The sequence below is a fragment of the Mytilus californianus genome, unplaced genomic scaffold (genome assembly GCF_021869535.1).
Source record: "Mytilus californianus isolate M0D057914Y unplaced genomic scaffold, xbMytCali1.0.p SCAF_9, whole genome shotgun sequence".
NCBI classification, from domain to species: domain Eukaryota; kingdom Metazoa; phylum Mollusca; class Bivalvia; order Mytilida; family Mytilidae; genus Mytilus; species Mytilus californianus.
In genome coordinates this window covers 3,246,751-3,298,501 of record NW_026262745.1, presented here as the reverse complement: position 1 = coordinate 3,298,501, position 51,751 = coordinate 3,246,751, and the positions used below count along the sequence as shown (strand labels likewise).

The 51,751-nt window shown below is 31.9% G+C and overlaps 1 protein-coding gene and 2 long non-coding RNA genes across 3 annotated transcripts; 1 reads left to right on the top strand and 2 right to left on the bottom strand.

The window, feature by feature from the left end:
• The first annotated feature begins 4,568 nt into the window (after positions 1-4,568).
• On the top strand, positions 4,569-21,889 carry LOC127714877 (acetylcholine receptor subunit beta-like). Its single transcript, XM_052220914.1, has 6 exons — positions 4,569-4,605; positions 10,598-10,749; positions 13,313-13,357; positions 14,115-14,233; positions 19,736-20,271; positions 21,030-21,889. The coding sequence occupies exons 1-6, from the start codon at positions 4,569-4,571 to the stop codon at positions 21,404-21,406; spliced, it is 1,266 nt and encodes a 421-aa protein (XP_052076874.1). The 3' UTR covers positions 21,407-21,889.
• Positions 21,890-26,546: 4,657 nt separating this feature from the next.
• LOC127714884 (uncharacterized) lies at positions 26,547-29,748 on the bottom strand. The gene is made up of 3 exons (XR_007987976.1): positions 29,665-29,748; positions 27,621-27,684; positions 26,547-26,908 (listed from the first exon to the last, which is right to left on the bottom strand). It is a non-coding gene; the product is annotated as an uncharacterized LOC127714884 (long non-coding RNA).
• A 14,380-nt stretch (positions 29,749-44,128) lies between these two features.
• On the bottom strand, positions 44,129-47,069 carry LOC127714885 (uncharacterized). Its single transcript, XR_007987978.1, has 3 exons — positions 46,985-47,069; positions 45,338-45,386; positions 44,129-44,820 (listed from the first exon to the last, which is right to left on the bottom strand). It is a non-coding gene; the product is annotated as an uncharacterized LOC127714885 (long non-coding RNA).
• Between the last annotated feature and the right edge of the window lie 4,682 nt (positions 47,070-51,751).

Sequence of the window (51,751 nt, the reverse complement as noted above, 5' to 3'; positions counted from 1 at the left end):
ATAAAAAAGCCGAAGGCCACCAATGGGTCTTTAACACACAGAAACAATCCCGCACCCGGAGGCAGACTTCAGCTGGTCCCTAAACAAAAATGTGCACTAGTTCAGTCAAAATGGACGTCATTCTAAAAGTCTAAACTTTAGGGAAAGTAAAATTAACAAATATACCGAACTCCGAGGAAAACTTTAAACGGAAAGTCAATAAGCAAAAAGGGTATCTGCTACATGTCGTATAACCAAAAAAGAGATAATATAATTTAAAAGGGAATATAGGAAATATTTTGAATCCAGAATAATTTGTATATATATACCTACTACTGCCATTGAAGTAATTTTAAGTTTACATGCTGAACAATTGAAAACAAATTTAAAGTCTATGATAACAAATATTTAATATTTTTATAAATAGGTATTTAATATAGGTGACATTTCAATTGTCAGATAAGGGCCTTTCAGTTGCAGATTATAACAGGGTATTACAATATGTTAATCCTACGATTTTATCTCATGTCATAACATTGTGTTTGTCGCGAAGTCATTAAACATAATACAAACAGTATCAGTAATAAAATTGTTCATATGTTGGCAATAGACACATTGTCCCTCTGGAACACATAAGATGATGAGTTCACGTCTGTATTTTATTTGTGCGGGATTCCGTCTGCTGAATCGTTAGTTTACTATGTATGGTGATTTTGTCTGTTGTTCGTCTGCTCTTCAGTTGACCTTGTTGTTGTATGTTAATACCAAGGTATCTATGAGTTTTAAATTGGCCTCTATATATTTTCTATTTTATTACATAGTTATTATGCTGTAGAATATTCAATATGACAGAACCTTTCTTATTTGGTTGCCAGTATACGCATGAAACACTTAAGAGAGGGGTAACTAATATATAATTTTATCATTTCCGCAGATCTTAACTTGCCCTCCTCATAATGCTTAAATGAAACGTACGATTACGATTGAAGCCTTGGTAGGATAGTTTTAGAGGTAAGATTATGCTTTTGGTGAGGGATGGACTAGTTATAGTACAGTCCGGTATCTACATGATTTATATACACAAATTGACTGAGTGTTCAATTCCCACATTTATTGCATTGTAAATGTTAAAAACAGGAAATTAAAAGTTAATAAATTAACTTTTTTTTTTGTTAAATTTTCATGTGGATTTATAAAACGTGGTTATAGAGTCAACGCATAACTACAAGACACCACGTGAGTGTTGTCTGTCAATGTGAACAATACAATTCTTGTGAAACATTTTGGCCGACCGTGCAAAATTTTCATGGGCAATCACGGTCGTGGAACAAACCCGAAGTAGGGAAACATGTTGGCCGACCGTGCAAAATCTTAATGGGTAATCAAGGTCAAGGAACAAATCCGTAGTAGGGTCAGATTTTAGCCGATCGTGTAAAATCTTCATTAGTAATCAAGGTCGTGTAACAAATACGTGGAAGGGAATAAAGGCAACAGTAGTATACCCTGTTCGAAATTCATAAATCGATTGAGAAAAAACAAATCCGGGTTACAAACTAAAACTGAGGGAAACACATCAAATATAAGAGGAGAACAAAGACACAACAGAAACACTAAAATGTAACACACACAGAAACGAACTATAAAATAACAATAGCCATTTTCCTGACTTGGTACAGGGCATTTTAAGAATAAATGCTGGGTTGAACCTGGTTTTGAGGCTAGCCAAACCTCCCGCTTTAATGACAATGTTAAATATAACACTATAATGACAACATTACATGACATGACTACATTACAAATAAATGGAAGAACATACAGGACAGAGAAACACACAAATAAACAATACAATAGAACATTACGACAAGCTAATAGTTATCAAAGGTGCCAGGTATAAAGATGAAGAGCATTGATGACCCAAAATTCCAAAAAGTTGTGCCAAATACGGGTAGATTTTCTGCCTGGGATATGAAAATATTAAGTATTTAGAATGATTCATATTTTTGCAAACAGTAAATTTATAAAGTATAAAAATGACCATATAATTGATATACATGTTAACACCGAAGTGGTGACTAACTACAGAATAAAAACGAATACGTAAAACAACCTAGATCAGCACATAAAAACAGCACAGCCGAACAACACATAGTATGTCATCCGAATAGATCGACGCAGAAAAGTGACGTCACAGGTAAATTTCTAAAAATTTCCAAAAAGTAGGATAGAGTTCAAGATTAGGTTGTAATACTGATATTACATGTATTTGATAACTATGAAAATTAAAATACTTATTAATATAAAATTGTGTTAGTAATTAGATAATTAGTTGTATTATCTAGCTATGTCGGTATTTCTTCTAAATCAAACTGAAAACCAAATACATAGTGTAAGTTTAGTTGACCCAAACTAAAATCTTATAAATGAACTGGGTGATAAATTATCTTTACACTCACACACGAATAGAACAGAAAAAAGTAAGAATTACAACTACAAACGTTAAGACATTTGACAATAACAAATATAGCATCAAAACTAAATACAAGAATTTGGGATAGCAAAATACCGCGACACATCTTATAGCAATGCGAATTCACACTCAGCAAAACAGTCACAATCGGGAATAGGTCACGTTCGGTACTCAAAAGATCAGACGACGTAATGGCAAACCACAATCTAAGACGTGGTAAAAACGTCCTTAGCTATAGTTAGTATGGATCAACCAATTCGTGATGATGTCCATAAAACTTACGGAGTCTCATTTTTAATCTTTCCTCCTCATAACTTTGTTGGAGCAGTTTCTGCGTAAGGAGCACAGATACATTTTTGCCGACCGTGCAAAATCATCATGGGTAATCACGGTCGTAGAACAAACCCGTAGTACGGACATTTTTTGGCCGACCGTGCTAAATCTGAATGAGTAATCAAGGTCGTGGAACAACCCCGTCATTGGGAAACACCTTGAACTGTAATATAAACGAATTTGGATCGGATCTTCGTAGTCTGAGTGGTCTAAGTATTGCATCTACTGTATCACTAGCCTGTCAGCACTGATATTGTGAATTCTGTCCCTTACCTGACAGATGCGTTCAATGTCGGTCAATCTTAAGTGATAAGATGGTGTTTATTGCCGAGAACTCGACGGTTTTTTTCTTGCACTCCGGCTTCCCCGACTAATAAACTGGTCGCAAAGACACAGCCAAGAGTACTGAAATAGCGATAAACACCAACAAAAGGAATGTTATGTAATTATTCACTGGTGTAAAGTATTTTCTAGCATTATTTAAAACAAAATTTAAGTCCGTTGACATGTTTCAAATTATATGCTGTACGAATATAAGAAGATGTGACTTGATTGCCAACGAGACTAAATATTAACCAGAACCCAAATGCTGTAATAATTAAAAGTCACCCTACGACCTTCAAGAATAAACAAAAGCCGTATACCAAGCTATAAAGGGCCCCGACATGACAAAATGTAAAATAATCAAAACGAGAAAATCAACGGCTCGATCTACAAAACAATAAACGAAAAGTAAATAGATAGCAGCCAATTCACAATTTACTTAATGCGTTTGTTATATTCTCTTCCTCAGTATTATATATTAAAAAGAAGGTTTGTATGATTGCCAATGAGACAACTCTCCACAAGAGACAAATGACAAAGAAATTGATAGCAGCTATAGGTCACCTTACGGCCTTCAACAATGAGCAAAGCCCATATGTATGCCATGATATGTTATAAACACTACAGCATTTTACTTTGCAAAAAATACAAAGAGTGACACAATTTAAAAGATACAGCCTCAAACATTTATAACAGATGTTTCACTTTAAACTTTAATAAAAAATAAGAGCACGTGAAAGTTTTTGGTAGGGTTCGTGTTGCTCGGTCTTTGGATTTCTACGTTGTGTTCTTTGTTCTGTTGTTTATTTGTTTGTCTTTTTATTTTTTAGCCATGACGTTGCCAGTTGTTTCTCGACTTATTACTTTGAATGTCCTATTGGTATCATTTGCCTCTCTCATAAAACAAATTCTCAAAGATTTTCGTTATTTTTTGAAAGGTTTGCGTTTTTTTCGCAAAGGTTTACGTTATGACGCAAACATCGATCGGAAAGAATATAAAAAAGTACGTCGGCGCTGAAACGCTTTCGTCTATTTCATCTCAATCTACCATGCATTATTTACGGAAAATTAAGTCATTATACTTGTAATTAGTTTCTGGATATATAATTGACTTTTATTGGTCGACCTACACCATTAGAGATCAAATATAAGTTAAGTAAAGAAACGTTGATTTTACAATTTCATAAATACATACAACTTTTTGTCAAATTTCATACTTTTAATCTTTTTGTTTGCATAAATAACAATCATTAATGGACCTTTCAGTTTTGTAATGACAATGTTTTGATTTTTGTTATAAAGCCTTATTTGCTATTTAAATTGCTGGTGGAATAGTAGGTCTAAATATTTGACTGTCTCTAGGGCTATTATTACACAGGAAGTACAATTAAATATAAATAGCTTATTAATGATATGAAGATATTTAAATGCTAAAATTAAGATGAACTGTCTTTGGCTCTTAGATATGGCTGTGCTGTCGACACTTTTTCTTTTATTTATAGGTAAATATAAAATTTATATGCGTGCTCTTGTTTCTTTGATATTTGTGCATTTTTTATATTCTAACGCACTTAAAATCTTTACGTATTTTATTAGTTTCCGTGTCAATTTTAATTTTATTTGTTCGAATTTTATTTGCAGATATTTTCTTCTAATTAACTGAAACATTAATCTCTTATTCATTCAATCAATTATCTTTTGTCTTGCTTAATTTGTATCACCAAATTTGATTCCCTTAATCCATTGTTGAGTCACAATAATGGAAATTAAAATCGGTTTCAGTACATATACGATCACTTGGATTTTTATTATAATCATGGAAGGAAAATATGAATGTCAATATTACACTTTCATATTCTTTTATACAGTTAACGTATAGAATATAATTGTACGTTTGAGATCCTTCGACGGTTGTATGTTATCATCTATGTGTCCTACAACATTTTAAGGATATGGATACGTACAATGAAATATTTGTTTTTACTTAATAATATCAATCATTGAAAATTATTTTGTAAGCATGATTTTACCAAGAGAAATTAATAAAATGTGGTATTTTCTCAACTTTTATCATAATATTATTTTAAAAGCTAAAAAATGTCTATTACACTTAATAATTTCTTTGCGTAATTCAAAAATCAGTAATTGCTTACAATTTGTTCTCTTTACAATAATTATACCGCTTGTTTGTTTGAATTTTAAAAAACAACACCAATTAAATCTTTATAATTTGAAAAAAATTTAATTCTGATTATTTTTTAAATATTTGTTTGGCATTTAATGTATATACAGTTAGTTCTTGTCATTGTGTTCTGTTTCGAAAGTTGTTGAATGCAATGTTCTATAAAGGACACCAACTTCTAGTAAACAAATATCAACGCGGGACGTTTGCGCTTTAATTTTGAATTGGACATTTTGATCTTTTTTAAATGGACATATGCGCTTTAAAACAGGTAATTTTCGCTTTTTCTAAAGGACATTTGCATTTTATTTTACCGAACATTTGTGGTTTATCAATATAACATTTGATATATGTAATTTCGAACTAGTTGACGACTTACTGTTCAGTGATACTCGTCATGAAAGACAAAATTGTAGGATTAGTTGTCAAATTGTTTATTATACCACTATAAAATGATTCTCATTATTTATTGTTTGTTTTCTGTATGATGGCTGCTCAGCCAATAATATATTGGTTGAAATCTTTGTAGTCACTAGAAGGTCCCCACTTATTTAAAACCCTACGTCAAACGATATCCTTACGATAGGGCGGAAGAAAATTAACTCATATGTAACAACCTCGACTATTTTCGTCAATATCAACATGAACAGATGTTGGTTAAAAATCAAGCTTAAGTCTTCACTAGTTCAAAACAATCTTAATGTTTGACCTAGCTCCTAAAGTTTTTGAGCCCAAACTAAAAAAATGGACAGTGAAAATCAACGTTCTAGAGACGATTACTCCAAAAACAGGTTGTCAAATTTTCAAAGTAGATAGATCTTGTCATGCTGATTATTTTTTGTCATTTGAAAAAAGAATTGCAATAGAGGAGATATGTGGCCTTTCCAGTAAATCTCGTTTTGGGATCTTCTCGTTCCCTTTTTGTTTTTCTTTTGTAATATTCTGTGCTTCAATTGCTCTCTTGTTTGTCCCATTTTCCGATTTATAAATTATTTTAAATGCATTTAACACTTTTACCTAGCTCCGACAGGTTTAAAAGTAACAACAAAAATACAAAACTTGGAAAAAAGGTATTACTCAGGGAAAATATCTAAACAAAAATTGTTGAGAAATTGCTATCTAGTTTGTCAGTTTTTCTCTAATCGTTATACTATAATCTTAGGTTTTGAGATAAAAGAAAAAAATAGAATTCTTCTCGAAGCCCGTGTACAGAATTGTTGATATTCAGGAAATGAATACACTATATACATTAATTGTCTTGGCATGACATATTTGATTTGACACCGCCTGAGTTACTATCTTATAAGAACGTATACTATTGAACCAGAATCAGGATAACCCTTTCTTAACACAGTTTAAAATCAATTTGAGGAACTGATTTAAAGAGGATTAGATTTCAATCGCTTTCTGTTATATAATTTGTAAACCTTATAGTTTAAAATTGTTTGAAATATAGGATATGGTTGATACTGGGAAACTATATTTATTAATCGGATAGTGTGACAAAAACAAATCAACTGAAGCTTATTATATAATCACAAAAACGTAACAATAATGGAAAGAGAAGATCACAAGACGGCAATTTACTACCATAAGTCGAGGGGAAAGGCAATGTCTCCTCGATATACATATTTATTAATTTTTTTTGAAATAGTCATATACTGTTAAATTGAATATGATAGACATTAGAAGATGTGGTATGAGTACCAATGAGACAACTCTCCATCCAAGTCACAATTTGTAAAAGAAAAACCATTATAGGTCAAAGTACGGTCTTGAACACGGAGCCTTGGCTCACACCGTACAGGAAGCTATGAAGGGCCTCAAAAATGACTAAGGTAAAACCATTCAAACAGGAAAACCAACGGTCTAATCTATATAAAAAACGAGAAACGAGAAACACTTACGAACTACATCAACAAACGACAACTACTGAACATCAGGTTCCTGACCTGAGGTTGTATTGTTAATCTTGAATAATTTCTATTTTGATCAAACTTTATCGCCTACCATAACACCTGCGAGTTAAGGACGTTTTTTTTTGTAACCTTGGACACGAAATAATTTCGGTTTTTGCACAATCAATACCTAACGTTGCCTTTAGAGGTAAATATATTTTGTGTACATCAATTATGATCATCTTTTTTGGCACACATTTGTATTATCAATCATAATTATCAAGTCTTCTTTCGTTTTTGTTTTGTCCATGCATATTGTGTCTATATAAAAATAAACCGTTTATTCTTGAGTTTAACTTTGTTAGAGATTAAGGCTAACTGATATTATTAAATGTCTGTCCTTTTTGTCGAACCTGCGACTTTTGTCGCAAAAGCGAGACATAGCGATCCTACATTCCGTCGTCGACGTCGTCGTCGTCGTCGTCGGCGTCCACAAATATTCACTCTGTGGTTTAAGTTTTTGAAATTTTAATAACTTTCTTAAACTATCCTGGATTTCTACTAAACTTGGACAGAAGGTTGTTTATGATCATAAGATAGTATCCAGAAGTAAATTTGGTAAAAAAAAATCCTGTTTTTCCGTATTTTACTATTAATGAACTTAGTTTTTCTGCCAGTTAACATTACATTCACTCTGTGGTTAAAGTTTTTAAAATTTTAATAACTTTCTTAAACTATCCTGGATTTGTACCAAACTTGGACAGAAGCTTGTTTATGATCAAAAGTTAGTATCTAGAAGGAAATTTTGTAAAAAAAATATTTCCTGTTTTTCCGTATATTACTTATAAATGGACTTAGTTTTTTCCAGTTAACATTGCATACAGTCTGCAGTTAAAGTTTTTGAAACATTTATTAGATTCATAAACCATCCTGGATTTTTACCAAACTTGGATAGAAGCTTCGGACAATAAAAAGATAGTATCTAGAGGAAAATATTTAATAATGTTTCCCCATTTTTGTTGAGCCTGCGACTAACAGCAAAAGTAGGCGAGACACTGGGTTTCGCGGAACCCGTACGAATTTTTATACTTATCCTACATGCTCCCTCTTCAGTAACACATACATGTGGTTCCACACGTGGAAGGATGAACTTTGTTTTAAATATGTCTAACTTAGATATGTTTGTTTCTTATAAAGGCGCATTTTTATTGTACAAATGTATTGATTTTCCGCTAAAAATATATTGTTTTGAGATTTTTTTTAAATATCAGTATAAAAAGATAATAAAAATAAGATTTCAATAGATATTCTGATAAAAAAAACTAAAGACTCAATGAGTATAACTGAATGGTTTTTTAAAGACCAATCCCAAGGAATTATTCTTCACGGATATATTTATATTGTCATTGCAATAAATCAAAATATTGTTTTTTTAACTTACGGGACAAAATAATTGACCACAGGTGTTTAAAAACCACGGCTACATTGCTTTACATATAAACAATTTTACACACTGTGTTTATTGATCGTTGGGATCGAAATACACGTCTAATATTGTTTTAACATATACTGGTCTTTTATTAAATTTGGTATTGAAATTTACTAAGAGGTCATAACAAATGTTATAATAAAACGCATGTTTAAAAATTGTATCAATATTGAAGGCATGAAATTGTTGTTATTGGGTAGGAAAAGAGGTTGACACATACATAAACTTACTATAACGTTCTTTTGATCTGTGACAGGTGGGTAGACAAGAGTCTCCATATGCTCTTGTTTTCTAGTGTAAAACTAAATTATTTATCTATGTTTTCCATAAATATGCATGCACAAGAGGCAACAGTAGATTACCCATGTTTAAATCTAGAAACTCCATTTGAATATACAAATCAAGAAAAAAAAAATGAAGCATGTTAAATTAGTAGGTTGTGGCTAATTCCTTCTAATTGAATAAAGTAACATCGATTTTAAGTGGAACATTGTTTTAACGTTAATTTAACTTCAATCAAAAATTGTTTGCTAGTCCATTCATTGTGATTAATGAGAGATATCAGTGGTTTCCCAACATTTTATTATTATGGGGAGATAATATAATTCGGGTTTCATAAGTTCAAATGCTTTATGTAGGTTTCAATTATAATTTCTCACTAAAGCGTTTAAAAAAAAATGAAGTTCCTGGAATAAAGAAATCGTGTTTTCTTTGTGTGCATATGGTATGTGTTTGTGTTTTGGAAAAGGGGGTTGTTACGCATTATACATTTATTTGTCTTTAGGGAATAAAGTAATGTAAATAAATCAAGAAAATATGTCTGCTTCATTTGAATTCTGACATAATTATATATGTTACAGGCATTTTCTAAATTAAGGCATTTACACTTTAGGTATTTTCTAAAATTCCTGGACGATTAAGGCATTTTACATAATGACTAATTTTTCTAGGCATTTTACAAAATGCCTAAATTTAGAAAATGTCTGTAACATATACACCATGTACACCATATCAAACCAATAAATGTTTGCTTTAACAAGTAGTAGAATCAATGCTGTTGGAGGTTAGATGATTCGGAAAACATTTTAAAACAGTGTATTCTTGACAGCAGAATGACTACATATGTCAAATTAAACATGTGTTCTTCACCTGAATAATTTACATAAAAATAATATCCAGAGATGAATCATATGATCTTGTTCCAGTAGTGTTCTTAAATTCAAGTTAACTTGTTGATACATCACATGGAAACACGTTGATGAAATCAATTGATTGTCTGTTTGGTTGAATACAAATTAACATATAATGATGATCATAGTCTTTTGTCAGGTTATATACATGAATGAAAGCGAGCATCTTGTAGGAAAGTCTTGTCAAGTTTTCTATGCGATAAACTCTTTATATAAAGTTACGCACATTGTTACTTGCACCAGCGTTTATTCACTCATTGATATACAAATTATAAAATGCATGAAATTATTCCATAAAATGTATTGCTGTATTATATGTGTAAAGATATTTTACTTAATTTTCAGAAGACTCATAATCATATGTAGAGTTGAATAACAGTCACAAGGACATTGTTTCTTCAAACCGTTGGTTATTATATTCATAAGAGATGTTCATCCTATTATTTTTCAAATGGACAAATTACGACACGTGTCGATGAAAACTCATTAGTTAATTACATATAAACGTTTTGAGTGTTCTCAACGTGATTGAATGGCTTGCTCGGTCTTTGCAACGCATGACAGATTTTAATATAATAGCTGCTTCATTGATAATATATATTCTTTGTCCCTTTTGGTAATATACGAAGAATAAAACGAAAACACAAAATTGTCAAAAATGATATTGAATCCTTTCCGATAACAAAATATATCCTCATTTGTCATTGCCTCATAAATATGTTTTTCTAACTTAAGGCCTTCCTGTCGCGATTGGTGCTTATTCCTTTACAAAAGAAGCAGCCTTGCGGAACGAACTGTTTGTAACCAACAGCTATAATAAGTTAGCAAGGCCGGAAACGGGTGTGACAATAACCATGCAACTGAATCTGCTGACTCTAAAGGAACTGGTTAGTATGTTTCACCTTTCCAATATATGATGCTGATTATTTGCTGCTTTATATCGAACGGAAAATATGACACTAGCTGAAACTAAAATTTTATACAAAAACCATCTCAAAATAATCACAAACTAAATGCTTAAATTGTGAAGATTTCAGTAATTTTTACTGAATTAATGATGCTAGTGCAAGATGCATGTGCACTGTTTTGTCAAAAACAGCCCATGTTTATGTAGCAAAAGAATTCTTCTTTCCAATAAATAGCTCAAAGTTTACATTTTTATCAAAATTTTGAAATGCTATATTTTGGGGCTAAAAAGAGGTCTTACCAGACTGCTCCTTTATTTACAACATAAACAGCCCGGGGACAATGTAGATTTAGTGTGAACCATCATTTGTCATACTGCTGATAACGTTGTTTGTGTTGCTAGGAACGATGCTAGGTTGCAATTTTATTGACATTTACTTTTTCATTTATTCATAATTGCCATTCAAACTTCTTTTTGGACAACACCTAGATTTTGAATTATATAATTATTGTCCTAAAATTTATTTGGAAAAAAAATCTCGCTGCCCATTTACAGATGGTTCGGAATCGTTTAAAACGATGAACAACGATCACAATGATGTCTGAGGAAAAAAATAACATTTTAACTTTTGTACAATTAACAAGAATCATAATTTAAGTCTTTTATTTATAATTACACATGAACAAAAGTCATTAAACAAATAAAAGGTGTTCAATAAATAAAAGGAAGGCTGTAGAAACTCATTAGAGATACCAGGCATACAATTTGCTACCCCCAGGCGTTCGTTTCGTCTACATAAGACTCATCAGTGACGATTGAATCAACACAGTTGGAAAACTAAATAAATTGTAGACGGGTTCTACATTATCTATCAATGTCTTCATAAATGATATTGTAAAAAATTTTGAGGGAAATGATTCAAGTCCCCTTAAGCTTATAAATAGTAAGGTGGGATGCCTCCTTTTTGCAGATGATCTTTTGATCCTGTCAGAATCGAAAGAGGGTCTTCAAAACAGTTTAAATAATGTTAAATTATATTGCAACAAATGGCAACTCTCTTTAAATACAAACAAAAAAAAATCCATGATTTTCAGTCAGTCCAAACAAAATGGTGAAACATCACATATTTACTATGAGAATGAAGCCATAGAGAGCGTATCAGAATATTCATTTTTGGGAATGTTGATAAAATGAAATGGAAATTTATCACAAAGTACCTTAGAGCTGACAAAAAAGGCAAAAAAAGTATTTTTTGCAATAAAATCCTATACTAATTCATTGAATAATCTACCTATAAAAGTAGCAAATAACCTTTTTGATTCTTTAGTAAAACCAATTATGACCTATAATTCAGAAGTAACATATTTGGATACATATATTTCTTTTCATAGAGCCAAAAACAGAGCCTTATCTTCAGGAAAACAAATTAATCAACTTGATTTTACAGACAAAACCCCTATTGAAAATATGCATCTAAAATTTTGTAAATCTACTCTAGGAATAAGAAAAAATGCATCCAATTTAGGAGCAAGAGTTGAATTAGGAAGATTGCCTATAGAATGTTTTATTAAAACACAAACCCTTTTATATTTAGCTAGACTATATAATAATAATATTAATCTATTGATAAAGGAAGCTTTTTCTCTAGCACAGTCTCTAGATTTGACTGGAACTTATTCATGGTATACATATGCAAAAAATATTGTTGAAGAGACTAATATTGACCTTAATATTTTTTTCTAATTGTAAGGACATAAAAGATGTAAATAAAATGAAAAACGATATAAAGTTAAAAATGAAAAATAAATATGAAGATTTAATTGAAACTAAATTTGAAAACATTGATGATAAAAGTAAATTTTATCTATATAAAAAACTTAAAAAGGATTGCAAACTAGAATCTTATCTAAATATATCTAATTTTCAGATAAGGAGATTGATCACTAAATTTAGACTAAGTGATCACTCCCTCTTAATTGAAAGGGGAGATATTTTAAAATCCCAAGAGAGGAACGACTTTGTCATAAATGTAAAATACTAGAGGATGAGAAACATTTTTTACTCTATTGTGATTATAATAAAACACTAAGAAATGCCTTTTTTGAACACATATGTACTGAAAATAATAACTTTAATAATTTAAATGAAGAAGAAAAAATTCATTATTTACTAAATCCATCAACGCCTTTACAAACAAATAAGTTAGGATCCTTCTTGAAAAAGTCATTAGAACTGAGGGCAGGGGACTCTTAACAACTTGTTTGTTTTTATAAATTTTGATGCTGTTTTTATTGTGTTTGTTTGATATGTATGTATATATGTTTATTGTGTTAATACATGTTGGTCACAAACTGTAAAGTTTATAAGACAATAAAAATATTTGATTTGATTTGATTTGAAATAAAAATAGATCCAAGATTATTTTCATAAGAACGACCACAACATGAAAGAGGATTTCTGCCAATGGCTTTACCAAAGAAAAGAACATTAATCTGATTGCTGAGGTAGTTCTATCGTTTTTAATTTTTCTTTCTTCTTTGCAGAATATCCGTGACCAATATCTGACTGTGGTAGGATACTTTGTCATGGTAAGTTTCTGTATAAGAATAATTAAGTCTGGCAATTTTGTTGACACTTTAAATTTTGTCAACATTTTCGCTCGGATTCTACCGAATCGGTTATTTTTTTACTAGAAGGGCGATTCTCACATAAGATATTTGTTTTCAATATTTTTTTTAGAGAACTTATCTCTTCCGACATTTTTATCGAGACCATTAGACGACATAGAACTCTGTATTTGTATATTTTTAATTGAAGAACTACATTATAAAAGAATCATAACATTACATTTGTAATTTGTCTTGGTTTCAAATATGTAGAGATATACAAATTATTGACCTTTTACTATGGAATTCAGCGAATTTAGATAATATTCATCATACAATAAGCGATGAAAATAAAAAATACTAACATAAATTGCCAGAGAGCATGATTTGTTGTTATCTGATTCGTGTTGTTTCTTTTTTTTTAACATTTAGTACGGATTGCATGGAAAATGATTCAAAGTTTTGACAGGCAGCTTTTGTATGAAGAGATATTCAAACATCAGAACAAAATCATTACATTATCTACCTTCAATTCACTTACACTGCCTTATAAAATATGACACACGAGGAGCAGGATCTGCGTACCCCTCCGGAGCACCTGAGATCAACTCCATGTTTTGGTGGGGTTCGTATTGCTCAGTGTTTGGTTTTCTATATTGTTTTGTGTCATGTCGTTGTCAGTTTATTTTCGACATACAATTTGAATGTCTCTTTTGTATCCTTCGCCTCTCTTTTACAGAGATGGGATGAGACTAGCAGGTTAAAATGGAGTACTAATCCGACATATAGCAGCGACATCCAAAACATATTTTGTACGGAAAATGAAATATGGGTACCACCTCTGATGATTGAAAACTCGTAAGTTAATTAGGAGATAACTGTGTTGTATATTTGTCTCGGACGCCATCAATTGGTGTTTTGATGATCGCAAATTAAGTTCAATGGTGGCGACACGTGAATTGATGCATTAAAAATTGGTGACGTTTTCCAATCAAAATGAACGTTACAAACGATGTTGCATAAAAATTAAGATTCTAACATTACATATTGCCCCAACATAGCTAGAATATCATATACTGTTGATGATGTGTAAGTTTATCAAATCTACGTTTAAGTCGAAGTGTCTTTTCGCTTCTAACAATGAAGGAATAAATTATTAAAGTTAATCAGTCTTTTGTTTTCTTTGTAATGTTTATTTTTTGGATTTTCGTCATTTTTTATATGTGACCTTGTCTGTTTTTCATGTGTTCGTACTTTGCAACCTTTGTATCTTCTCCCTGGTTTTACATCTATAAAGAAACAAGCGACCAAACCAGCTCTAGAAATGGCTTGATGCTGCTGATAATTTATCAAAACCGTATAAAATTAAGATTCTAACATTACATATTGCCCCAACATAGCTAGAATATCATATACTGTTGATGATGTGTAAGTTTATCAAATCTACGTTTAAGTCGAAGTGTCTTTTCACTTCTAACATTGAAGGAATAAATTATTAAAGTTAATCAGTCTTTTGTTTTCTTTGTAATGTTTATTTTTTGGATTTTCGTCATTTTTTATATGTGACCTTGTCTGTTTTTCATGTGCTCGTACTTTGCAACCTTTGTATCTTCTCCCTGGTTTTACATCTATAAAGAAACAAGCGACCAAACCAGCTCTAGAAATGGCTTGATGCTGCTGATAATTTATCAAAACCGTATACATATAGATTCTTACATTGATACCAGTGGATTATCGGATTTATCTAATCGAGATAGTTAAATTGTCAATTTTAAAGTCTGAGCCTCGGCGAGGACTTTAAAATTTATTATTTAATTATCGAGATTGGATAAATCTGATAATCCACGAGTAACTATGTAAGAATCTGTTTCTCTAATGATTAAAAATAAATTTTATTTTTTTTGTTAAACTAAAATCCCCTTCGAGTGCCTTCCACATTTCACAAAGTTGTCAATTTCATTAACACCTGTTAGCATATGTTGATGCATCCAGTGAGCTGATAAAGGTTGAGAACCTTAAACTCATCCAATCATCTTCTGAGATCACCGGCAATCACACGTTGTTTAAATTGTTTTCTCTAATTCTTCGTTAATTTATCCATTTCTGCACCCATTGTATAAAAAAAATTTATTCAACGTGTGGTTCGTTTGATCTCAGTTTCTTCATTGGTTAAAATCCGATTATGACGTCGAATTTTCTTGCTTTCCTCTGAATTTCCTATTGTGACGGCATAAAAAAAAGGCGACCATGCCTGATGACGTCACATAGAAAGAACACATCTTTTTGCAGATCATTCGAAAAGAAGGAATAAATTTGCCTGCGTATTGTTTGAAAATCATTAGAGAAACATTCCACCACCAAATCTTGTGTAATACGATATTTATCCACTCTTGACAGTTACAATTTAAATATTTAAAACGCTCGGCGAGCCTCGCGTTTTAAATTTGAAAATTTAACTGTCTCGAGTGGATAAATATCATATCACACTCGATGCAGTGGTAGAATCTATATTTATCAACTTTAGTAATTCTATGGAAACATGACTGAATCAATTATATTTTTGATTATTTGTTATTATCTCCTATTAATCAAAATACAACTTCAACATATTATCACTTATTTTAGAATCCACACGTTGGTGTTATGATAAACCTTGAACTATTATTCTTCTTTATGCACTTAAATTAACACTGTTTGCAGTATTTGTAGTTTTCTAGGAAGAATAGAAAGATGCGAATATTATCCTTTAACTTCGAGTTCCGCTATAAATATTTCCTCTCTCTAAATGATTTGGTGAATATGTTGACCGCATCTATTCCATCGAACGTAAAATAAAGGATACAACACATACAGTTAAGGCTGCAACATTACTTGACTAACATCTAGAAATTGACAATGATGGTGGGTTGAGAACACAACTTTACTACAGAAGAGATGAGTTCAGCCTCTCAACTGTAAACTTTCCATTTCAATGTAGTAACAATCAAGCAGGGCCTGCTTACGGAGTATATATCGCCCAGTTGATACGATATTTCAGTGCTTACATTTCTTGTCATGATTTCTATGATAGAGGGTTGCTGTTTACAAGGAAGCCCTTAAACCAAATGTTTCAAGTGGTGACGTCGAACACATCCCTTCAAAATTTTACTGACGCCATCACGTAATGGCTGACCGTTAGTGAATATCTGTTTCACAGATGACAACGAATATGTCCCAAGTTTATATTTACACGAGCATCACGGCGGATGCCACATTTAGACTATGACACTTCTAGAGCACTTCAGACTATTCCAACTGTGTGGCTTGTAATGCTCAGTCTTTACTTTCCTGTTTTGTGTTTTGTATACTGTTGTTTGTCTTTTCGTTGTTGTTTTGTTTTGCCGGTCAGTCTTTTTTCCGAATAATCAGTTGGCATGTCCCTTTGGTATCTTTTGCCTCCTTCGTCTAAACTGTGTGAATATCCTATCATGACAGTTATTTTTTCTGTACAAGAAAAATCGAATAAAACAGGTAATTACTTTCCTGTTAAAGGTTAAATATAATATACATCGTATGATCGCAGATATGAAAATGAAATGATTTGCATTTTGCTTCTCTTTGTTGAAATAGTTGTTTGTTTTATAGTGATTAATATGATTACACAATATTGACTGCTGTACTACAATTTTTGACATGTTTACCTATTATGTCTCTTTGTTTTGAGCCACTGGACGTTAAGCAACCAACAATCAATCAATCTTTGTTTTGATCACACATTGTTGTCAATACAATGAAATTCTATGCGATTGTCATACAAGTGAGAGGTTTAGTTACTTAAAATCCAGGAGTAGTTCACCATTTTCTACATAAAGAAATGGCTGTACCAAGTCAGGAATATGACAGTTGTTATTATTCGTTATATTTGTTTGAGCTTTTGATTTTGCCATTTCAAAACGCACTTTCTGATTTGAATTTCAATTGGAGCTCGTTATATTTGGTATTTTACTTTTTCTATGGTACAACTGTAAGAATAAGTTCTAGGATAGAACTGTGAGAAAAAATTATATCGACAGTTCTAGAGTAGACCTGTAAGAATAAGTTCTAGGGTATAGTATAACATTTAGAATAAGTTCTAAGCCAGAACGGTATTAATCAGTTCTAGGGTATAGTATAACATTTAGAAAAAGTTCTAGGGCAGAATGGTATTAATCAGTTCTAGGGAATAGTATAACATTTAGAATAAGTTCTAGGGCAGAACGGTATTAATCAGGTCTAGGGTATAGTATAACATTTAGAATAAGTTCTAGGGCAGAACGGTATTAATCAGGTCTAGGGTATAGTATAACATTTAGAATAAGTTCTAGGGCAGAACGGTAATAATCAGTTCTAGGGTATAGTATAACATTTAGAATAATGCTAGGGCAGAACGGTATTAATCAGTTCTAGGGTATAGTATAACATTTAGAATAAGTTCAAGGGCAGAACGGTATTAATCGGTTCTAGGGTATAGTATAACATTTAGAATAAGTTCTAGGGCAGAACGGTATTAATCAGTTCTAGGGTATAGTATAACATTTAGAATAAGTTATAGGGCAGAGCGGTATTAATCAGTTCTAGGGTATAGTATAACATTTAGAATAAGTTCTAGGGAAGAACGGTATTAATCAGTTCTAGGGTCAGTTCTAGGGTAGAACTTTAAGAATAAGTTCTAGGATAGAACTGTAAGAATGAGGTTTAGCGTAGAATGGTATCAATGAGTTCTGTGGCAGAACTGTAAGAATACGTTCAAGGTTAGAACTGTTAGAATAAGTTCTAAGGCAGAACGGTATTAATCATGTCTAGTGTCAGTTCTAGGGTAGAACTGTAAGAATAAATCCTAGGGTAGAACTGTTAGAATAAATTTTAGGGTAGAATCGTTAGAATACGTTCTATGGTAGAACTGTAAGATAGAACTGTACAACACTGTTCTAGGTTAGAACCTCAAACAAGAGGATTGTTCTAAAGACAGTTCTTGAAATGTTTTTTTAAATGTCCTAGTAGAGGCTTTAGAACTGATACCAACTATATATATGTCATAGCGAATAATGTTGGGTTATCGTGAAATCAAATTTAGGGAGGTCAGCCAAAATATGAAGTATAGAGAAAGTGCATAAAATTACATTATTATGAAAGAGCACAAAAAAAGAAATTGCAGACAACAGTACAAAATATTAAATTAACTGTACATTCCTAATATAGGCATTTCCTTATGTAGAAAATTGTGGATTAAACCTGGTTCTATAGCTAGCTTAACCTCTTACATGTATGATAGTCGCATTGAATTCCATTATGTTTGACAACAATGTGTTAACAAAACAAGCACACATAATAAGTAATAAATGTCGAAAAATGTGTTGCAGCAGTCAACATAGTTATTTAATCGTAATCACTATAAAAACAGATAACAAAGAAACACAAAATGGCATATAGACAATGTACATAAGCAAACATGAAAGACAAGAATTCAAAAAAAGAAATTATCTAAGATTTGATAATTGAGTGTTGCTTGCTTAACATCTAGTGGCAAATATATATCAAGGAAGAGAAAATTAAAATATTGCTATTATTGCAATTGGAAGGATCTGCATTTAGGCCCAGCGAAATATAAGGCGATAACCTTGAATGTCAACTTGAAAATAAGTGTATGTTGATAAGGGCATAAATATTGCCTTACCACATGGCACTTACGGACCTCTCAGAGAGTTGTTGTAACGATTCGTTATCGTACATATATTTCATGCCGTCATAAGTTTATCTCTTGACTTTGAATTACGTATCATCATTACATAATCATAATTTTTCTGTCATTTTTATTCAATCGAACAGTTATATAAGCTACACTTAGGAAACAGAAACCTTACATCATCCAAAAAAAAAAACACAATGAAGATTGACTAAGAAATCAATTTAGTGTCTTTGACAATACACAAGTGTCTGTATTATTTGTCAAACTGTAAACTATTCCGTATTCATAGGCGGATCTAGGGGGGGCTGGGGGGCCCGCCCCCCCCCCCTTTTGTGGGAAAAATTTGGTTGATTATATAGGGAATCACCGAAGCATGACTGGAGCGAGCGCCCCCCCCCCCCCCCCCCCCCCTTAGGTCAGTCAGCGGGCCCCCCTTATGAAAAGTTCTGGATCCGCCACTGGTATTCCCTAATCTAGAAAACGTATGTAATAAGTCTACCCTATTATTATCGCACTCAGTTCTTTTTGAATTAGCAATAATTTTGTGAGCATTGGCTGTTTTTTACTCATTAGTTTTTATGTGTGTAAAAGTGTGCGAGTGTTAAAGCACAAGACAGAAAGAGAGAAAAAATACAATTTAATTTTTTTGTGTTTAGGGTAGACAACGTCGGTGTTATTAGTGACAACACAGTCCGAATACGTGTGGCTGCCAATGGAAAGGTTACTTGGTCTCCTGCAGATATGTTCACTACTAGTTGTGTTACAGACGTCACTTATTATCCATTTGATACCCAAACATGTGATATCATTGTGACGTCTTGGGGATATACTAAAGCTGAAATGCAATTTCAAGTGGATAGTTATGTTCCTTTAGGAGTGTCAAATTATCAGGAGAATGGCGAATGGAAATATATAGGCTATACTGTTACCAATGGGGTAGAAAATCGCGAGGCTGTAAAGTTTTTCCAAATAATTTACAGCCTTACTTTCAAACGACGATCTGAGTTTCATATATTAAACAGCATTGCGCCAATGGTTTCTATTTCACTGCTTGCTTGTTTTGTTTTCAAACTTTCGGCGGATGCAGGAGAAAAGGTTGGATTTAGCCTGACTATCTTACTGACGTCTGCTGTATATTTGACTCTGGTCTCCGATAGCATACCAACAACTTCATTGACGACTCCATATCTCAGTAAGTATTACACTAAGTCTAAATTACCAGTTGAACAGCTATATACATTCTAATAAAAAGTGTCCAATGATAAAAGATATGGCTACTGCAATCGACATTTGGAAAAGCCTTCAACAAGAACCCTACTCTTAATTTTTATTTAATATTGAGTAAGTATGATACGCAACTCACTTCTTAATGGAGCACAGTTTTTATATTAAAGTAAAGAAATGGTTGTGATTGTAATTGCAACAATTATAAACTACCGAAGACCATTAAAAGTTCATCGTAAGGTTTTCAACAATATGCAGAACCTAAACCGTATAGTAAGCCTCGTCATGGATCTGGACGACAAAATATCTTAAAATAGTTGAAAAAACTTACAGCCTGAATAAAACTTAAAACATCAAACAAAAACAATTAAAGCAGACGTAAATCGGTTTAAGACAGGTACATGATATTGACAATGCAATGGTCGCGTTATTATTAACCGATCAATACGCAAAACTTGAGCGTGGTTTTAAATTTTGGTGTTATCCGTACCTAATGCTTTACTTTCGGGTTTTGGATATCCGACTGTTTTGGCTTAGAGCATCACTAAAAAGATTTAATTGTTTAAATGCGAATATGGTGCAGTCAAATTAGTACCGTTATTGTATACATGTACTTCATGTTTTTTGTTGTACAATTTTATCTGTAATCAACGTCAATTATTATTTGACAACGATGACATTTCACTATAGCCTTTAATTTCTCATTGCGTTGTATTGTTATTTCAGCCACCTATCTTATCTCTCTTCTGGGCATGGAAATAGTTTCAGTCATATTAACTGTTATGATTCTGGATTGTTATCACACAGATGGCAGCACTGAGATACCAAAATATCTCAGATTGTTCATGGAGAAGATAATATCCAGACTGATATGTTGGAAATGTAAATCTGGTTGTAGTTTAAAGCAATCAAAGAACGGGAACAGTGTAATGGATATATCTGAGTTAAAGTGTGATAAAGAAATTGACTGTTATAGCGTTGACAACAATGAGGAATTGTCTTGGCAAAACATTGCAAAAATGCTCGACATTTTTTGTTTCCGACTGTACTTAATTGCTTTCATTGTCATCACAGTACTATTCATACTCAAGATGTTGATTTAAAAGGCTCTGTTTTACACCGGTTTATGAGGATAAAAACACTCCAATAACATGCATTGAAAAAAAATCTTCAAACATATCAGGCCTACTTTTTAAATCAATTAGACGCGTTAAAGTTATTCAAAACTCATCAGAGGCGCTCCAATTAAAACAGGAGGAGGAACAAGTCAATTAAAGATATGAAGAGAATGTCAAACAAGAAACTTCAAAAGGCTGTTATTTTAGTAATAAGATTACTTCAAGTCTTCGTTTTAATTTAAGAAGTTAAAATACTTCTTACAATGAAGTTATTTGAAATAAGACATGTTTATGTTACGCATTTATATTGATTATAAATTTCTTATATGAAATTCTCTCGTGATATCCATAGTGATATATCTATTGCCTTAACCTTAACGACTCCTTAACCACAAAGTCTAGTCAAAATAAGCGAAGCTATCACTGGTCATCCATAAAACGTCAAAATAAAAATACTACTTCAGGAAACGTTAAGGTCTTTATATTGATTGACTCGTAATTATAGATAATCTTGTTTATCTACTCGAACAATGTTAGTCAAATGTTGTGCCGAGAGGCGGATAAAAACTTATGCAAATTATGTGCAAGTTTAAATAAATTGGTATTGAAATTTGTAACAAGAATTAAAATCTTAAATTTAAACACATTGGATCGATATAACCCATCACATAGTACGCCGAATTAGGAAGTCCATGAACCCGAGAGCGATAGTAAAATACTAATTGTATCAGAGACACATAGTAAAGTCTTACTTTTATGATAATAATCATTAAAATAGTTGTAAATAGTAAACAAATGTTTATCTCATTAAGAGAAGAAGTTATTGGTTAAGGTAGACTATGTACTTAGCCCAATGGATCTGGAATATAAATAGATTATAAAAAACACTCGCCTCGTATATTCTTGCTTCACTAGAATGTAAAACCAGAAACCCCGAAGTGAGTGTGTAATATTCAGAGAATACCCGGAAGTGAGTATGTAATATTCAGAGAATACCCGGAAGTGAGTGTGTAATATTCAGAGAATACCCGGAAGTGAGTGTGTAATATTCAGAGAATATAATAACATTTATACTGATTGAAGCCAAAGAGATACATATAGATTCCACCACTGCAACCAGTGTGTTACAATATTTCTCCGCTCGAGACAGTTAAATCTTAATATTCAAAGCGCGAGGCTTGCCGAGCTTTGTAAACTATTGAGAGCGGAGAAATATCGTAATACACGAGTTATCGTGGTGGAATCTGTTCCTCTAATGATTTGTATCCTTCCTTTTCAAAGACTTGCAAAAAGTTGTGTTCTTTAAATGTGACGTCATCAGACATGGTCGCCTTTTTCATGATGTTATAATAGGAACTTCAGAAGAAACCAAAAAATTGACGTCATAATTAAATTTCGACCAATCATTTACCGATAACAGATATTTCACTAGTGATGATAAATATTTTTTCTCATACCGATCAAGAAATGTGAAAATAGCACAAAAATTAAAGAAAGTCAATTCTAAAACTGTGAATTAGCCAGACGAAAAACTACAATGAAATTTCTTAGAAATGAGACAAGTCGTAGTATAATGACACAAACATATGATAATTAAGAATGTGGAAAACTATTATTCCTCGGAGTTTGTTTTTTTGTTTTTGTTTATTTGTTATTTTACTTTTTTCATCATTCAAAAAAAGTTTTGTCAAGATATTATTTGTGAATCTTACGACCGAACGCCCGGACAGCCGGACGTCTTTCGTCGTAATATAAACCGAGTTTAACTTTGTAGCAACGAACCCTGATACATTATTCGTGTGGAGGTCCAAGGTCAGGAGCCTGTGGTGCATGATCAGTGGTCGTTTATTGCTGTTTATCATATATGTGTTTTTCGTTTTATTTGTTTTTTTATTGTTTTGTACAGTTTGTTCTTGTGTTGTGCTATTGCACCGCTGTCCAAACTTCGGAGGAGTTTGGCGCATGATAACGTTGACTTTGTTGTTATAGTCTATGAAAGTCCTGACACAAAGCTTTAAAATGAGCATATCTGGGATATAAGGTCGTCGTGTACGCCAGAGAGTACCAAGAATGACAGACTAGTACAAAATCAAACTCAACATTTGAACCATGGATTAACACCCGTAAATGTTTAAACGATGATCTATCTCGGAAATGAAACCGTGTTTGTTGTAACCACTGATCTTCATACCTCGGGAAATATATTTTGATCTATTGCACTGTTACACATTCTATAACTGTTTTATTACCTAATACATACTGAGTCAGTTCTAACAAATTCTTAGTAATAAAACACATTTATTACCTAATACATATTGAGTCAGTTCTAACAAATTCTTAGAAATAAAACACATTTCTTCCTTGGAGAACCTTCGAAGTCATTGAATAATATGTGCTTTTGGTAACAGTAATCTCTGAGAAATTTCACCGACATTTTGACCACATTTTTTGTATTTTTAGCGTCCCTATTCTCAAGTAAATCATTTAAGTCTCCATCATCAACATTTGCATACCGCTCCATCGCGGAAGTTATTTGCAGACGATCAAAACAATAAACCCAAGAACGTTTAAAAGACCCAATTTGATTGGACAACATGAATACCTTTCAACTAATCAGATTTCAGAATAAGAGGTCATAACAGGTCAGTGCAATAGACTGCACACAGGTGCAATAGAACGATAATTTCCAGTGCAATAGACCATGGAACAAAAAATGGCTGAAAAATAGCAAATAATAAAGAAATATTAATAAAACAGTAAAATACTCTTAATTAGGTAATAATCTCGTTTACCAGATATGAAAAGAATTGTAATATTGCACTTTTCTACTTGTAAGCACCCAAAATTGACCATAGTTTAATTTTATGGCCCTAAGCATCTTTTTCTTATTAACTAAATTCGTTATTTTGTTCAAACTTTTATGGCCTAATTCATATATGTTCGGGGCAATAATAATGTTACATGGTTTAAGATTTTGGTTTGTGAGAAACATCAGGGAAATGCGATACTTTTTTACCAGGTGTAAAGTATCCGTCAATGATATCAAAATAAAATCTGTAATGATTTCTCGTGAGAAAAAAATATATGTTTAATTTTTTATCTGTATAAAGTAAATGTACATATAGTTTTGTTTTTGTCAGATTAGTGCTCTCACGACAGTTAAGGCACGTATTAAAAATATGTATGAACGATTTCCTGATCATTAGGGTTTAAAACTATTTTATAGCCTTGGCTAAAATGTGTTTTTGTGAGACAATTTGTCTTTCGAAAGATCTAAGTGTAACTATACATCAAAAGCTCGTCTATGTACAATTTGTACACAAATCTAACTAAAAACTGGGGGTGATCTCAGGTGCTCCGGAAGGGTAAGCAGATCCTACTCCACATGCGAACCCATCGGTTGCTCATGCTAGTACAGACCCGGTAACAAGCCTAATTCGGTAGGTCATTTTCGTGAACAGGGGACAGCGACTCTTTTCACAAAATATCTTACGATTAAAATTGATCGTAAGTTATACTGAAATGTTTATGACTTACGAGTATTTTTTCTCGTAAGATTTTTTTGTGAAAAGAGCCCCAGGATTGTAGAACTTTACGACATTAGAAACCTATCCGCTATCATCTGTGAAACGGATATTCCATAACGGTCAACCAACTCGTGATGGCGTCCGTAAAATTTACAAAGGGATGATTTCAACTTCACCAATTGGAACTTTTGGTTTAATAGCTTCTTTGTGAGCAGCAACCCTTTATCAAGGAAATCATGATAGGAAATACTAACCCGGGAATATCAATTGGGAGATATATAATCCGTATGCAGGCGCTGCTGGAATGTTGCAATTGGGAAGCTGAAATCATCATTCTCTTTTGTCGTAAAGTTTTGTCTTCAACCGACCCTCATTCTAGATGTAGGTCAAGATATGAGGCAGACCTGACGTATCCGTTGTATCCTTTTTCTCAAGTTTGAATGGGATAGATGCGTTCAACATAGTCCCTAAATTTTGAATTATTTTGTGAGAGAACATCATGTATATAGATATAAAGTTAAAGGATACTGCTAACTTCTTTTTCCATAAAAGTTCCCGTAAGAAGTCAGCCTCAAGAATAAAGGAACAAGTCGGCAAGAAAAGGGGCACAGTTGAATCCCATGGGAATGATGATAGTTTGATAAAAAAAAAACGTCCACCAAGCGGGGCGTTGGTCACGAGATATAAAAAAAATATAATATGATTTTTTTTGTTCAATCATTAATGAAAGCGAAATAGTGAAATAATAATTCGCTTTTAGAAGCCAATAGGGTTCAATTTTGTTAAAATAAGCTAAGAAACATTGGTGATGATGTATTCACTTGCAAGTAAATAATTCGACCTCATTGAATCCGTATTCAATTATACAATTAATTGTATAGAGTGCAGTCAGGCTTTCGCGCAAACCATTCTTGTCAAACTGCGTTAACAGCTTTAATTGATGATGACGATCTTGTTGGGGCAGCAGTGTTTCTATTTATCTAGCAAAAGCCTTTGATCTTCTCAATCATGAACTGCTTATGCAAAAATTAAACAAATACAAATTTGATTATACTTTAGTATGTTATAAATCAAATATGAGAATTTGAGTGATATCTGTGAACATGAATTTGACAGCTAGTGCCCTTTTAACGAAATATGGTATGGTGTTGGTGACAGATTATGGAAGTCATGAGAATATTTCCACAAGTAGTCTAGTCTATAGACGATTCAGGGTGACATATATACGGTATTGACGCATACCTATTGTTGAAGACCATATGGATATATTACCCTCTAGTTTCAGGAATCTTTTGTATCGGAATTGCGTATTTTGTCACTGAAATTACAGTCTAAATAGCAACTGTGTCATTTGTTGGATTTTATAATCATTAAAGATTCTGAATAGACTGTGTTTTATAGCTCGAATAATATATACTTTTTAATGAAATCAACATTACAACTTATTTCGCTTGTAAGACATAGTAATGCCTTTATACAACATGAGAGCTCCTCGTAGCAGTAAATATAAGGAAAATAAGACCACAGCAAAGTTGTGGTAGGTTCGTAGTGTCCCCAGTATAATAAGTGACAACACTTCTTTTGGAAAAACAATAAGTGTTTACAGTGAACAAAAATAAAATACAAAATGTTTATACTATATATATTGTTTTATTAACAACTGAATTGTTACAAAAAATAATCTCATGTCAGTCTATGATGATGACCCAGAATAATATCTTCTACCAAAACTACGTCTGAAGCTGGATCGACGATACCCGCCATTGTTACCAAAGCCTGATCGACGGAACCCACCGTTGTTACCAAAGCTTGATCGACGAAAGCCACCGTTATTACCAAAGTTTCTCCTATTACCAAATCTATTGCCAAAGTTATAGTTTAGAGGTTTATTAGCTTCAACAGATGAACCAGTGAACAATAAAACCGTGAAAATAACTCCTAGCAGCATAAGTAGAGTTTTCTGAAAATAAAATAATGAAACATAATGTCATTCAACGTATTTAATTTGACGTAAGGTGGTAAATAACACTGCAGGGAAATAACTCTTTAAAAATCAGCTAAACGTTTTAATTACGTTCTTTTGTTAAGGAAACATTAAGCTTCTCAATGATCAAAATTAGTGTTTGTCAAACTGCTACACATCCAATGAAATTTTTCTGATAAAGTGTGTGGTCAGTTTTGTGAAATTTTAATATTTTTGTCAATGGGTCAAAGTAAATATTTTGTCAAAATTTAATGAAAATTAAACGAGCAAAATTAATTTTAATCAAGATGTTTGGTACCACCTTAACAATATAATTTTTGTAAGGTATCTTTTCCGGTATTTAATTTGACTTTATAATAATTATAATGTAAGGTATTTTTTTTTAAGAACAGTTATATATGAAAAATTCATTCATTATCTCGACATGAAAAAATAAAATAGTCATTTGTAGCTTAGAAACAGAAGCAATATCGAGTCTCGCTGACAATTCCGACAGTCTATTTCATTTAACAAAATCTGTTACATTTAAAGAATAAAATGTTAACATGTGAGATGGAAATCTGCGTGCGTTTAGAAGTAAAGGCTAATTTTTATTTGTTCAATGGCACAGGTACTTTGATTTTATTTTGTTTGTTGGTACCGACTGTTTAGCAACACAACTGGTAATTTAACATGTGAATATACTTACATCCATTGTGAAAGTGAAAATTAACAGTTGGTCGAAATACTGCACTAATTAGATCAAATATGATCTGAAAAAGAAAATATTGGGCAATTTTACATGTACACAATAACTGCTTACATTGAAATGTAGTTTTACATGTTTGTAAAAAATCAAAGCATACACATACAAATAAAATACTATTTCAATCTCTTTCCTTATTATCTTTTCTTATATTGTATTTATATATGTTATGGTCACAAAAGTATAAGCGTGACCTTTTGCAAAGTAATAAGCCCTACACAAAAAAAGGTTACATACCGCTTGAAAAAGAAATACGCATATTCCTTTTTTTTAATTAGGTTTTGCCAAAATGTTTTTTAAGCATAACGATATATTTAGTGTAGTAAAAATTCAACTTCATAGATTTTTATCAGAAGAATGTAAAACAATGTACCTCGATTACGGATCACTCTGTTTAGATAGTTAAATATACATAACAGATTGGTCATTGTTCATTATCTTTCAAAATAAAGTTAAGTATCGGTAATACTAAACATTGTAGCAATAATGTTCTCCTGAAGATCATTTGGAATTTGCTACTAAATACAAGAAAAAATTGAAAAGAAACATACATATGTTTAAGGAAAATACGCGAAAAATTTTCTTCGCAATTGTTCTGCTTTCAGGTATCATTTTATTTCATCATCATTTTATTATAACCGATATTAGAACTTCTACTTCGTCAAAGTTTTCTCCCCATTACGCCCCCTAAATTTTTCGAAAAGTTGAAAAAAAACAATAAAAACATCAACAAATTCCTATAAAATAATTCATAGAAAGGCAGACAAAAATATTTCAAAGGTTGAAGACTGTCACTAATTACCCTTGACAACACACATGTTTGTTTTCAAAATATGAACAAAACCATCAAAAAGTAAAGTCTGTTATCAAGAACATTAATTTAATAAAAATGTGTTACTCAAATACACCTATTCCGTTGTTATGACTTATTAGAAAGATGTTTAACCTGATCCATATTTTTCATTTCTTGCCATAGTGAACTTTCAATGTTATTATATCAAAATGAATATAGAAAAATAACAGAATCTGAATTGAGATGTTGTATCAAATAGTTTTTGCTTTATACGTTTTCAAGACAAAACAGTAAACTCAAACACGCCTGAACATAAAAAGGTGTACCCTACTTTCTCTTTTCGATGAGAATATTGCACATTTTACGATTTTTTAACGAATAACCGTGTCCGGGAGAATAGATACAAATCAATGCTTTAAAAAGATCAATCTGTTATCTTTCTGTTGATTTAATTATTTCGGCGGAATTTATATTATGTATATACAAAAGATTCACATGTATTTGTGTCCGTGTATATTTTCGTCCATTCGTTTTTCATTTTGAAATATCAAAAACAAAAAACAAAAAACGAGTGTTTTCATTTTTCGTTTTTCATTTTGAAATATCATAAACAAAAAACAAAAAACGAGTGTTTTCCTTTTTCGTTTTTGATTTCTCAAAAACCAAAACGAAAAACAAAAGTGTTTTCCTTTTTCGTTTTTGATTTCTCAAAAACCAAAACGAAAAACAAAAGTGTTTTCATTTTTCGTTTTTGATTTCTCTAAAACCAAAATGAAAATCAAAAGTGTTTCCGTTTTTCGTTTTTGATTTCACTAAACAAGAATTTTGTATTTAATTTTAATTATTTCTCGTTTTATAATACCTACCTCAATCGCCGGTTTTTTTTTTGAAAATTAGTTTTTAATTAAATGGTTTACAAATATCTCGAAGTTCCAAACTGCAATTTAAGTATAAACATTTATACATGATGCATACATTTTAGAGTATGCACCTACATTGAAATTTTAAAGCCCATAGAAACAGATGTAAACATTTCAAGTATACCAACTTTACCCATTTTACCTTGAAGTTCTCTAAAAAGAGTTCGTTTCAAACTGGATATCAACCTGTAAAAACTTGAATCAAAAACATGGTCTAATTAAAATTTAGAATGAATTTCAGATATAGATACAGACATGGCTGCCAAAAACTCACCCTTCGACGTAAAGCAGAAGTATACCACAATTCCGCCTTTCACGCGATATTTATACAAGAAATGTATTGTGACCTTGTAAATGCTTATCCGAAAAGCAGATACAGAAACCGGCGATATGCTACTTTACGACAGGAAACAGAATTGCATGACCTGCATTGGTAGGATATATATTTAACTCGAATAACATTTTACGGAAGTTTCTTAATACGGATGAAGCTAAAGAACCAGGATTTATGAAGAGATGATTAGAAATCCCCATAGCTTGCGACATGCAAAAAACCCATACTTCATTTCTGTAATTAAAAAAAAAATGTTTGTGGTGCATTTAAACACACAATTTTAGTTGTTGATACATGACGCATGGTATGAAATATCACATGAAGGTTCAGTTTCTGCTTAAATAACAACTTACCGATAAAAGCGAAATTCTTGGATGAAAAGAAAATAATAAAATACTTTTGTATAAAGAAAGTACTAAATTAAAATCTTTAAACAGTATGGAAATAAATAAATTGATTAAAAATCAAGGTATATTCTCTAAAAAAAAACTCTGTATAATATAAACATTGCATAGGTTTTTTTGAAAAATCGAAACAAATGTTTCTCAAGGGAACAATTACCGATTTACTAGCAGGAAAATTCGAAATCCTAAATTCAAAATTTAAATTCAAAATTCAAAATTAATTTAACAAAGAATTTTACAGATTTGTAGTTAAATTTGGTCGATACCTGTAGTACAAGAAGTATATACAAATAACATCAATTTTCAATTGAAATAAAAAATGTAAACACGTCTAAATAGAACAGTCAAAGACATCCAAGGATATTTAAGGACATTCCATGAAAACCAAATAAATGAGATCAATTAACGTTGACAAGTTAGCTACCAACAAAATAACATTGATTTGATGTTTGAAGAAAGCCAAAAACAAATAAAGAAAACATTTTCATCATTATTTTGTTATATATTTTTTAATTTTCTATCCATCATTTGTTTTCAAAGGATCTATTTACTTTGCTGCTGTCTAGACCTCTGGTTAATTTTCATGAAATGATAACATTTTCAAACTATCAGATTTCTATCTAGTCATTTTGTATTTGTCTCTTCTTAAAATGTAAATATACTTGCATTTAATTGTACATTTGTTTTGCGATAACTTATTTCATTGGTAAAATGGCCGGTAATTAAAGCAATAAAACATGGTCACCTTTAGATGCCTTTTCTGGTTCGGTGATCGTCCTAAAAATGCACGAAGTATTTGCCACTGGACAAGAAGCAACCAACAATCAATCAATGGTTTAGTGAAATGCTAGTTTGCTGTCTCATTAGAAGTCCATCACACATCTCCTTTAAACACTTAAATTGAACTTAGACAGACAACCCAATGGATGAAAATGAAAGTCGAAAGACAAAACATTACAATGACATTTTAAGACTTGGTATAAAAGCTCCATGATCACTCACAAGGGATGGGCACATTAGTTAGATAACACCATTTATAGAGTTTTTTTCCCTAAGATTTTGTTTTATTAAATGTATTGGCCTATACATTAGCCCTGTAATTTACCGGTCTCTTGTCTGAAACCTTGTTTATATTTGCCACGGTTTAGATATATTCATGTATATTTTCTGCTTTTCTGCTGTATTTATTAACCTAAACTGTTTCCATAACCTGCCTAGTGTATAGACGATTAAGGGTGACATACGGTATTGACAATTGCTTGTGTGCTGTTGAAAACCGTATGTTGACCTCTATAGTTGAAGACCATATGTTGACCACTATAGTTGAAGACCGTATGTTGACCACTATAGTTGAAGACCATATGTTGACCACTATAGTTGAAGACCGTATGTTGACCACTATAGTTGAAGACCATATGTTGACCACTATAGTTGAAGACCGTATGTTGACCACTATAGTTGAAGACCGTATGTTGACCACTATAGTTGAAGACCGTATGATGACCACTATAGTTGAAGACCATATGTTGACCACTATTGTTGAAGACCATATGTTGACCACTATAGTAGAAGACCGTATGTTGACCACTATAGTTGAAGTCCGTATGTTGACTACTATAGTTGAAGACCGTATGTTGACCACTATAGTTGAAGACCGTATGTTGACCACTATAGTTGAAGACCTATGTTGACCACTTTAGTTGAAGACCGTACATTGACCTCTATAGTTGAATACTGTGTTGAGCTTCAGTTTTGGTTATCTTTTGTGTCGGAAAAGCGTATTTTGTTACTGATACCCTCATTCTCAGAACTCAATCAAGGTCATTTTTAAATAATGTGAAAATTCAGTAATGCGTGCCGAATCGGACCATGTAGACATTTATTTTTAATTGTCCATGTTATCTTGCATCGTTGAATTATAGTATAAATAACAACTGTGTCATATTTGTTTTATTATCATTAAAGATTCTCTAATGTGTTCTATAGCATGAATAACACTTTATATAACTTTTGATTAAACAGAAATTGAACAGTACAAATGATTTAACTTATCAGACATTTCAATGCTTATACATTATAATCTAAGCACCAATGCACGAGGTAAACGTAAGGAAAATAACGACACAACAAAGTTGTTGAAGGTCTACAGGAACAAAATTGTGACAACACTTCACATTTTTTTTAATACAATATTTTTCACAGTCATGTTAATAACAAACAAAATGTTTAATATGCTATAAATATTGTTTTTATTAATGACTCAATTCTTCAAGAAATTTTCTCATGTCAATTTATCCATGAAAATATCTTCTTCCAAAACGGTTACGACGAAAACCACCAAAACCACGATTAAAGCCGTAGCGATATCGTAGATAGCCACCGAAGTTACCACCAAAGCCTCTCCTGTATCTGTTAAAGTTATAGTTAAGAGGTTTAGTACCCTCTACGGCTGAACCAGTCAACAACAATACAGTGAAAAGAACTCCTAGCACCATAAGTAGATTTTTCTGAAAACATAAATAAAGAAACATAAGAATTCCATTGAACATATTTAATATGCCTTCACAAATACAGAACAGTTATATGTGATTAATCGTGCATTATCACAGAACGGAAATGTTAAGGATGTTCGCTACTCTTGTTTTTGATTTTTTTGTCAGATATTTGGAATCCTCTAGTTTTATCCTTGTAGTGCCAATAAATATTTAACAAACTAACCCCTACTTTTCTTTTCATAATTTTATTACATGATAGTTTAAAAAGCCATTTGTGAAAATCTTATAAAATCCTTATTATTTTTTCATAGTTTTTGAAAGAAAAAAGCTGCCAATGTTAAATTATCAAAAATCTAGAGAGAATCATTTCCCGCCAAATTTTCAATAGCTTATAATATCTCGAAAACAAGCACACGGACCCTTTATTTTTTTCTATTTTTTTATCTCCTTTATTTATATTCATTCAATTTATAACAGTCTTTTAAAAAGCTTGTTATTTTGAAACAGAGTAGCTAACATCCTTAACTAGAAGTACGCGACTTAGAAACCGGAACAATTTCGAGGCTTGCTAATCTTTCTGGCAAAAGGTCTATTTCATTTGATAAAATATGTTTCATTATAAGAAAAATATGTAAAAAAATAAAATCATCTGTTTGGACATACAGAACAGTTATATGTGATTAATCAGGCAATATCTCAGAACGAAAATATAAACTAGATCTAATGTACGCGACTTAGAAACAGGAATAATTTCGAGGCTTGCTAATTTTTACGACAAAGGTCTATTTCATTTAATAAAATCTGTTTCATTTTAAGAAAAACATGTAAAAAAAAAAATCATCTGTTTGAAAATTTGCGTTGAGAATTCAAATTTGATTTTTTTTTCAATATATCCATCCTTTGCGAGGTGTTCCGATTTAGATTTTACTCTGACTTTTAAAGACAAGACAAATGAACGAAAATGTAGAAAAAAAAGTTGGTCCTTTTCCTTTTTTCCAAAATCATTGAGGCCTTTTTTTTTTTAGATTGACCCGAAGTACATCTTATTTTCATTTTATGTATCATGTGCAATTTTTTCCCTGACAGATTAGTTTGAGTGGATCACTAAGATATTTTATAATGTGTTCGCATCTCTTAGCTATTATAAATTCTGCTATCCAAAAAACTTAGAAATTAAACATAAAACCATTGTAGCGTTCTATTTGCAATTTCAAGACACGAAAAGATTTGATTGTTGTGTATATGCTTATCAATATAATAGAAAATGACTTTCATCATCCTCACTTACACATGCAGAGAGACTTGTTGTCTTACATTTATCGGTCTCTAAATTGGAAAATTAGTAATTTGTTAAAACAAGATCTGTCTTGGTGTATAAATATCATTGTTGATAGTTATGTCTTTGTTTTAGTTATACTGTATTTTTTAAATAATTAGTGTACGTCTTTTTTTTTAAATTTCTTACCTCAGCACTATGAAGACTACGTATCGTTTGAGTCTAACATTTTGCATCATGTCAAGAAACTTTTTCACTTTAGGTTTATATTGATGATGCGTAAAAATATGAATCTTTGAGAATGAACGATTGCCATTTTTCCTACAGACTAAACTAATTTAAAGTTCTTAACTTTTTTACTGACACGTTGGTGTTTTTTTATATTCAACACATGCAGTATACAAATCTGGATGATTACACATATATTTATTCAAATTAAAGGGGCACTAGCTGTCAAATTCATGTTCATCGATTTGACTCAAATCCTCATATTTGATTTATAACCATGTAAAACATTTAACCAAATTATAAAAAGTATAATGTAAACAATTTACAGGGCATGGGCTCGATAAAACGTAGCTTCGTTTCGTGTGTATTTGAGTCTTGTCGCCATCTAATTAATAATCGATTTGACCTCCGAAGACCTCCGATGGTCATATAAGCAATATAAACAAAAATATAGATATAAATAGAAAGCGAAACTCGTGCATTTGGATTTTTCTAGATCTGTTTAATTTCATATTATAGATTAAAAATATATGTTAATCATCGTTTTTACCTGTATAAGAATGTTTTTTTGTGGATCGAATCAGTCAATCAAATGATTTACCTTTGTTTCATTTTCAATGTTGACATTCTTTTCCTTTAAATAACCGAACACGCACAATGCGTGCGTTATCCATCTCTTGTACGACTTTGCCCCCAGCAGAGCTATAGAAAAACAGTACTTTAACGGGTGTTACACGGACTCTTTTTAGATGATACACGGACACTTTTTAGTTGTTACCGGACTCTTTTTATGAATAGAATCATCCGTGCATGATCAGTGAGTTCATGGGTACTTTAAATTTCAATTAGATTTGAACTTTTTGTTTAACCGAAATATTTCCTGTCTTTTTTATTAAAATATTTACTTTAGCATCAATAATTTTTTTTCCCCAAACAATTCCAGTAAATGACTATTCATATAAGTACACTAAGGGATTGACCATTTAACTTCAAAAGAGGGGTTATGGTTTTTTCCTAAAAAATATTTTGATCCCCAATTATATGAGAAAAAATATAATGTGGTCAAGCAGATGACAAAATAATGTTCTGATTCCTGATTTTTCGAATACCGTATATAATAGTGCTAATTTCGAAAACAAATTGTGTGATAGCGTTGAAAAAACTTAATAATTTTCTTACTCAGAAAAGAACATAACCCCTTTGAAGCTAAATGGTCGGTTCGTAAATGTTTTTTTTTTTCAATATATGGACATGAATAGTATTCTGAACAATGCTGAAAGTAAAGAAAAGCTGGTACGTTTATATATCAATAAAAAAGACAGGAAATATATATATAAAAAAATTAAATCTAATCAAAAGGTAAAATCCCTATCAACTCACCAATGCACCATTGATCCTCTAGATAAAAAGTGTCCGTGTAACATAATACATGTTCAAATATGCAGCAAATTCTTGAAGAAAATCATTCAACTTATGTCATCAATTTTGGACGGTAAGCTGCGATTGGATCATATAGTGACACGTGTTTAATCCTGATCAACACTATCAGAGACATATAAAAACCTGAACTTAAAAAAAAATCCAAAATATATGCCTATATATATCTAATAAAAAGACAAAATTCATTTTTTCCATATCATTTCATTCACTAATGAGAGAGTAAATTCATTATTTTGATAATTTTATGTTTTTTTCGAATTCATATATATATTGAATTCGTTTATAAACGTACGATTTTTAAGATTTTTTAAAAGGGGAATGGGGGTATGGAATGGTACATTCTGCATTTGTTCAACCAAAAAAGGATCAAGCATGCTTATTTTAAATTTATTCCCCCCCCCCCCCCCCACACACACACACTTTTTCCGTTTATCCCCAATAAAAATCAAATGGTATCTTGCTTACCTCTGAAATCTTTTTTATACATTACTTACTTGCGAAGTTGCATTTTAAAAAGTCTCAAATGTGTACAACATTCACCTTTTACTTGAAATGGTTCTTTTCATAAAGATATTAGATTCTTGATTGTTTTGTGAAAAAAAAATCTCGGCTGAAGGGAAGTGAAAAAAACATGTGTTTAAACTGTAACTTACATTAACTGGTATATGACCATTTAAGTTTCTAATATGTTTATTTTTGCTACCTCTTCCAAATGCAAAATGTACTACTTCTTTCTTGAAACGTCGTACAAGTCAGATACAAAACAAAGGTAACAAAAAACAGGCCGGAAACAACCTGCCGTATAGTTTTTCTGCACTTGTAGTCAGGTCAAGGTCCTCGGCTATCGCCTCGGACCTTGACCTGACTACTCGTGCAGAAAAACTATCCGGCAACGGTTGTTACCGGCCTGTTTCTTTGTTACCTTTGTATTGTATCTAATACTAGCTAAGGGGTTAAATTGAAGTTCACATGAATACGGATTTATTGAAGTCGAATTATTCACTTGCAGGTGAATAATTCGTTATCAATGTTTCTTAGCTTAATTTGACAAAATTGAAAGATACTGGCTGCTAAGGCGAATTATCATTTCGTTATTTCACGTTAATTAATGATTGAACAAAAAAAAATCATTATTTAGATTTTTTATGTATCTCGTAGCTATTGCCCCTTTAATGAGTTTGATCCACCTTAGTTTGACCTGGTATCGACTGCATAGAATCAAAATCTGTTAATCAAACATGGTAAAATACTTACATTCATTGTCAACGTTTGTTTGACTGTTGATTAAATTAATTTAAATATAATCTGAAAAAGAAAATAATGGGCAACTTCAGAAGTACAGTTACAACATTGGAATGAAGGTATTACGCTTTGGACAAAAATCCCTTAAAGCATACGCATACAAGTTAAGCATGATGCTTTACTCCTTCTAATTAAATTGCCTTATATCTTTTCTTATATTGTATCTTTTTAAAACAAATATATGTTAATATACAATAAGATGAACGGTTCCAATTTTAATACACTAGATGTACATTTTGAAAATCAATCTTCAGTGATGCTCGAGGCCAAAATGTTGTGAAAGTTCAAATCCGTATATGCATGTTGAAGGGCTGAGTACAACACTGCAATGTAAAATAGGCAATGGTATCAAAAGTGTAAATAGTTATCAAAGGTACCAGGATTATAATTTAATACGCCAGACGCACGTTTCGTCTACATAAGATTCATCAGTTACGCTCAGATCAAAATAGTTATAAAGCCAAACAAGTACAAAGTTGAAGAGCATTGAGGACCCAAAATTCCAGAAAGTTGTGCCAAATACGGCTAAGGTAATCTCTGCCTGGGATAAGAAAATCCTTAGTTTTTAAGTCTGACTTTATTTTTTAGCTTTTTATCAGTAGGGTTATAAGCAAAACGATACATGTAATAAAATGATGTATATATAGCGTTCGAGATTCATGGTTGTAGAAATTCAAGTTCATAGATTTATATCAAAGGAAATTCTAGTATACAACAATGTACCTCGTCATTCTCATAAAATTTAACTAAATTTTGAAAATATTAAACATAAAAGCAACAATGTTCTCTAAAAAGGCATTCGGTAATTTCTACTAAAAACATACATATATTTCAGGCAATAGAGCGAAATTTTTCATCTTAAACTTCACAAACCGATATTAGAACTTAAAACATGGTTTAATTTAAAGTTAAATGGCAATGAAATACATTTGTATAATTATAGACTGTTCAAAACTCACCGTTCGACGTCAAGTTGAAGTCTATATGCATTCCGCCTTGCACACGGTATTTATACAAGAAATTCACAACGACATATATCCAAAAAAGTTACAGAAACCGGTAATAGGCTAGAAAGTCTTGTATAATAAAAATATATAAAGACTTAATATATAAGGAACCCGGTCTATATCCTGATTTGGTAGGATATTTTTACTCGAACTACATGTAACGCTTATGCAAGTTTTTATCCGAATGAAGCTTAAGATCCAAGATTTAAAAAAAAGACTTTCAGATTATAGAATTTCCCAATAGCCTTGCCCTTTTTCTGTTAACGAAAAAAAAAACTTCGTCTTGCTTTACATTTTTACACCTAGTATTGGTTTTTAAATCTTGGCACATGAAATATCACCTGTTGGTAAAGTGTCTACATATGCAACCTGTTATACCTGCCAATGGAAGATTAATTCAAATAACGAAATACTATTGCATAAATAAGGTATGAAATTTAAATTCTTAATAAAGCATGGAATTTTGTTTTACTAAACATCTAGGTTTTTTCGATGGTCTGGATGGGGTTTACAAAATAGAGAATGATAGGGAAAATGTGCAGAATAATGGGCAAAAAAGACAAAGAAAAGAGTAAAATAAGCCCATAAATAAAAAATAGGGAATAATGGTGATGCTAAGATTTAAAGAAAAATTGAGAACAATGGAAAAAAAAGAAAAGAGATAAATGCTCTAACATATTAAAACAATGAAGGACCCTCCCTCCGGTTTATATCTTTTTATTGTAAATTGCATTGGTTTTTGACAATCTGTAGAAATAATCATCGCGGGAACAAATAGCGATTGAGTAGAAGGACAATTTAATATCCTAATTTCGAAATTCAACTTCGTAGTTTGTTCGAGTTTTGTAACAGTCAGCACTCTGTAGTCATTAACCCAAAACGCCTAGCGGTATAATTTTAACAAAGAGACTACCTTATATTAACATACAACGTTACGAATTTGATGCAGCAGATGCCAATTTCGTTCATTACATGGATCCATAAATGTTTGAGGACAAAATGTGTATTTATAAAGGACATCGTCTTATTGAAGTCAGTTTAATTTATATGCATGGATCGATTTGAAATGAAAAGTAAAACTTGAATTAAGGATTATCTACCCTTGTGTTGATTCAATGCTAAACCTATGGAAATTTTATAGTAAATCCACAGCCTTTCCTCTTGTACTCTTATGTTTGGCAATTCGGTGCTTGATAGATAGAGGATATTATTGCATGCAGTGCTAGCAATGATTTCCTTTAAACATGTTTATAAATTTAGATATTGGTTAAAACAAATATAAATATGGACCAATTTAAGTACACCTTCTAGGGTGCGCCCGACTTTAGTGACTCTGCACGAGTTTTTTTGGAATTTAAAATTTTTTAGGACGTTTTGTACACAATAAGCGCTATCACATCATGGAAAAACAAGTGAGTAATCTATGTTTAAAATTTTATAACAAAAATCTCTGTATTAAAGTCTGTGGATTTTCTACAAAAAAAAATGGTTTTATTTGCCACAAAATCCCCCTTTTCTATTAAATGCAATGAAACAATAAATAATAATACTTTGCACTAAGTTTCCCCTTGGTATATGTACAAAATGGCCCATCTCTATTATTCATTTATTTTATCTTTATGTTTTGATACTATTGCAGTTTGAAAATTTCGCAATTCACAGGGCTACAGAAGGGGGTCAGAAACCTTAATGCGCACTAACTTTTTAAAAGATGACACGATAAACCCAATGCTAAATATGGTAAAACATGCTGATTTCTAAATGTATCTGTTGCTTTGAATAACATATTGAATTGCAGTCTCATTAGACGTCTATTCCACAACTACATTTAATCATTTCAATTGAATAAAACCAAGCGACCTATTATTTAAAATTAAAATAGTAAGACAAAAACAAATCACAAAACAATGCACGGAATTATTAAAACTGAGTTATATACTATGAATGAACCCCATGGTCCTTAACAAGACATGGACATATGTACTCTGGATCGAAGTATAGACAGACTCCACTAGTGGTTACTTCGTATTAGTCTTGACTTATCCGGTAATAAGTTGATTGTTTGTTGATAAACAACGGTCTTTGATAACAGGTTGGCGTTTTGTCTATAAATTCAACAAAAAAAAGTATTTTTATAGGCACATGTGGCAAAGATAATCAGAACCTTCTTGTATTTAAAAGTAAGCCAACACAAATGTTTCTTCCGGGCTAGATAAGTTCTAATGAAATACATCAATGTTTTGGTTTCAGTTTGGTCAAAGAACACTTCTTACTTAATAAACAGAATCATGTTATCAATTTGACTGGAATTTGTTTTTATCAAAAATATCATTTTTCAAAGCAGTTGAAAGTTTTGTTTATAAACTAATTATTTAACTAATTTTCAATTTTCATCGATGCTTTTAGGGTAAATAAACTTCGACAAGAATTTTAGGTTTTGTTTGTTTAATGGCGTTTTTTTTTATTGATTATATTTATCATGTGCTAGGTTAATATATGAAGTCACTATTCAACACTGCAGTTTTTTTTTGTTTCATTTTCAACGTTGAAAAACTCTCTTAAAAAGTTTTGAGTCACACAACACCAAAATTACATCATAGCAAAATTATTTTGACGCACCATTCATGTACTTTCGAAATTCTATGTTATTTTAGACGATGGTGGTTCAAAGGTGTCCAAAATGGCAACACCATTTATTCCATAGAATAAACATGATAGAAGAACTTTCATTTAAAGTACTAATCTTCTAACCATTATATCTGAATGTATAAAATCTGCTAGTTACAGAAGGGAAAAAAGACAGTACCAAATTTATGCTGGTACAATGCAGCTATGTTTTTCAGTAGATTACAGAAAATAGATATTTTATCTATAAAAAAAAACTTTTTTACAGTATTTATACAAAGTTTGGTTAAGACTAGTCAAGTAGAATTCAGTGGAAGCCTTTGAGCATGTAATATACTATGTACTATATTTTGATCTCTTATTACGAAAATGCATCAGTGTGTCATACTTTTCCATCCCTTGATTCGGCTTGGTTTTGTTTGATCCCCACTCCATTCTGTTCCCACAGAGAATCTGACATATTATATTAAGCTTAAGTTACCATACGTATATCTACAATAACTTCTAATTATGCACTCTTTCAAAAAAATGAAAATAAAACGTTCACCATAGTCTTATATTATCCGAAAAGTCTGATATACCCCATACATAAACGAACACATCTCGCTAGCAATTGTCGTATTCCTGACTTTTGTTAAAGACATTTTCCAGAAAATAAAATGTGTAATTGTATCCCTGCGATAAGTCAATTTCTGAATATTTTAAAAGTTGAATACCAGGGATTTATAATGCTTTAATGTGTATCCCCGTGTTTGTATCATGAAAAGGTATAGAAACTGATGTCTACAGGAATAATCCGTGGCATCAATATCCTGCTAACAAGACAAGATTTTTGCAAGAATATTTCATATACCTGGGGCCGTGTCAACGAAGCTGTCCTAGGACTATAGGACATGTCTTAGGATGGACTTAGGACACGTCTTAGTCCTAAGCTAGGTTAACGAAAGTCTCCTTAAATAAGATATGTTCTAAATTTGGTCCTTAAGTTAGGATAGATAAATAGGTGTCTTAGGATGGTCTTAGGATAGTCCTAAAAGTTACGATGTCCTAAGTCGAAAAAAAACAACTAATGTGGCTTAAAGTCAATAATAAAAATACTCATACAGTAGTAAACTATTATACTGTTATTAGAACTAAACTAGTTAAACAAAATATTCTTCAATATATGTTAAAGATTCAATTATGTTTCGTTATTTCAAATTATTTTTTGTAGACTTTGATCCATCAAATACTTCCAGATATCAACAAAGAGGGTTTCTAGTATTCAATTTGAGTTTTTGGAATAAGCATATTACAAGAACTTTGTCTGGGTGTTCTAGAATGTATATGGTGCACATATATTTATAAATTGAGATAATCCGGATTCATTTGCTTTAAGAACTAAACTTGCTTTTCTTTATACAAAATCATATCAAATGGGCATCATTCGTAGCTCTCCAAAAAGTAGGTCTGTCGATGTCATATTATTACGCTTATTTAGAATAATTCGTGCTGCCCTTTTGGAAGCTTGATAATTTTATCATCATTAACAACACTGTTTGCACCTAACCAAATTGTGAAATAATAATTGAAATGTGGAACTCTTAAATTTCGGTTTGCAGAAAAATTCGGACTTCTTTTTTAACTTAGGCTGATTCAATACATGTAATTAAATCGAGTGGACCTAAGGACTCTAGTTTATAAAGATAAAATTGCAGCACGAATATCGCCTCTAAAAAGAGTTGTGACTATTTAGTTTTGTTGTTGTATGAAATGCATTTATAATTTTTTTATAGTCTATAATAAAGTATCTATTAGTATTACTTTAAACAACATATTTTGCGTTGATTTTTTTTTTCATTAAAAGATGCAACCTCCCTCCGTTTACATATTTACTGAAATACAATAAATATATGTCATTTAATTCTCTACATATTTTTATCGATTAAATAAGTGTGTTAGGATGGTCATAGGACAACGGTAGCTAGCACTGTCCTAAGATAGCTTTGTTGTACACCATAATACATGTCTCAGACACGTCCTAAGACCATCCTAAAAAAGGTCCTAAGACATGTCTTAGGATACTTGCCTTGACACGGCCTTTGGACGATATCTTTTTTTATTTACTTTATATAAGTATGCTGGATTCTGAATTGTTAATCACCAGTGTATTTTTCATGTATTTTCATTTATCTAATGGATGTCGTTCCGTTTTTTTACTGCGCCGGGGTATATGTACAATGATATGCCTGGTTTACCCTCTCTGTCGTTGTGTTTGCCTTTTTATCTGTCACGGGGACGCCTCATCATTTGTACATTAAAATAAATATAGTAGTTTTTACCGACAAAATAATGGAATTAAAACAAATGTTCAACTTGACTGTTCCTATTGATATTTGGTGTAAATAAACAGCTATGTATGGTGGCACACAGCTGCCATCGAATTGACCAGTTGCCCAGATAATTCGACAAAAGCTATCTCGGCAACTCGTCTTGAGGTCGAGATGAATGCCCGTAACTGCCCTTGTCTTGTTGAATTGTCGAATTAATTATCACAACAAGTCAGCCTTATTTTCTTGACAAGTCAACAGGATCCTGTAATTCAAATGTTGTGGTTTGTTGCTGTATATCATATTTAGTTTTCCTTTATCATTAGGTTAAACAATCAGACCGTTGGTTTTCTCGTTGGAATAGTTTAACATTTTGTCATGTCGGGTAAACGCCTTTCTGTGCGGTATGGATTTTGCGCATTGTTGGAGGCCGTATGCGTGCGATGACCTTTATTTGCTAACATCTACCTCATTTAGTCTCTAGTGGATAGTAGTTCCATTTGAAGTCATACATGTACCACATCTTCTTATACTTATTAAGTAGTGTTCATTAATATGCCATCGAATCTCCGTCGCGAAAGCATAAAAATAACACTATTTATAGAGTTCTACGAGTATTTTGTTTTATTAAATGTTTCCACATTTAATTTAACACAATGTTAAACTATTAAAGGGAACCACACGTAGACTAGCAATTTTTATATCCGTAAATTCATATGTAATTATAATGTTTAGTATAAATGTTTTAATGTCAGAATTACAGGATAAAATAACTCAATTTAAGAATAATCACTAAAGCTTGCAATGACTTCGACATCCGATTGATTAAAACAGGGACCTACGATAACAAATAAGTTTTAAAGTAAAGATGGGATTCGTATTAAAAAAAAACTCTTGTAATATTAACCTGCATTTGTCTTGACATTGAATGAGATCCCTTTTTTGTCTTCTATTTTTAGAAATTTATTTTTGGGTACCATTACTCTACCATAACAAATTAATGTGACGATACAAAACAAATCAGCCATTATTAGATTTCACTTTATAGAGTGGCGTCAGTGGTAAGTATGGTTGTACACTTTACATAGTTTAGTTAAATTTATATAAAAAGAAATCTGTTTTCTGACCTCTATGTGTCTTTTTTTTTCTGTCATTAGGTTACTCTCTCATTGACGCATTACCCAGATCTTATTGTATTCATTCATAAAATTGAGAATGGAAATGGGGAATGCATTGGAACCCGACCATAGAGCAGACAACAGCCGAAGGCCACCAATGGGTCTTCAATGCAGGACAAAATATATGCTGGACATATATGAACATCAGACGTCGATCTAAAAGTAGATCTTTTTTATTTGCTGACTGTATCTTTTAACGTTGATTTTTTTGCTTATAAAAATGTATATACAACTCAAAAGTTAACAAATTGAAAAATCGTCAATGTATATGTACCCATAGATTAATAAACCCATTTATACATCTATGATGTACCACATAAAATTATCAATGTTACCAAGGCAACACATGTAAAAGTGAATACATTTGATATGTTTTCATTAAATAATTTATAAAAAAAAACAATAGAATATTAACTATACATCGCTGGTTATATGAAATGAGTTAGAATTGATGGTTATCCCCTGGATAGTATCCGTACTCATTACAAAAGAAATAACATTTTTCTTTGATGAATTGACAATCATTGATACATTGTTTGTAGTAAAAATATCCCTGGCTGTGATAAAGGGGTCTGCATTGATAATTTTTACACTTATACAGGGCGTAGTCACACTGGTAATAACATTGGTTTGGTCTTTGCCTCCTTCTTCCACCATTACTACTGTCGCTGCTATCGCTGCTACCACCGTTCTGCCTCCCTCCGAATCTCCCACCGTTCTGACTCCCTCTGAATCTCCCACCAACGTTCCTATCACCACTATCACTGGAACTTCCTTTTACAAAATTGATACAAAGTAAAACAGCACAGATTGCCAGCAACATAAACTTGACCTGAAACATATCAGTAATAGGTTAAATGATAATTAGTACTTTGTAAAAAAATGTAAATTTGATTATTTAGGGAGCTACCATTTGATTTTAAGGGGAGCTAGGATGAAAAATATTTTGTCCTGCATTTGTTTTAGTTGTAATCTCTGACCTGCCTTTTTATTTTTAACTCTATTCGGTCCCGCCTTTTTTATTAGTTTATCCTGACTTTTTTTACATAAATTGTCATCCTGCCTTTTTCCATTTCTTTATTTTGTAAACTTCAAAGTCAATCCATTATAAATAAACATACATACAAAAAAAAACTTCGCTAACGATTTGAACCTCTTGTCAAACTTTTATTAAATTCTTATGTAATTCAGATTTTGAAGTGAGAGACAAAACAGTAAATGTTAATGTAAGAAAATCCTTTAAATTATGTTACTTCAGCTATAATCTTTGTCTCATTTAGATAGAAAGCAATCAGAAAGATAGTTGTGTTTTTCTTTTCCAGATTTAAAAAAAAAAATAATCAACTTACCTGCATAATGAAACTTTGTGTTATACTTCTTCAATTATGTCTTAAATTCCTGAAAATATATAAAAATAGCAATATAAAATGTAAATAATGTTAACAAATAAATTGCATCATTTGAAGTTTTAAAGATTGATAATAAACATTTTTTTTCACTTTCATTTATTTCAAAAAGATTTTTTTAACAAGCGGTATAAACCAAATGCATTGTATAGGATGATTAGTATGCTTCAATATATATCTTAAACCTTTCGGAATTTTGAGTTTTCAATGCTCTTCAACTTCGTACTTTATTTGGCCTTTTTAACTTTGTTTATTAGAGCGTCAGTGATGAGTCTTCTTCAGACGCGCGTCTTGCGTACCAACTTTTAATCCTGGTATCTATCAGTCTGTGTATTTGATAACTCTGGACAGTAAATTTAATAAAAGTGTTCATTTATTTAAAACACGATACCCCAAATTTGTGCTTGAACTTAAATTGTTTTTAATTGATAACTATGAGAGTTATAAAAGACAACGGAGATAGTCTATGACTTGCGACTTGAAAATTAACATAAACTAAGGTTGAACTAGTAATCTAAATCTTAAAAAAGTGAGGACCGTACACACATTATTATAAGCACTTTGTATAATGTATAGTTTTTTTCCTCCACCAATAACATTATGGAACAAGTTACCGGAATATAATAGGAATTGTCATCGTTGTTTTTTTAAAGGTGGTATTGAAGAGCAAAACAAAATAAGGTGTCTTAAAATGGGTGTTTTCATATATAATTATTAATCCTGTTTTATATAAGTCCTCGTACATTCGCACTGGGTCTCAATCAGCTGTATTGGCCTTCTGCTAAGACTCCGGCCAATACAGATAACCTTTACCCAATACATGTACGACTGCACTGAATATAATACAGGATTAATATGAAAACACCCATTTAATACCAGTATAGTATTGTAACTAGTACTTTTAAATTCAAATATTTATTTTATAATTTGATGTAGTAATGGGTTAATCATCATAAACATCTTTAGGACTGAAAAATATGCACATCTAACATTGTTCGGCTAAACTTGAGACGAATTATCTTTTTCTATATGTATATTTATGTACACTTGTATCCGGATCCTAATATTCTTGTACTTTAAATCTGTGTGTTTATAGTTAATAATACCACGATTAGATGAAGATATTAATTTCTAATTAAAGGGGCGCTAGCTACGAGATACTACAAAAATTAGAATATGATTTCGTTTGGTTCAATCATTAATAAAATGATGAAATAATAATTCGTTTTTAGCAGCCAATTTGGTACAATTTCTTAACTGTTTATTTCAGACTTATTGTAATTTAGATATACGTTTTAATATGTTATAAATCAAATATGAAAATCTGAGTAAAATCGGTGAACATGAATTTGACAGCTAGTGCCCCTTTAATATTTACTCTTTAAAATATATATTTTATGAATATTGCGTAAATGGACAATTTCAAAACCGTAAAAACACTCAGATAAGTATACTATAACTAAACCTTTGATTTATGTTGGAAAAAAATCTTAAAAGTAAGTTTTGATATATAAGGGATGGTATTTCAATAAAACGTTTTCTGATTGAACTATACATCAATAATGTATGTGTAAATTATAATGTACTTACCCCTAAGACGTCTTCAAAGTTTATAATACTCCAGACATCTAGGAAACCAGATTTATATAGAGATGTTTCTACCCGTGTAAAGTCTCTTCCTGTTATTAAGTATGATTAAGCTTATCTTTATGTCAAATATACATTAATTAAAGTTTAATTTTCTTTAAAAAATTTAAAACCACGCATCCTGATAAGTTCTTAAAATAATTTCATAATTGTTTTAAACGTGATTAAATATACAGATTTATGTATATCTGTATTTCTAGTTGATTGTACTGAGAACAAAACATACATGTGACAAATCAGCATCTATGCGACAGACGTCAGACCGGATCACTAAGCCGTTTATTAGCTAGACTGGTATCCGACCGTTTTTTGACAAGTTTTGATTTCTGTATTCCGAAGACATACTGAATATTATGCGCAGGGAACCAACCTATTTATTAGCAAGTTTGACAGAAAGACCGTCTTGAAAGAATCGATTTGCTCTTAAAAGTCTCTAGACCTCCGAATTTAAGTCTATTTAAACATTTAAAAAAATATATTGCATGTCATCAGGTATTGAATTTCGTCTCCAATATCATACAGTGCAAATTTTATATTCACGTTGGGTATTTTTCCGTTTTCACTTCTAAACAGGTAGCCTGTGATTTGTTGTCCTGGATATATAAGCAATCATTTATCTCGTATCTAAAATATTAAAAGAAATAACTTTCAAAGTGTTTAAATAGCCGGCAACACAATGATTTTGTTGATACAATAGAGAATGGAAACGGAAAATATGTCCAAGAGACAACAATTCTACTAAAGAGCAGGAAATAACAGTGTAATGCCACAAATGGTTCTTAAAAGCAGTGAGAAAATACCGCATCTTGAGACGGGCTTCAACTGGCCCTTAAAAGGGTTTCCATTTCGCTGTACAAATTTTGTTCAAATTGATCTATAATACTTTGATCTACAATATTTACCAACCATTCCTTGCTAATAAAAGTTTGTGTGTTCCATATTTATACTACATTTGTTTAAACCAATCAATCTTCTAGATATGGATATCACACTTTATTGTCAACATTCAACTAACTGATAAATCAGTTTATGAGTTATAGAATGCAATTATTTCTGTCAAGAAGGATACAATTCTTGCTTTTGTTTGTATTTTGAGAGGAAAGTAACATTCCAAATTTACCATACATTATAAAGACGGAGTTTCAAGATGAATTTAGTTGTAAAATCATCTTACAACATTTATTGAACCCTTTCAATGATTTCATTGTTATTACTGCTTCCCCATATTTCGCAAACGAACAGAAAAGCGGCATCACATTGTATAATGTGTTATTTTTGATTACTAGCACTATGGTAATTTTGTAGAATTCCCTGTTGATAGATTAAGAAATTAATCAGAAACTAAGGATTCAACTCCCGCAAGCAAAATTGACCTTAGATACAAATTCTTAGGCTGAAAACTGTACCAGGAGTAAGAATAACAAACCATCAAACCTTTTTGACATTGGTCAACTGTTACAGTCAATACAATGTTTTTCTTCTAAACTGTAAGTTAGATTCTTTCTACACTGGAATCTTTTATGTAGGTTCAATACAAAGGTTATTACTTGTATCATAGATTTTCTAAAAAATAAATGAGCTACCTTGTTATCTGAAAGAGGTTTGACGGACAAATCCTTATATTTCATGGGAAATTAATTTAAAAAAACTTAATTAAATCCGACCTCTGAAAATCTTATGACGAATGGATCCACCAAGACCCTAGGTCGATATGTTGACCTTGATGTCTGTTGTTTTTTTGGTTTTGTTTGTAGGTAGTCACGGTCTTATTGATGTGTTCCTTTTATCTTCTTTTATTCATATGTATGATGCGTCCTGATTTGTTTTTAGAATAAGTGCGCAATTGGTATGCATTTGAATAAACACAAAGAAATATAGATTTTTATATCTTTCTTTCTGAAACCACTTGCAGCACTTACAGTGATATGGTATAGAAAACAAATTATAGTATCTTTAAGACAGACGTCAGTATGATCACTTTATTTACAAGTTTCAATGTATCAATTTTCTTATAATAGTAATCAGACCTCCGAATTTAAGTGAACTTGGACATTTTTAAAAATTACTGGGACAAATAAAGTTCTTAATTATTTTATGACGAAAGGATTCCAATTAATTTAAAAATCCCGAGACAGAAGTGTGACAGACAAATCCGTTTACATATATCAAAGATTTAAGACAAGTCTAAGATTGTGCCTGTTAAATTGTCTCTCATCTTGTCTTTACTTGAATTTAATACATTTGACAGATATTTGTCTATGGATCAAAAAAATAGGTTGATGTGTCTACCTCTTGATGTCTTTTGGTTTTGTTTTTATTTGAACAGTGTCTTTTTGACGTATATATCTCATATATATTTTTTTATTCGTATTGACGATTTAGAAGAAGAGTCAAGTTCTAAAATGTATATAGATATAAAAAGATGTGGCATGAGTGCCAATGAGACAACTCTCCATCCAAGTCACAACTAGTAAAAAGTAAACTAATATAGGTCAAAGTACGGCCTTCAACACGGAGCATTTGCTCACACCTAACAGCAAGCTATAAACGGCCCCAAAATGACTAGTGTAAAACCATTCAAGTGGAAAACCAACGGTCTAATCTATATAAAAAATGAAAACGTGAAACACTTATGAACCACATCAACAAACGACAACCATTAAACAACAGGTTCCTGACTTAGGACAAGTGCAAACAAATGCAGCGGGTTAAAACGTTTTAACAGGCGCAAACCTTCATAATAACCTGAAGTAGTGGTATAATAAATGGTAGCATAAAACGAGGTGACAAGCAATCGATAAGTCTAATGAAAAAAAACACCATGCCCAAAAATTTCATTACACACAACACCTAAGATTGAGAAAAATGAACTCTAGCAAATATCGAGGTGAACTAAGATGTCATGAAAGGTAAACAGTTCCTTCTCTATATGTGCAAGTCTACATCCCGTGAAAAACTGCATTCTATAATGTCACATTCGCAGAAAATATAACGGAATCAACCAAATCACGGTGGCGTCTGAAAATATCGAATGATTGCGTTCAACTTATCTATTTAGAGCCTTTGATGAAATACTTTCATTTAAGCAGTAACCATTTAATGCGGGAATCATGATAGGAAGCACAATCACTTGAATATCGAATCAACTAGTCTTTATATACTCTTTATATGCATGCGCTGCTGGAATTTTCCTGCTGCACAGAAATGGAAAGTTTAAAATTGTAAAATGAAATCATCTCTTCTGTCTTTTTTGTCGTAATATGAGAGAATCAACTGTATTTGTGTTTCGAGTGTATTGGGATATATGTGTGATGTTGTCTTTTCCGAGTGTATTGGGATAGATGAGTGGTCTTGTCTATTCCTAGTGTATTGGGATAGATGTGTGGTGTTGACTATTCCGAGTGTATTGGGATAGTTGTGTGGAGTTGTCTGGTCACAGTGTATTGGGGTAGATGTGTGGTGTTGTCTATTTCGAGTGTATTGGGATAGATGAGTTGTGTTGTCTATTCAGCTTGTATTGGGATAGATGAGTTGTGTTGTCTATTCCGAGTGTATTGGGAAAGATGTGTGGTGTTGTCTATTCCGAGTGTATTGAGATAGATGTGTTGTGTTGTCTATTCGGAATATATATGGATAGATGTGTTTCGAGTGTATTGGGATATATGTGTGATGTTGTCTTTTCCGAGTGTATTGGAATTAGTGGCGGATCCAGAAATTTTCATAAGTGGGGGCCCACTGACTGCCTAAGAGGGGACCCGCTCCAGTCATGCTTCAGTGATTCCCTATATAATCAACCAAATTTTTCCCAAAAAAGAGGGGCCCGGGCTCCCAGGACCCCCCCCCCCCCTAAATCCGCCTCTGGGAATAGATGAGTAATCTTGTCTATTCCTAGTGTATTGGGATAGATGTGTGGTGTTGACTATTCCGAGTGTATTGGGATAGATGTGTGGTGTTGCCTGGTCACAGTGTATTGGGATAGATGTGTGGTGTTGTCTATTTCGAGTGTATTGGGATAGATGAGTTGTGTTGTCTATTCAGCTTGTATTGGGATAGATGAGTTGTGTTGTCTATTCGGAGTGTATTGGGATAGATGTGTGGTATTGTCTATTTCGAGTGTATTGGGATAGATGAGTTGTGTTGTCTATTCAGCTTGTATTGGGATAGATGAGTTGTGTTGTCTATTCCGAGTGTATTGGGATAGATGTGTTGTGTTGTCTATTCAGAATATATATGGATAGATGTGTGGTGTTGTCTATTCAAAGTGTATTGGGATAGATGTGTGGTGTTGTCTATTTCGAGTGTATTGGGATAGATGTGTTGTGTTGTCTATTCAGAATATATATGGATAGATGTGTGGTGTTGTCTATTCAAAGTGTATTGGGATAGATGTGTGGTGTTGTCTATTTCGAGTGTTTTGGGAGAGATGTGTGGTATTGTCTATTCCGAGTGTATTGTGATAGGTGTGTGTTGCTGTCTATTCCGAGTATATTGGGATAGATGTGTGGTGTTGTGTATTCAAAGTGTATGGGGATAGATGTGTTGTGTTGTCTATTCCGAGTGTATTGTGATATATGTGTGGTGTTGTCTTTACCTAGTGTATTGGGATAGATGTGCAGTGTTGTCTAGTCACAGTGTATTGGGAAAGATGTGTGGTGTTGTCTATTCCGATCTTATTGGGATAGATGTGTGGTGTTGTCTATGTCGAGTTTA

Coding starts and splice junctions, on each gene's coding strand:
- LOC127714877 (XM_052220914.1), top strand. CDS start 4,569: ATGGCTGTGCTGTCGACACTTTTTCTTTTATTTATAG. Junction 14,234..19,735: donor CCTCTGATGATTGAAAACTC/GTAAGTTAATTA, acceptor TTTTGTGTTTAG/GGTAGACAACGTCGGTGTTA. Junction 20,272..21,029: donor ATTGACGACTCCATATCTCA/GTAAGTATTACA, acceptor TTGTTATTTCAG/CCACCTATCTTATCTCTCTT.